This window comes from Bufo gargarizans, chromosome 6 (assembly GCF_014858855.1).
Source record: "Bufo gargarizans isolate SCDJY-AF-19 chromosome 6, ASM1485885v1, whole genome shotgun sequence".
Taxonomy (NCBI): Eukaryota; Metazoa; Chordata; class Amphibia; order Anura; family Bufonidae; genus Bufo; species Bufo gargarizans.
In genome coordinates, this window is record NC_058085.1 from 102,476,945 (window position 1) to 102,537,892 (window position 60,948).

Below are 60,948 nucleotides of genomic sequence, written 5' to 3' on the forward strand. Positions count from 1 at the left end.
GCCCCGAACTTCCGGGACGCGGCTCCGCCATAAAATAGAACATGTCCTATTCTTGTCACTAAATTGGGGACAAGAATAGGCAATTCTATGGGGGGTGCCGGCCGGGTGTATTGCGGATCCGCAATACACCACGAACGTGTAAATGGACCCTTATTGTGATCTGAGGCCGGGAGCGCTGAATTATGGCTGGGGGGTGATTACATATGGTTTATTATATGGCTGATTACATATGGCTGGGGGCTGATATGAGGCATGGGGGTCTCTTCATCTGAGGCCTGATTGGGGGTCTTCTTTATATTGGGTTCTGATCTGAGGTCTTATTGACATTGGGGATCTGATTAGCTGTGAGCTGAGGTCTAATAAAAAATATTTTTTTCTTATTGTCCTCCTCTAAAACCTAGGCGTGTCTTATCGACCAGTGCGTCTTATATGGCAAAAAATACGGTAATTTCTTCTTTGAGGACTGTGTAATAGATTATAGACCTTCAAAGTGAATTTTGATTCAGTTGTTGACATTGCATTGGCAGCAAATTGATGATATTTGTGCAGTCAGATTGTTCCAAGCTAGAAAAGTAACTGCAAAGTCTCAGGCCTCTTTCACACGGCCGTTGCGGAAACATGTGCGGGTGCGTTGCGGGAACACCCACGATTTTTCCGCGCGAGTGCAAAACATTGTCATGCGTTTTGCACTCGCGTGAGAAAAATCGTGCATGTTTGGTACCCAAACCTGAACCCCATTCATTTCTATGGGGCCTGCGTTACGTGAAAAACGCAGAATATAGAGCATGCTGCGATTTTCACGCAACGCACAAGTGATGCGTGAAAATCACCGCTCATGTGAACAGCCGCGGGTGCAATGCGTTCAACTCACGCATCGCATCCGCGCGGAATACTCTCCCGTGTGAAAGGGGCCTCAGGGAGATTTATCATTCCCCTACGAAATGGATTTTGCATTAAGAAGTTGCAAAACCTGGTTTTGCGACTTAAGTGCCACTGCAACTAGATTTAGTCTCAACTGGCATTTTTATGCCAACCTCGCCAGTTTGTGAAAAGATTTCAATCTGATGCATGTACTGCCGGAGGAGGTGTTTATGACATGGCCTGCGTCAGGGCCCATTAAAACCAGTTTAGCATGCGCCAGTCTTGATAAATCAGGGTTTCGGTTTGCTGCTTGTGGCATGCATTGGTGCTCATGTGCCGATTAAACATACATGATGTAGGGACAGGGCCTGTCTCTACATGTGTGAATACTGGCAGCTCTTTTAGTGGTGTCTTCTTCTGTACTATCGGACACATTTATTAAGACCAGTGTTATAGACGCCGGTCTTAATGAAGCCCCATCGCTGGCAGAGAATCCACCGAAGTTATGAAGAGGTGCCAGCCTCTACATAATTTTGTCGCATCCAGCGCTAGTCTAAATATAAGCCAGCTTCCTAGCCGTCTTACATTTAGACCATTTTCTACACCTAAAAAAGTAAGGGCTCATGCTCACTTGAATGGGTCTGCAATCCGGAAGGTGTAGAACGGAGGCATGGAACCCCACGGAAGCACTACTGAGTGCTTCTGTGGGGTTTTTCTCGGTGCCTCCGCACAACAAAAAAAAACACGTTCTATTTTTTGTGGTGAGGACGGATCACGGACCCATACAAATTAATCGGTCTGGATCCATCTGCAGAATCCACGCGGATGTAGCCTGTGCCTTGGGGAACGGAAATTGTGGTCCTCAATGCACGGAACGGCCGTCTGCATGAGCCCTAAATCTGAAGAAGCCCTTAGGGTCCATTCCCATGTCCGTAGCGTGTTTTGCGGATACACGGATCCGCAAAACACGGACACCGGCAATGTGTGTTCCGCATTTTGCGGACCGCATATCGCCGGCACTAATAGAATATTCTTGTCCACAATTGCGGACAGGAATTAGGACATGTTCTATTTTTTTTCGGGAATGGAAATGCAGCACTGAAAGCTATATAGTGTACAGAGAGGAAGCAGAAAGCCAGTGGGAAAGGGAGGGATCGAGTGTTTCTCCTGAGCCCTCTGCACTGCCGCTGGCCGGGTACATAATGTTCTGATGCTCTCTGACATTTGCCCATTCTCTCCCCTGCTTCTTCCTGCACCGAGCTCCAGTCCTTCCGCTGCTGACATCATCTTCCTGGCTGCAGCTGTGACGTTCTATGCACACTGGTTACCCTTCAGCCAATCACTGGTCTCGGCAGTGCACAGGATGTCTCTGCTGAGACCAGTGATTGGCTGCAGCTGTGACGTTCTATGCACACTGGTTACCCTTCAGCCAATCACTGGTCTTAGCAGTGCACAGGATGACTCTGCTGAGACCAGTGATTGGCTGCAGCTGTGACGTTCTATGCACACTGGTTACCCTTCAGCCAATCACTGGTCTCGGCAGTGCACAGGATGTCTCTGCTGAGACCAGTAATTGGCTGCAGCTGTGACGTTCTATGCACACTGATTACCCTTCAGCCAATCACTGGTCTCGGCAGTACACAGGATATCTCTGCTGAGACCAGTGATGGCTGCAGCTGTGACGTTCTATGCACACTGGTTACCCTTCAGCCAATCACTGGTCTCGCAGTGCACAGGTTGTCTCTGCTGAGACCAGTGATTGGCTGCAGCTGTGACGTTCTATGCACACTGATTACCCTTCAGCCAATCACTGGTCTCGGCAGTGCACAGGATGTCTCTGCTGAGACCAGTGATTGGCTGCAGCTGTGACGTTCTATGCACACTGGTTACCCTTCAGCCAATCACTGGTCTCGGCAGTCCACAGGTTGTCTCTGCTGAGACCAGTGATTGGCTGCAGCTGTGACGTTCTATGCACACTGGTTACCCTTCAGCCAATCACTGGTCTCGGCAGTGCACAGTGACAATCGACTATAATGGGGACGGGGGCTGAGCTCCGGCGCAGCGCGGCGAAAGCCGCCGGACTAAAATGTCCTGCATGTCCGACTTTTTAGTCCGGTGGTTTTCGCCGTCCTGCACCGGAGCTCAGCCACCGTCCCCATTATAGTCAATGGGGACTGAGCAGCGGTCCGGCGAAACAGCGAAAGGATGGATCCGACAGGGAGACCAGCCTGCCGGATCCGTCCTGCCGCAAGTGTGAAAGTAGCCTTACAGGGGTTGTCTGAGTTTTTTTTATTTAACTTGGACACTTTTATGCCAGCAGGTCTTCCAGAGACTGTAAGTGGCTACAGCATCCCCTTCAGACTGATATAAGAGACACCAGTGTTGCCATTAAAGCCTCCCTGGAACGTGTTAAGTTATATTATTGGCAATGTTCTAGATCTATAGCTCTTGGATAGAGAAGACTGCTGCTGGAGGGAGGCTGTGATGTGATTCTGCTGGGCCTCAGGGTACGACCAGACATGGTGGGTCTGCTGCAGTTGTCACACAGGGGATCTACCGCAAAATCGGAACCATTTAGAAATCCTCACAAGAAAGCTGCTGGTTTATTGTAGATTTCAAAGGGTGAAATCATGGCAGAATCCACCACATAAATTGACAAGATGGGGATTTAACTTGACATTCGGTGCTGATTTTATGTGTGAATTTTCATTAGGCCTTTTGCCCACGAATGTGTGCTGGCCGTGCCCGTGCTGCGGCCTGCAAATTGCGGTCTACAATGCGCGGACACCGACCATGGGCCAGCCGCATGCGGATCGCGATCCCATTCACTTGTTCTATCTTTTTCTGGAACGAAAGCAGGGAACGGAACCCCACGAAAGCACTCCGAAGTGCTTCCGTTCCGTACCGCACCTCCAGATTTGCGGACCCGTTCAAGTGAATGGGTCCGCATCCACGAGGGACACACGGTCGTGTGCAAGAGGCCTAAGGAAAATACCCAGTGTGTGCATGATAATTGTAAAAATCTCCCCCACTTTGCTACTGTATATTCTGTGTGCAGATCCACTGTGTATACACATGGCCGTGAAATGAGCCCCTAAGGAGCTGGTGCAGGATGGGAGTGGTAGTGGCCCTGATGCTTCACAGTGTATTCCCTCAGGCCGTTGCTCCTGGTGTATCGGTGCAGTGGAAAGCTGATTTAAATAATCAAGCTGAAAGCAAAAGAATAAAAGTCTCTCTTTACTCCGTGCAAAAGATAACTTATAGTATATCCAGCAGTAGTTGGTACAAAGTGCAGATTTTCTCCCCAGCTGGATAAGTGGTTGTTTATGACACCACTTGTGCTATCTTACTGATGACTTTCCTTTGAACTTCTGGCAAACGGCTATAAACGACAGTTGTGGATATAGGTGTCCAACTGTCCACTGTGTAATGCAGGCCAGGATGTTATGTAGGGGATGGGTGTCTGGACTGTATTCCCTTACCTCCAGCAGGGTCTGGTATGTGACCCTATCAATACTGTAGCTTTTCAGGTTTCCTGGTGTTCTTGCAATCTCTCTGGAATAGTGGTCTCACAGGAGAATTGGATCTGAAGCTGGTCCCTAAGATCCTAGGAGTAGGAGCAATTGGATGTGCTTCCTTTCTCCTTACTGTCCTAGCTAGAAGAACTCCTCCTGGCAAGACGTAGTACCCGCCCACACCTATCAGGAGGGGAGGAAAGGGATGGTTAGTCCCATTCCCAACCATACCTTATCTGGTGTACTGTGAACATAACAATTGCAGACACCCCCAAGTCCAGTGGAGGGGATCGGGGTCTGAGCTGACAAGGGGCAGGAAGCAGTAGTAAACAGTCTCAGACTGGCCACACCCCCTCTACACTCACTTCACTGGTGCAGAATGTCCTCAGAGCAGAGAGATAAGCCCCGCCCATCAGCACTGATCATTAATGGAGGTGACTGGCTGCTTAATAGTGCAGTCAGGGCTCAGTACAGTGTCCTACAGGGAGATCCTGTCCCCCCTCCCTCTCCTAACTATTAGTACAGCCCAGCTTCTGCTACAGAGACTGCTGTGTAGTCGGCAATAACAGGAGGGAGAGGGGAGACTGAATAGTGACAGGAAGTGCTGCAGAAAGAAGAGCCTGTGCCCCTCACTCTCAGGAGCCCATACATTCCAGGCTTATCCCTGCCAGCACTAGCTGTCCTGCATCTCATGTCTGCCTCACCCCCCCCCCCCAGCTGCATTCATTTGCTGCCCTTTGCCCCCCTCCCTAAGTCCTGTGGGCCCCTGATGCCCCTGGTTTTCTTGGCCCCCTACTATTCTGATGCCCCAGTCCCCTGGAGCCTCTATTCATCTGATGCCCCCAGCCCCCTACTCATCTGATGTCCCAGTCCCCTGGAGCCCCCTACCCATCTGATGCCCCCAGCCCTCTAGGCCCCCCTACTCATCTGATGCTGTGTCCTCTAGGTCCCCTACTCATCTGATGCCCGTCCCCTTGAGCCCCCTACTCATCTGATGCCCTGTCCCCTAGAGCCCCCTACCTATCTGATGCCCCAGTCCCCTGGAGCCCCCTACCCATCTGATGCCCTGTCCTCTAGCCCCCCTACCCATCTGATGCCCCAGTCCCCTGGAGCCCCCTACCCATCTGATGCCCCCAGCCCTCTAGGCCCCCCTACTCATTTGATGCCATGTCCTCTACCCATCTGATGCCCTGTCCTCTAGGCCCCCTACTCATCTGATGCCCCCAGCCCTCTAGGCCCCCTACTCATCTGATGCCCCAGTCCCCTGGAGCCCCCTACTCATCTAATGCCCTGTCCTCTTGCCCCCCTAACCATCTGATGCCCTGTTCTCTAGGCCCCCTACCCATCTGATGCCTCAGTTTCCCTGAGCCCCTATTCATCTGATGCCCCCAGCCCTCTAGGCCCCCTACTCATCTGATGCCCTGTCCTCTAGGCCCCCCTACCCATCTGATGCCCTGTCCTCTAGGCCCCCTACTCATCTGATGCCCTGTCCTCTAGGCCCCCCTACCCATCTGATGCCCTGTCCTCTAGGCCCCCTACCTATCTGATGCCCCAGTCCCCTGGGCGCCTATGTGCTGCTTGGGGACACACCGTTATGAGGCCGTCATCTGACCCCCATCCACCCAAACGTTTACAGAATGGGGACTGGAAGATCACAGAGCGGACCTGCGGGGAGCAGGCGAGTATGGTTCACATCACATCACACACAAGGTACGTGTGGAGACAAGGAGGCAAATGCCTAGTATACTCCCCTTCTCCATCCTGCATAGTCCAGTGAAAACAAACACATGTTAAACGGATCTGTATTGTTCTTTTTACAATGGAAGCCTATGGTGATGAATGCTACTGTATGACGCTGTCTGAGGCAACTGTGTAATGTGTATACGCTTAACCTGGCGTGAAAACCTGATGTAAGTACAGCCTATGGGCCAGTTCACATTGAGTTTTTTGGCGCTGATTTTGGAGCATTTCTGCCGCAGAAAATGTCTCAAAACAACCTTCCATTCACTTCAATGGGAAGCAGCACATTTTTTTTTTTTACATATATAAAAAGTGTGGGAAAAAGAAGCAGAGCACCCGATCTTGGGGCAGAATCGCATAAAATCTCCCATTGAAATAAATGGAAAGCAGAAAAAAAAAATCCATGTCAGTCCATGCAGTTTTTGTGCATTTTCGCGCAGATCTTTAGAATGCTGAAAATGTAACTTTGTATTGAAGTGACCATGCATAAAAAAGTCCTGTATATTCTGTGCTGATTTTTTAAACATGTTTCTCACAGTCAGCTGTGTGAACTGGGCATAGGACTGGCATCCGTGGGGTATCTATCAGGGAAAGCAGCTGTATCTGGCCTCGGGAGCAGTACTGAATGATTTTGTTGCCAGGCCCCCTCAACATGTGGTAACATTGGTACCTGGCCTCCTTAATTCATGACAGGAAGGGCCCACCAGCCCGATTATTATGGTGCTGCATAGACCAAACAGAAGGCACGGCAGCCTTGTGAAGGTGTGCCCGGCCTCCTTAATTCATGACAGGAAGGGCCCAGCAGCCCGATTATTATGGTGCTGCATAGACCAAACAGAAGGACCAGAAGGCACGGCAGCCTTGTGAAGGTGTGCCCGGCCTCATTGCAGAGAGAGGGCATCCTGCAGGTTCAGGGCTTGAGGGCAAGGCAGCTGAGAGAGAGGAGGTATGTGTTAGTGTAACCCCCCGGAGTGGTGTTACCATTCCTACACCCTGCTACTATCTCTAATGGTCTAACCCAAATGTCATCTGTGTATTACATGGTGCAATGATAATATCTTTATGCAACTGTTCATTACATGTAATGTGCCTGGTTCACCAGCAGGTGGCAGTGCGAATGGAAGAGCTATCCTTATATAGAATGGAACTTACCATTACATTCTCCCCCTTTGGGCTGAAGTGGGCCAGTCCTGCTTCCTGACGAAAGGGTGGGGCAGAAGTTAGAGTTAGGGCTTGTTCACACGACCGTATGTATTTTGCAGTCCGCAAAAAATACGGATGACATCCGTGTGCATTCCGTATTTTGCAGAATGGAACAGATACTAGAATAGTACTATCCTTGTCCGTAATGCGGACAATAGTAGGACATGCCCGCAAACGGTGGGTCGGCAATCCATGGCCACCGGTCCCCAATGCACGGAACGGCCGTGTGCATGAGGCCTTAAAGGGGTTGTCCGGGTTCAGAGCTCCATTTTCCCCCCGTCAGCCCCCCTGACATGATCATCGGAGCAGTTCATGCTTCGATGCTCGCCTTTTCCCTGCGCTATATCGCGCAGGACAAAGGCTTTTTTTAAATCTGGTGACGTACCGGGGCTCTTCATGGGGCTGCCAGGAATCCCGGTGACATCACCTACACTGATGGGCGGGACTTAGCTCTGCCCTAGCCAGTAAAACGGCTAGGGCAGCGCTAAAGCCCGTCCATCAGAGCCGGTGACGTCACCGAACACACCGCTGGGCGGAAGTTTACGCCCGGCAGTGTGTTATTGAAAACAAAAGAGCCCGTGCCCTGCGCGATTTAGTGCAGGGCAAGGGAGCGCATCGGAGCATGAGATGCTCCGATGCTAGCCTCAGGGGGGCTGCCGGGGTGAAAATAAGGGTATGTCCGGGTTCAACTCTGAACCCGGACAACCCCTTTAAGCTGCTGTTCATCTACATACAAGCTTTGGACTCAATCTATCTTTTTCAAATCCCTCAATTATTCCCCCTTTTTATTGCTTCGGAGCCAAAGCCTGGGGTCCAGCCGTATCCAGGTAGGAGCACCGTGAAACATAAAGAGACATTTAGGCGGCACTGTTACACCACTCGGCATTTCCTATTACACCTGGGTCGCGATAGAGGGTCCTGGGGGGCGGCACCCGTCGCATTAGGCTATGGTGACACTGATCGCCTGACAGTAGTGGTGATCCCTTTGAAATTCATGGTATCACTGCGGCAGTCACAAGAAATCCAACACGGCTGGATTTCCTGTGACTACCACAAGAGTGGGGGTCCCCGATTGGGTACTTTCACACTAGCGTTTTTCTTTTCCGGTGCTGAGTTCCGTCCTAGGGGCTCAAATCCGGAAAATAACTGATCAGTTTTATCCTAATGCATTCTGAATAGAGAGTCCGTCGTTCAGGATGCATCAGGATGTCTTCTGTTCAGTCTTTTTGACTGATCAGGCTTTTCAGAAAACCGTATCATGCAGTATTTTTACCTCCAGCCAAAAATCCTGAACACTTTGACTGAACGCCGGATCCGGCCTTTTTCCCATCGACTTGCATTATTGCCGGATCCTGGCGCCGTGTGTTCAGTCAAAACGGATCCGGCTTTTGCATGTTAAACCCTGAAAATAGGGAAGAAAAGTTAAAGTCCATAAATGGCGGATCCGTTTTTTCCAATGCATTTTTCCATTGTGTTCGAAAGCCTGATCAGGATTCAAATGTAATCAGTTTTCACAAGTTTTTCCGGATCCGGCGGGCAGTTCCGGTGTCGGAATTGAACGCCGGATTCAAACAACGCTAGTGTGAAAGTAGCCTAAACATTAGCTGTGGGGCCCAGTCATTTGTAGCTACGCCACGGCCCAGGTCTGCGACTCACTACACCCTGTACACGGGGTTAGAACCTCCTGACAAGACCTGTCAGAGAACGGCCCTGTACAGGGGTCTGTCAGCCCTAAAAGCATGAAGAAAAGTGGGACTCCCTCTCACAATGTAGCATGTACATGGACGTTGTTTACATGAGGGGAAGCATGGAGGCCCGGGCTGTGGTGAGCCCCACAGATTCCTGGGCTCCCTCCTCCTCCTCCCTCCATGAATGAAGTCCGCTCTGTTCTCCGATTTATGAATGAGTGCCAGAGTTCTGAATGGAACTCGCAGCAGCTCCGCCCCTGATTGGCTGGCCGTTCCCTCCCCTCCTTCCATTGGCTGGGCGGGGCCGGCGCCGAGCGCGCTGATTGGCTCCCTCCGCTCAGGCTGGCTTTCATTCACAAAAAAACTCAATGAAACAAAAGAAGAGAAGGGGAAATGTGAGACCATGAAAGAGGAAACTCACCAATCGCGGCCTCCCCTGGGCAAACAACTGTCTGAGCTGCGAGAAAAACAAGTCCTTTCAAATCAGCACTTTAAATCTGGGGCTGCAGGGCTCCCTTCCCTCCCCTCTCCTGCCAAGCGAATCGCAGCCACCGAGACCTTCCTGCAGCTGCTAGAGCACCGAGGTGAGGGATCTGAGCGCGGCCGGCGATCTGCTCCTTCTGCCGGGTGTAAAGGGAGGAGGATCGTGCGGAACACACCCTGGGCAAGCCATGGGCAGTGGGTCCTGGCAGCAATGAGAGCTCCTGGCATCTCGGGCACTTCTGGCTGCAGGGCTGAGCCCTTGGACTGAGTTTCCCTCGGTGGTGGGGGGTGTTGCCTCCATATGTTCTGTTGGGACAGAGCAGCATGGCTTCTGGCAAAGCGGAGGGCTGGAAACCAGTGAAAGCAAGCTGGTTGTGCTGGGAGTTGACAAGGCCGGGTACAGACGGTGCGATCTTTACTGGGGGGGGGGGCGATAATCAGTGGGTTGACGTTTTATTGGAAAACTTTTGACGCGCGCTGCGTTTTTAAATCTTTTTTTTGTGCAATTTTATTAAACTCCATAATAAAAAAAATGCATAAAAAAAAAAAAAAGCTTTTTATACTTAAAAGGAAAAGGTTACACTTTTCCTAAGGGGGAAAAAAACAAGTAACGCGGCCTACTCTGAGGCGCGAGACAGCGCGACCGTATGTTTTACAGCGGATGAGCTTCTAAAAAATTTTGGAAAACTGTTTTGTGGCAGTAAAAAAAAATATATAAAAATAAAAAAACGAGATGAGATGGTGTATAGGGTTATAAAGTGACATCACCAATCCTAAAAATTCTCTGTAGGCAGGAACTTTGCTGACCCGGGCCCTGGATGTCCTGCAGGCTTCGGCCGGGGGTTATACATTTCCAGAATTTAGTTTCGGACCCGGTCTCTGTATAGATATATATATATATATATATACTGTCCGATTGGTTTAAATCCATGGCTAATTGGCCACAGCTTTCCTTGACTAGACACCCCTCTCCTCCCCCTCCCCCCTCCTGTGTGCATTTTTGTGAATGGGTCTCATTATGTATGCATGTTTGTGCTCTCCATTCATGCGCCCCCTCCTCTTTCCTGTCCTTGCAGACTGCTGATCCTCCATGACAACACACAGTTAACAAATGGACCATAGGATGAGAGGTTACCTGGATCAGCAAGTGCCTTATACCCTGACAAATGTGAGTCTTGAGCTCTTCTCCTCCTCCTCCTGTCTACTTGCTACAACTTTTCCTGTAATGGTCACCAGATCTCCTTCCTTCCTCTCCTGATTGCTTATGCAACCTCGCATTACTTTAATTTGACGCTCAGATTTTATTTATTTTTCCCCTCCCAATATTTCGAGTAGAACCCTCAAGGTAATGGAGACGTAGACCGATACTGTATGGCCGGCAGGAGAAAATTCATGGATGCAGATCTCCCGCCCCAAGAATCTGAAGGTAACGTCAACATTTACCTTTTTGTCAAGGGCACAAAGGAAGGGGGGGGGGGGCAAATATTAGCTTTTCTGCGGTGACACGTTGTCATATTGTTTTCGGCGTGAATTTACCTTCGATATTCAAGTTTTTTTTTTTAGGTTTCATTCCTTCTGAAACCTTTGCCAATCCACAATCAATGTTGTTTTGTTGAAGACGGTCCTTGGGTTATTGTTATGTTATATTGTTTAGTATTTTTATGTGCCTTATGTATTTGTACCGTTCTGGTAGAAAACGCTCCTCTCCTAATAAATGCGTTACGCCACGTAGGGTCAGTGTGCAGGTGATGAGGACCTTTATGTCGCACATTTCTATACCACAGTGGGCACATGACGGGGGAACGTTCTGCCTGTGTTTTATGCCACTTTTGTGGCGTGAAAATGACTTAAATCATGTCGCACGTGCTTGGTTGCTGTGACATTTTGTGGGTTGTGCCGCCCTGCGCCACTTTCCGTACTGGGGTGAGAATTGGGTCAAGATGCAGATCACTTTTTTGGACATCTTTTATCATTTGCCACATTTTAAAGTGTTTTACAAAAGTCGTCTCTCCACGCCCGGGAACCCCAAGGCGTACTTCCTCTGAAATAGGCTCAGCTCTATTGCACTTGCGCCAAATTTATTACTGTGTGCCAATTTCACAAATTTGGAGCAGGTGCGCTAGAAACTCCAAGCAAAAAAAGCAACTAACCTACAATGATGATTGATATTTATCAGATCAGGGTGTGTCATTTACCAAAATTGTGTAGTCTGTGGTTTTCCACGCCGACAGCGACTCCATGACAAAGTCAGCTCTGCTGCATCTGTGGACGTGGGATAAGCATTCTGTGATCCCATACACGCTATAGATGATGCATTGATTAAAAAAAAAAGGGGGCGCAGTATGCCTAATATATGGTGGAACTATAAAATCTGGTCGCTGTATGGGATATACATGGTCTATAGAATTGGAGGTTTCCTGTGGGCGACGAGATTTGCATTAACCCTTTATAGGGGACGTATATTGGCATACAACAGTCTACGGCTGAAGGGAGTGTCTGGGTTAAAATGCAAACAGTTCCTGAAAGCCGGATCCTGCATTCACACTCTTCCTCTCCGTTTCAGATCTCTTCCAGGATTTAAGCCAATTCCAAGAAACCTGGTTAACAGAAGGTAAGTCCCCATTATTCTTCCACGGTCGGCACATCTGTATTTATTCCTCCCCTCCCCTATATTTATTCTAGCCGCTCCACAGATGAGCGGTATTTTTCTTTTCTGCCAACGTTTTGGGACTTGTTTAACTTCGGGATTATGAATAAAACAATTGTGCTGTGTATTTGCTTATGAATAGGATCTGGCTCCGGGCCCATACTCCCCCCCCCCCCCCACATCCCAAGCTTTCCCCGTTGTTGTTTTTTTTAAAGTATCTTTTAAAAAAAAATCTTAGATGGTTGATACTGGTCATGCAAGAGTTAAGACTGTCATTTGTCAGAGCGTTCGCCGTGTGTTGGTCTTCTCTATGCTTCTTCGCTTTGAATCGCTTTCTGCAATTTTTATTTATTTTTATTTTCCAAACATGAGTTTGAAAGGAAAAGTAATTCCTCGGGGTCCAATTAGACTGAGAGCAAATGGAATTGTAGATGGAGATTGTTCTGCCGTCTACGCGAGCTCGGAAGTCGTGATCATTTATTAATCTCGCACCCACCTATTCTGCAATGTTTGAGGAAGAAAATAGCGCAGCCAATTGGTAGAGACTCTGCTCCCGACATTGGACTTTGAGGCGTAGGAGCTTACAGTCTGGTGTATGGAAACTCGGGGCTTTAGTTCTGGAACGTATTGGAGCGGACACGTTTACCTTGTATTGTAGAGGGGGTATTCACGCTGTGCTCATTGCGGGGCTTGTAGTGTGATCATTAGGGCTCATGCACACAAACGTATCTTGTCTGTGTCCGTTTCGTTGTTTGTCTGTTTGTTGCTCACGGAGTAATTTCCGTCTTTTTGTGGCCCCATTGAAGTGAATAGTTCCACATGCGGGCCGCAAAAAAAACCCGGAAATTACATATATATCTCTGTTCCGCAAAAAAAAGGACAAGGATAGTTCTGTTCTATAACGGTCCAGCTGTTTCGTTCCGCAAAATGCGGAATGCACAATGTCATCTTTCTTTTTTGCAGATCCGTTTTTTGTGTACATGAGCCCTTACATAGGGGCTACTTGGTTTAGGAATGGAAACTATCGCTGATTTAGGCCTCTTGCACGCGAACGTATTTTATTTTGTTTCCGTTCCATTTGCGGTCCATATGCGGAACCATTCATTTAAATGGTTCCACAAAAATAAACAGAATGTACTCCGTGTGCATTCCGTTTCCGTATTTCCGCATATACATTCCGCTAAAAGATAGAACTTTTCCTAATATTGTCAGCATAACGGACAAGGATAGGACTGTTCTATTAGGGGCCAGCTGTTCCGTTCCGCAAAATACGGAATGGACACGGACGTCATCCGTATTTTTTGCGGATCCGTTATTTGCGGACCGCAAAATACATCCGGTCGTGTGCAAGAGGCCTTAGAGAATAATGGAACATAGAAGCTGACAATCTAGAGCAGGGCTAGGCAACCTCCGGCACTCCAGATGTTGTAAAACTACAACTCCCAGCATGCATACTTCCTCTGCTCTTCTCAGAACTCTCATAGAAATGAATGGAGCATGCTGGGAGTTGTAGTTTCAGGACAGCTGGAGTGCCAAAGGTTGCTGACCCCTGATCTAGAGTATAGTGCTACGTACAGGTTCACCTTAGACATAGTGGTGCATAGGAGCTTACAATCTAGAGCAGGGATGGCCAAGCTGCGGCTCTCCAGCTGTTGTAAAACTACCTGTAGGCAGTGTGGGCATGCTGGGAGTTGTAGTTTTGCAACAGCTGGAGAGCCGCAGGTTGGCCATCGCTGATCTAGAGGATACTGCTACATCTAGGCTTACTGTCTATATAGTGGTGCATAGGAGCTTACAATTTATAGTGCTACATAGAGGCTTACAGTCTACATAGTAGTCTATAGGAACTTACAATCTTGAGCAGGTATTGGCAACCTCCGACACTCCAGCTGTTCTGAGACTACAACTCCAAGAATCCTCTTTTTCATTTCTATGGGAGTTACAAGAACAGCTGAGTACGTGTGCATGCTGGGAGTTGTAGTTTCACAGCGGCTGGAGTGCAGGAGGTTGCTGATCCCTGATCTATACAGGTTCACCTTTGACATAGCGGTGCATAGAAGCTTACAATCTATAGTGCTACATACAGGCTTACTATCTACATGGTGATGCATAGGAGCTTACAATCTAGAGGATAGTGTTACATCTAGCCCTACCATCTATATAGTGGTGCATAGGAGCTTACAATCTATAGTGCTACATACAAGCTTACTATCTACATGGTGATGCATAGGAGCTTACCATCTGCAGTTGCTTTGTTATCATTTCTATTCCGATCTGTAATAGATTGTGCAGCAATAGTTAATCTAGGTAGATTTCATTATTATTTTTTTGCATGTAATCTTCTCGATAAGCTGCATGAAGCCTTGAACACTTGATGTCTATAGCCAGTTGTTTTTTCCAGCAGTTCTATATCGGACTCTTGACAGTTTTCCTATTGTAAATGAATTTTTGATGTCCTTATGACGACAATTAGACAATAACATATGGTGTACATTAGCACAGGAAATGACCATGAGGGTTCCATGCCTATAGCAAATTAGTGCTGGAGCAATGCAATGTGGGCTGTGGCGCGGAGGAGGCTGCGGCTGCCTTATTGTTGGTGCATTGATCACCGTTGACTATAAAGGCTTTGTATTTCTATGCACTGGCAAAAAATGTTGCCTCCTTAAGTGCCTTCTATGCTATGGGCCGCATGTTTGCTGATGACATAGGGTTAAACCATCTCACTTTTTGCTGTAGATTCTGATAAAGATTTGATGTTCCTATGCCTTGTCGAGGTAGAGCTTGGTATTGTGTATGGTTTCACTGAGTAGCATCCATTAAGTGATCCTCTATTGTTATGCAGCCATTAGGATCACGTGTTATGAGGTTTTTCAAAAACTTACTGGACTGTCGTCGTCGTGTATCACCACTTTGTACAAATGCTATGGCCTTCATGGAGGTAAATGCCCGACACGGCTCTGCTACATCTGTACCATATGTACATTGAAAATGCTCTACATGGTTTGACCACTTGACTTCAGCCTGAGATATGTAATCCATTATTGGCACGTCAGCTCCTTGCAGGCATATATGCTCTTCCACCAAGCAATGATACAGGGAGATGTTAGTAGCTACCTGAATCTGACTCCATGACCTCAAAAATAATACAATCCACTTTCATATTTCCATGACCACTTTCTATTTATTTGCTGGGATATCTATTGAGACCAGCAACAGAGTTTGTCAACTTGATGGACCATGATCCCAACCATGGGTGGTGGATGGCAATGGATAATATTAGATGAAAAACTGTTGTTGATTCTTTTCATCCAGATTGTAACCTAGAGTGGTGTTAATCGGATGTGGATCCAGTATATCAAAATGGCCAAAATACTGTCCACAGTTCAGAAGCCACTATTGAAGATTTGAAACATTTTGTATAAGTAAGAGCCAGCAGGGAATACGACAAAGTAAACCAGTAATGTGTGGTCAGAACAATTCTGTCAGAGTATACCAATTAGACTTTTTAATGGGCCCCAGCAATAAGAACTTTTATAGGCCTCAACAGAAAACAAGCCAGTGTGTTGGGTACTGGTGGCCAATGTCTGAGAACGTTGGCTACTTGTGATTGTCCAGCCTGGTAGTACATTATGGATTTCATTATGCAGCTCATAGCACTTACAAGGGCCCTACTGTGGTGAATACCTCTATTTCTACTGTGGGATCTAACTGCCCTAAGAGAACTCAAATGAATACACCAAACCTATGGATCCTTAGCTGTATAATGTCATACTAGTCAAGGCTTCTTTGTAATATTTGCAGTTTGCCTCTCAATTCTGCTATAGGTGATGGGAAGAACTGGGGGCACCTAAATATGTTGTCCATAGTGTAAAAAAATGTATGCCTCCCCCACCTATATATCGGCCAAGGTTCCCAAGATCAACTAAGAGAACGTCTTGTGATTTGGACTTATGTCCCTGAAAAGCTTTTTAATGTTACTTGTTTCCGGAGAATAGATAATTGTGCTAGAAATGGTCAAGTCTCTACTGGTTAGAGAAATGATATATTTTTTTTTTTGAATATCCCTATACGTTGGTTCCTAAATCTGGCAGGTTTAAACGCGTTCATCTGAGTCGATTTAAAGACAGAATGTGGGGATCTGTCCTCCGGCAAATAAAGGAACCCTGGAAAAGGGTATAGAATCAGAAAAAATAGCTCTTGGTCAGTGTCCAGCTGTCCTGGCCTCTGGATTAATGCATCCGAGCTCTTTGTCCTTCCAATAACCACTTAAAACCTGTAGCCACTTTTTGTTTTCCATGAAGAGGTTAAAAAGACTTAATGAAGATTCAGGTCTAATGATTCTTGCGTTGAAACAATTGGTTCTGTCATATATGAGCATTTCAGTACCGTCGCTGGGGTGTCATACAGCCAGACACCGGGCTGTCAATTCTAATGCAGGTGACCGTGCAGGTCCCTCTCTGAACCACTTAGAATAATGGATAAGTTAAGAAGTGAGGTTTGGCACTGCAAGTCCCTAAGCATAGGGACATGAGCCTCCTGCGTCTTCCTCAAAGGACCCATTCTGATGCCACCGACACTATGCTCTTTAATATTGGCATCCCAAAGTCGCTTAGAGCCCCTGTCTCCATCTGGTTTGATATCACTGGTAGGTTTTTCTATTGCTTTGTATCATCTGTTGCTTTTGATGTGATTTGTGTATAGTCTTGTGTTCTGATGACATGTAGCATATTGATGTTTTATCAAGGTGGGTGATGATTTTACAGCATTGCTTCACATCGGGGTTACCTGGAGTCCTTTTGCACGAGGCAATTTTAGGGACTGAGCAGAGCCCAATTGCGTGGTTACATAGTACTTAACCTATTAGGTGTATTTGTGTTTAGTGATGGTGTTTGTCTACTGATTGACATTTTAGTGTCATTAGCAGATTGAAATATTTCCAGCACTGCAGCATTTTTTAAAAAAAATCTTCTTTAGGTCTGATGATCACGAGGGGGATTTGGTTCTTAATTTTGTCTATTGATTATAATTGTTGTATAAGGCTACAATTATATATATATATATATATATATATATATATATATATATATATATATATATATATATATATATTTATATGAATAGTCACTTTTTTCTTATTTTAGCTTCATAGCTTATATAACCGGTTATACAAGATTCTCGCGGCTTTTTTTATATTTTTTTTACTATTAGTAATAATGTGTTTTCCATTATCTATGCTCTCTTGACCTTCTAGGATGTATTCACCTTATAGACTATGCTTGCTTTATGACTCAAGGTGTGAAAGGAAATGTAATAAACCCTTGATGGTGTACAAGTTTGCGTGTCAAGATATAGTCTACTCATTCCATCAGATTTATATATTTGTATGAGTTTTGCACATGATATGTCTTCAGGAATAGGGCTTCATATTGTTTATGATCTATGAGGTTCCTACAGGATGCATAGCTTGCACTTATATCCACAGGTTATACTTCTGTCTTGCTGTGTTCATCGACATGGACAAGAAAGCAGAGATTGCTTTACACTCCACCCTAATAAGCCTGTAGGAAGATGGCATATGCCACAGCTTGCCTTACAGTCTCCTTATTTTTTTCCCATTGCTAGATGGGTAGAACAAGAGAAGTTAGAACTGGTACTAGCAATCTCATTGTGTTTATAAATCCAGATATAGGTGGCCATACATGGTGGACACTTTGAGCATCAAGTTAACAAAGGTTTTTATTTGGTGCTCCATTGGCATTTAAGGTATTGTATTCCATTGTGGTAATGTAAAATTTATAATAACAAGTCCTGCTCTACCAGTTTCTTGCAGAGGTCTGTTAAAGACCATGTGTGTATAGTAGTCACCACAAATGAACAGGTTAACCAAATGTCCCTCATCATTAATAAGACCCGTGGACAAGAAACATGGTATTGGGATATGGTGGTGCTTGCTTGAGTTTTCAGTCTGAGTTGGATAGCTCTAGAACACAAGTGCACAACCTTTTCTTGGTCTAAGGGCCACAATGTCAGGGGCAGTAATGGTTTTCTAATAGCGTATCAACAATATATGCCTTAAATATCTAATAAATGGTTGTACTCTTGCCTGTCCAAAGTATGGTCTGCTTATCCCCCGTTTGGCACACCAGAGACAAGGTGCCCATGTATGTGGGAAGCGATCTTCACTCTGGATTGAGAGCTATGGGAACGGATGAGCATTTCAGTGTCTGAGCCCTAATGGTTGAGTACCACACAAGTTATTGTGGCCCCCAGGTTGTACACCCCTGCACTTGAGTATTGGCAAAGTTGGATCATGTTCTGGACATATTGACCTAGAAAATGTTAGGCTCCTAGAATATTTTAGGTTCAGTTCCACTACCTTCCCAAAATGGGGCTTAATTTGAAAATCCAGTCGGGACCCTCTGTGATGTAGGGCAAGTAGAGTTTAATGGCTATAGATGTGATTGACAATCACAGAAACCGCTCAGATGTAACAACTCTTGTTAACTATTTCAATGTCTCCCATCGGTTTTTAAGCATTTGGTGTTTAATTGGAGTCTTTGAAGTTCCAGTTCAGAAAATCTTCATTTGCAAGTGTCAGAAGAGATATTAGAAGTGGCAGAATGTTGATTTAAGATTGGTCTTATCTTCTTAGAGATCTGTATTACCCTTGCTGACAGAGGAGCACGTGATAGGCAATGTTATGATGTTGCTAGGATACCAATTTATAATGGGTATATACAGTATGTAGCATCAGGGTTGAGGATCAAGGTGAACTGTATGGGGGCAGATTGCAGCTCCGATCTGTCTTGTCTGTTATGCTTTGTCTCTTCATGTATCATTAACTGGTGGAGTCACTACGTTTTTCTATAGGATAATAGAATGGTAGAAGGGTTTGTCTTCAACCAGACAGGCCCGACTCCTGAGGATTAGGCAACCCACATATCCCATGTAGATAATATGACCCAGTGGTGGATCTGTCACTCACGGCCACTCCACTGAGATTTTGATGTTTGTCCAATAGATCAGCCGAAGGTCTTGCATTATGTCACTTGTCTGTAGGCCTAGAAATGTGTCCATCAGCCCCGATCTTGAGTGAGATTCATTATAAGTATGGTTATGTATATTTATACAGTATTTTGTTAGGTGCTTTTTGCACTTGGGCCCCAAAGCTCAAATGTGTAAATTTTTCATTATTTATATTTTATATTAAATGGCTGTAGAAGAACACAAATATATCAGGTAGGAGTCCCTCCTTGTACGTGTAGAGATTCTGATTATAAGTCTATGTATAAGGTCAAAGCAAATGATGCAATTTGCAAATGGAAAGTCAATCTTTGGTGAGCCTATACTTCCAGGACTGTTTATAATCTATAGCGTTTATGCCTTATTTATCATGTGTTTATGATAGCTACAGAATTACCATAGACTTTGTCCGTCATTAGATTAGCTGTTGTGCTGATTTGCACTTGCCCTTTGATCTGCTTTCTCTAGACCATTTGGTTGGGCCTTCAGACCACGTAGAATCTTGAGCAAACCCTTTAGGACTGTAGTGGAGGTCTGGGCTACAGAGAACAGGAAGAACTAGGTGATGAAGGCACAATAGCACACTAACTCCTCGGGTCTGCGAGTGACATTCCCTTTGATGTGCTAATAATTGTGCTTACCCAACCTTACTTCCTTGGCTTCCCCCTCCTAACATTATTGCATTTGTGGGTGATCAGGGGTTTGATTTGGTTAATAGTGAAAGTGGGTAGATTATTATATGTGACCAGTGACCTGAAGCTTGTTTAGGTGTACACATCCTGAATAGCAACATCTTATGATGGAGAACCCAACTACATAGGGTTAATCTTGTTACCCATGGACAATGAAACCTGGCCTCTATTCTCTGACTTTAGGTTTTGACCTTTTAGTGTAGATGCACAGTGGCTCAGTGGTTAGCACTGGGGTCTAGGTTCGAATAGGACCAAGGACAACATTGCATGGAGTTTGTATGTTCTTCACGTGTTTGCGTGGGTTTCCTCCCACACTCCAAAGACATACTGATAAGGAATTTAGATTGTGAGCTCCATTGATGACAGTGGGTGATGATGATGTTTGTAAAGCGCCTTCGGCTCTCAGGGCGTGCTGGGAGTTGTAGTTTTGTGACAGCTGAGGAACACCGGATAGGTGGCCACATGTCTACATGGTTGGAGAGGATCCTTAACCATTGTAGACTGCTGATATTTCTGTTTTACAAATTTATTCATGAAATCTGGAGTGTGTGTGTATATATATATATATATATATATATATATATATATATATATATTTTATTTACTTTATGCCGTTCCTCTGTTATTTCTCCTAACGTTCGAATAAACTGATTACTGGATGTTACCCTTTGGATCTTTTTTTTTTTTATCTACATAGTCCAATCAGTGCTGCCAGTGCCAGAATGTAGGGACACATCCCTTTTGAGGGAAAGGGAAATGGTAACGCCCAGTTTGTTTGTTCATAAATATTCAGGATGAATATAAGAGCATCTGTACAGAGATATAAAATTATTACATAGGGAATGCATGTGTTTACTAAAATTGAGGAGGCAACAGGTCCTTTTTAAAGTGAAGTCCCACTTTGGTCAAGTCTCCCCATTCTATAAAGTGGTAAAATGATATATAGTTATTGCCCTTTTTTATGCTGCCAAACCTTATGGACCTGGTGGATGGAAGGAGAATTTGATATGATTGTTGCTGATATGCTACTTTATGGTCTGCTACAAATTTCCTCTGCAGATTGACCTGTAGATGGCTTATTGGAGCTAATTAAAAGTCAGTTTTGTACACGGGAGTGGTAAATTGACGAGTTTTGATAGCACAGATTTTCCAACCTAAACTGAATTGCCCTAAGGGTGCATTTGCATATATTTTTTTCAGTTGCATTGAAATGAATGGGTCCCCATCCAATCATCAAAAATATGGTTTTGTGAATGGGGCCTTAGTGGTCTTCCAGGATCTTGTGATTGATGGCCTATCCTCAAGATAGGTCATAATTATCTAGTTGGCGGAGGTCCAACAACTCACACGTTAGGTCATCAGCTGTTTCAGAGTTGCTCTGCTGGAAGTCTGCACTGGAACGGACAGCTCCATCCATTGTGTGGTGGACGGCGCAGGTTACTGCAGTGTTACTCCCATTGAAGTCCGTGGTAGCAGCGCTGCCGCCACACAATGGATGGCCGTATTGCGCTGGAGCTACACTGAAACAGTTGATCGTTAGGGGGGCAGGTTGTCTGATACCCAAAGATCAGATAGACCATCAATAACAGAATCCTGGAGTAGCTCTTTAAAGATTGTCTGGAGATTAGGACAAAAAAAAATGTGATTCAGCCATTTTAAGAGATTAATATATTTGACAAAATGTCCGCCAAGAAAGAAATGAAGCCTATGCTTTAGCACATGTGTATGAAAATGTGGTGTGTTGCAATCCCTATTTTACTATATTTGGGACCCTGGTATTCTTCAAACATTGCCATATTTTTAGGAGACCATTTCTAATCTGATTTAGTGAAGTTTGTATTTTCTTAGTTAATTTTTGGTAATCTTTTTTTGATGCTCTTTTGTTGGTGTCGGTGTTTTTACATTGTGTATGAATGTTTCCTTTTTACAGTTTTGTTTTCTCTTGAAAGCTGAGCTAAAATGGAAATGCCTACATGTTTGTGGTTACTTGCTGGCAGCGGCCCTAACGCCGTATTCTGAGTTCTGACTGTTTTTTATGTAATTATACCCTGGCACAGGCCGGTTTAGCTCCTCAGATTGCATCATCCTGCCTCTAAACAGAAGAGCGCTTCAAATGTAAAGTCCCATGTCTTATTTTATGAACCAGGGAATCCCATAACAAACTTCTTTTATGATGACCTATTCTCAGGATAGGCTATCAATATATGATCATTGGGGGTCCAACACCTCGCACCGTCGGCAATCTGTAGCACTGGAACTACATGGCTCCATCCATTGTGCAGTTAGATAGAGCTTGTAAGCGCTGCTCCCATTTACTTCAGTAGGAGCAACCCCGTCTTTACCAGCTTCACCCACCACACAACGGACGGAGCTACTCTGAAACGCTTGATCGGTGGGAGTCGGACCCCCCCCCCCCAATCTGATATTGAAGGCCTAGCTAGAGGAATAACCCTTTAATGTATATGGAGTCCCTTATTTAGCAAGCAAACTCCAGATCTCCAGTGTGAATTAGCAAATAGATAAAGATAGATGGTCTTTCAGTAAATCTTTACATTACCTGTGCAGTAACCATTCGGGAGCATCTTTTTTTGAGAACTGTGTATTGTGCTGCTCCATTGTTGTTCCTCCAAAAAAAAATTAAACTGAATAATTTGACAACTGGGTCTTACCATAATCGTTTTCATTAAAGGGAACCTGTCACCTGGATTTTGTGTATAGAGCCACTAGCACATCCGCAATACCCAGTCCCCATAGCTCTGTGTGTCTTATTGTGTCAAAAAAAAACTATTTGATACATATGCAAATTAACCGGAGATGTGTCCTATATGTGAGATGAGTCAGGGACAGGACTCATCTCTGGTTAATTTGCATATGTATCAAATCGTTTTTTTTGACACAATAAAAGCACACAGAGCTATGGGGACTGGGTATCGCGGATGTGCTAGCGGCTATCTAGCAACCCATGTCCTTAGCTTTATACACAAAATCCCAGTGCCAGGTTCCCTTTAAGGAGTTCCCTACACAGGCACTAATTTGACAAGGTCAGACTGTAGGGACTCACCCCCAAATGGCAACACCCGGTTGTTGACTTAGTCATGTATTTCTAACAGGAACAACTGAACGGTACAACGCAGATTTATAAAATGTATAAGACAAGATGCTCTAGAATTTTTATATTATGGGGAATGCACGTATTTACTCAAAACACACTTGTCAGGAGAGATGACTGTCTCTTTTTATAGAGGACCTGTCGCCACAAAATGCAGTACAATCAGCAGGCAGCATTTTATAGAGCAGGAGGAGCTGAGCAGTTTGATTGTATCGGTTTTTTGGGAAAAGATTCTGTGAATCTTTGTAATTTATACATTTAGGGGTGGTGTTTATTAGTGACAGACAGCTCTCCATGTATACACACTTAAGCCTCATGCACACGTCCGTGGAACATGGACCGCGAGATACCGGCCTGGATTCCTGCTGAGTGCAGGAGCGCACGGCGTCATTGGTTGCTATGACGCCGTGCGCTTCGTGCTGCTGTACAGTAATACACTGGTATAGACCATACAAGTGTTTTACTGTACAGCGGCGGCGGCACGAAGCGCACAGCGTCATAGCAACCAATGATGCCGTGCGCTCCTGCAGGAATCCAGGCCGGTATCTCGCGGTCCGTGTTCAATGGACATGTGCATGAGGCTTTACACAGAGAATGCTATCAATCACTATGTTGGCCTTCTTCAGGCTTCAGAACTAAGTACTTGATACCAGTAAATGTGGACAATGTCCTCCTGTGATGGTACAGACCGGGATTGGAAGCTTGCCGTGAATTACGGCACATAAGTTGTGGGTTTTTTTTGCAGCCAAACAGACAAACTCATGAACCTGAAAATGGCCCAAAAACTTGTTTTGATTCCGGGAACTTCTTTCAGGCACCTGGTTCAAAGTTCTGGATGTGCCCGAGCCGCAAGGCTCAGGTGTGCCGCTCTTTCCACTGTTTTGCTACCAGTAGGCATCGACAGCCCTGCAGGTGCTCTTACTTTAATACGCTTTCTGAGGACCTTAGCAGACGTTTATTTTTTCAGTTTCCTCTTCGGAAACATTGGAGTAATGGAAGTTTTTGGGCAGGATTGCCTTGTTTATATAGTTCTACTTGTTAAAAAAGCAAGTCCAACATCAGCATTTATGAAAACAGGACACATTAAGCTGTAGTTAATAGTAAAAGGATTTCTGGCATTTGCGGATGGAAAAAGACAATTTGGAAAGGAGTTTTAGGGGATGTTAAACAACTTTCTGCTCCCCCCTGGCTCAATTTGCACATGATCTGTGATTCTTTCCCTGGGACTTTATGAGCTTTCTGTGATGTTTCATGTGGCTGTAGCGGCAGAAGCGGGCTGGAAGCTGGATTATCTGGAATAACCTCCGCCATGGGGTGTTACTAGTCTGCTGGTATATTATGCCATTTCTGGCCAACTTTTAGTTTCTCATAAACCTGTGCTTTATGGTCAGTGTTGACTTGTAGATTTCACGTTAAAGATAGTCCATCAACTCCTTGGTATTTCATTATATTCTTCTAATACTCTTCTTTTAATAATGGCTTGTTTTTACAATTTGGTTGGAATCAATATTCGAGGGGTATATGTTGTACCTCTGGAATTCATGATCTCACATTTCTTGGGAAGTTTGCAGACTTCTCTGGCATGGCAGATGCCATACAACTCCTGTACTGCTATTTCGGACATCAGTTTGGGTCCCAGTTCCTGACACAACTTAGCCATCATAGACCATTCAAGTTACATGACTTGCCCGCAACGTTTGTGTGAGTTGGCTAACTACTGCTCTGAAGTTTGAGTTGTAAACAAATATTTTTGGTTGTGTGACTTTCCTGAGACTTGTTGTCAGACAACACGTTGCCATACACTATCGATGACGGCCTACTTGGAGGGCTGCCAAAGAGGACCTCTAACTTTGACAAACCTCGTCAGACTACATTTGAAATAGGTGACTGTTTACTTTAATGTCTGGTGTATAATATTTAATTTCCAGACACTGCTTCTCCTGGCCATAACGGCGGATTACCAGGGGTAAGCCAATCCAGCTTCTACTTAAAAACTGATGGTCTTATGAAATAATTCCTTATTCAAAGGAGGGTTGTTTGGGATTATAAGAAAGTTGCCTGGAAATGGTGCAAAACAAAAAGAAATACGGTAACCACTACCCGTTAAATCCTCCATTGGTTCCTGCCAATCCTGCAGCGATGACATCATGTTCTGTACATGCAAGTATCACTGCTCAGGCCAGTGCCAGATGTACGTGACGTCATCACTGTACAAGTGGTTGGGACCTGTGGAGGATTGAATGGATGGGTAATGGTTGTGTTTTGGGTTTTCTTTTTTTGTAAATTTTTTGAGACTTTCCTCTGGATAGGTACTAGGTATCTGATCAGTGAGTGTCCCGACACCTAGGCCCCTCACGATCAGCTGGTTGAGAGGGCACTGGTGCTCCTGTAAGCGCTGCAGCATTCTTGCAGCTTTCCCTAGGCCAGTGATATCACGTTTATCGGTCATATGGCCTAGGCCTGTGATGGTTAACATCCGGCACTCCAGCTGTAGTTAAACTACGACTCCCAAGATATACACTTGCTTGGCTGTTCTCAGAAGTCCATTAAAATGAATGGGTCATGCTGGGAGTCGTAGTTTCACCACAGCTGGAGTCCCGGAGGTTAGCCATCATTGGAGGCGATAATTGTGTACATAGGATAGAGTTCATCCTAGAGACCACATATGCAGACAGGTTGATGGTGGACTGTATTGTAGAACACAATTAACCCCCTGCAGATGCGGTTCCTCAAATCAGTGCTTGGGAACCTAAAACTGTGCATATTAGGACATTAGAGCCCCATGCTGTTGTACGTTTTCCCTACTGAAACGCATTGGACCCCTATAGTACATCACTATATGGCTACTACATATGTTTTATTAGCTCGAGCCAGAGAGCTTTATTTAGTCCCAAAAAATGGAAGTTGGATCATAACCTGAGAACAGCAAAAATGCATAAATCTCAGGGGACCCTTTGGATAAATGAAATATTTGCTTTTCAGATTATGCCATTTTTATAACTTTATGGAATAATAGTAGCCCTAAAGGCATTGCTGTCTTTTTAACAGCACATAAAATATAAATCTCTCTAAACTCCTCGGCCCACCCAGTCTACACCCCCCTCCTACCTGCTATAAAAGAAACCACAGAGCTGGCGTGGCAAAAAAAATTGTTGAACCTAGGAGCCAGTCTGACTGATTCCATAGAGAGCCCTGTAATGACGGCCTTTTGGGACCTCTGGGCAGATTGGGCTCCTCGAGAATTGCATGTAGCCAAGTTTATAACGCCTATCTATTAAGCCCAAATATTAGCCTGATTGTTCATGATGGTTATACGTGGCTGACCATGCCAGAGCTGTGAATCAGATTCCTTACACCCCCCCATGTCCTTGAGGCTTCCTCAGAGGTGCAGAAAACCAGGTGCGACCACCTTACTATAACGGCCCAGATTCATGTGGATCTAGAATAGACTAAACGTAATTACAGCTCTGGTGTAGAGTCACCTGGTCATAAACATGACAAATGACATTGTAAGATGAAACATCTGAAGAGGCAATAAATAACGGTGTCAAGGAAGAACATAGCTACATCCAGTGGAGACAGTCCTCCCCGTTATAGAGTCCTTCTTTGTCTGGGTCTGTATGCCGATTATGATATGAATCGGCAGCCGCATTTATTGACCACCTCAAAATGAGGAAATCCTTTGAGCTCAGTTATCTCAGTCAGAGGTGGCTGCTGACAAGTAGGACATAAGAAAGCCATACACAAAAGACCAGATAAGTCCCCGTGACCAGTGTCGCATAATTCCTGACTACACAACTCAATCTCTAGTGTTACTGTATATAACTTGGTTGACATACTGTGAATTCACAACTCCCAAACTACTATTGTCCAAAATGTTGCTCCTTTAAGGGGACCTGTCACCTCTCCTGACATGTCTTAGTTATTACTGGCATCTCCCATGTAATAACAGTTCTGGAGCATCTATTCTTTATGACTGTGATGCACCATTCCTTTATTGTTCTTGCTCGAAGGTATGAATGAATAACTAGCAGTTTGCAATGAATGACCAAATGGGTGTTACCAGTTGGAAATGTGACCTTGCACAGTCTATTACCCAATCAGTGCTGCCAGTGTCAGGCGGTGCGAGGACTAACCTCCAACTGCATACTTACCAACATTTAGGTTGGTAAAATCGGGGAATCCAAAACTCTGCCCCAGGGAACGGCAACTTTATGGGCAGGGTTTTCAACTACTTCTATCTAGTCTATGGTATCAGTATGGTTACTCCATCCATTGCTCTTCAGGGAGTTTGTGTGTATTCTAGGGATGCAGGCAAAGAACACCTTGGATGATGGCATCTCTGCCAAGCCCAAAAACTTTGCGTGTGCCAAGTGACGTAGCTTGGCAGTACGGTTTCTGAAGACCACATTAGATTCAACACCTTTTGAAAAAGAAATATTTTCCTAAGTGGTTTGCATATCTGCCAGTATTCCGCCTTCAGTTATTGTATTTGGGTGCTGATCTTTACACAATGTCATCACCAGGGTCCCGCTACCATTTTTGGAGAAAGAAGAAAAAAAAAGTACCTGCATTCGGTTATCTCCATCATTCCCATAGACGGTACCGGAGCCAGTGCTCCATTCAAATAGAGGGACATGAGGACCCCATGCTAGTGATTGCGGTGGGGCAATGGTCAGCCCCCCAGCAATCGCACATTTATCACCCCTTGTGATGTATGTTGTTCATAGGCCCATCTCTTCAGGGTTTTTTTCTGGATAAGAAAAGTGTTTCCTGAAACAGCGCCACTTTTTCACATGGCTGTGGCTGGTATTGCATCATTTTTCTAATTCAGGACAATAAGGGTCTTGTCACAATGATCTGCTTTATATTGCATCGGACGGTTTAAACCCTCAAATCGTGGATGAACAGGTCAGATGCTGCTGACAAGTAGAGTAATGATTTATTTTTCCTCTGAGATTATCCGAAGAGCAGCTTCTAATTTCTCCGTAATGTATGTTTGCGTAGTGACTGGGAAAGCCGTGCAGGAGTAGCCGTAGCCTGTTGTAAGGGTTAATTGTCTGCAGGGAGGCAGTTCACGTGCTTGTTTTGTCAGGGATGGCACTGTAAGCGCACACTGGGTGGATCAGGTCACGAGACAATGGAAATGCATTAGATTTCCATGTGAATAGATACAGGAAACCCCATTTCCTACTTACAAATGAGAGATCTAGGTTAAGAAATAGAAATCGTATTGATGTCACTGGTAGCCGGGGGTCAGATGGGTCCCAGAGCGGGGACTATCTACATGAGTGCTACAGTCCCCATCTCCCATTTATATTTATATCACTCCCACACTCCTCAATGCCCATTTATACAGATACCTGCAAGTCTCGCCCCTGTCTGACAACAAAATGCTATGGCAGCCATTGTCACCCAACTTTCCCAGGAACAGAAAGACTTTTCAAACTGCAGTCTTTTTAAATGTTCAACATATGTGCCAAAATTTCTACAGTGGTAGCAAAGTGGACGAGATTTTAAAGCGGTATTCCCGCACATATGGTAAATTGACTTGTAGTGCTGGTTTTAATGCTGAAGATACATTGCTTGCCCCTAGCAACCAATCAGCTTCCACCTTTCATTCGTCAGAGCTCATTTGGAAAATGAAAGGTGGAATCTGATTGGTTGCTCTGGGCAACTAAGCCAGTTTTCCTTTCCATCAGTTTACATAAATCTATGGTTTGCTGCTGATTTCACGGTCTGATTAGAAAATGGTGAAATCCTCAGCATGAATTGACGTGTATAAAATCCGCAGGTCTTGTTCTATGTGGATTCTGTTGCAGAAGTTTTCCGTAGTGTGTGGATGACATTTTTATTTTTTAATCTCAAGGGGGGACATTTTATCAAAACTGGTGTAAAGGAAAACTGGCTGGGTTGCCCATAGCAACCAATCAGATCCCACCTTTCATTTTCCAAAGGAGCTCTAAAAAATGAAAGATAGAATCTAATTGGTTGCTAGGGGCAACTAAATCATTTTTCCTTTGCACCAGTTTTGATAAGACATTGCTGCGACTGTACGGGCTGTGGAGTTTCTGCCCGCAGCTCTGCTGTCCAATATTCTCTCCGTGTAGCTCTGTAAGGGTCCATTCACACGTCCGTTTTTTCTTTCCTGATCTGTTCCGTTTTTTCAGGAACAGATCAGGACCAGATCTGGACCCATTCATTTTCAATGGGTCCTGGAAAAAATCGGACAGCACAATGTGTGCTGTCCGTTTCCGTTGTTCCGTTCCGCATGTCCGTTTAAATATAAAACATGTCCTATTCTTGTCCTGAAAAATCGGATCCTGGTACAATACAAAGTCAATGGATCCGCAAAAAACGGATGACATTCGGATGTCATTCCGTATGTCATCCGTTTTTTGCGGATTCCGTTCCTGGAAACACATAACAAATATATATATATTTTTTTTTTTTTTCAATTTTTTTTCAAAGAAATCCAAACAACTTTATTTGATTATTGAAATGTATACATGTTTCCGTTTTTTGCGGATCCGCAAAAAACGGATGACATACGGAAACATTTTCAGGAACAACGGATCCGCAAAAAACGGACCGTTTTTCAGGATGAAAAAAAACAGGACGTGTGAATGGACCCTTAGGGTTTGTCACCCGGTTTTTCAATGGTATATATTGATAACACTATGGAACATAACCGTATAACCCATAGTGGTTGTCACCCGGCTCTCTGTAGCGCCTTGTCCTGATAACTAGAGATAAGCAGCCTGTGTGACGCTGCTCTCTAGTAATAAACCTGTGGGCCATGATGTATTTTTGTGGCTCCCCTTCTTCCTCTTGTCTAAAGCTGGCGCAGCACCATGTATGAATCTTCTTGCTCAGCACAGATCCTTTGCTTCCTAGATCACTTTTCACTTGTCCGTGCCAACGTGCCAGCTTTAAATAGTCTCTGCTATCTGAGGCCGGGGTTTGGGAATGCACCGGAAGTCACACTGCCAGTTTAGCGCTGGGTCTTCTACTAATGTTACTCAATGACCAGCAGACAATATAATACTTCCTTCCCAAATGTCAGAGTGCAATCTCTAACCTATTAACTGAGCGGCTAATTTTAGACTGGATCTTTGTGCGGCTCCTTATTTTTTCCCACTTTAGGAAGTATTAACCCTCAGCGGTGTTACACACCGACCGAGTAGTGATGGGAGGTTTATGTAATTGAGAATGGGCACTGTTAACTGGCACAGATGTCTGGTCCACAGTTGGGCACCAGGACAGACAATCTGCAGTAAGTACATCATATTGAGGCAGGGACATACATAGAATAGAAGGGTCCCATAGCAGACGTAAAAGTGGACGCTCTCCTCCCCTCCCCATGCAGATGGACCAATTTTGTACCCCCTTTTTTGGTAGCAAAGACTACCTTTACAGATGGGAGTCGACTTAGGATTTTGCCACCCAACGGGAAATTGAATGAGCCTAATAAGAGCTGGGCCTGCTTTTTGAGGGCTCCATAGCGGAAGCATGGGCTTACCTCTGATATGTACCCCCTTGTTTGCTGGTATGTTGATGCTTAAGGTCATGTGGAAGTGCCATCTGTGCAAGGACATGTCTCCAGGGCTGTAGAGTCATTAAGCCAAGTTTCCGACTCCACTATTTTTCCACTCTCCAAGTCCAGCTCCTTCATAAACGGCTAATGTATACTTTAGTATTAGCACATTTACAGTAGTAAAATCATGGAAACATCATGCTTTTTGGTGTTTTCATCGTCCTTCTGTCATATTTTTATTTTGAAGCCTGAGTTGGCGTCCGTACCCTTCTACATATCTTCCATATAACTACATGTAGAATCTCCCTCAGTGCTGAGCCCTTTTACAATGAGTTGATGACCGGTCCTCCAGGCACCATGCCGGTCAACAGCTGGAAGGGGCCGCGGCACTCTAGTAAGGGCTGTCACTTCTTCTTCCTCGGGCTGTGACATCATGTCCCTCGGTCCCATTGTCTTTTTCGCAGTCAGTCCTATGCATGTAAATGGGACGGCCACTTTTGAATATATGGCACTGTGATTGGTATACTATCGTCCCAGCGGCATGGTCCCTTCAAGCAGCTGATTGGCAGGGGCGCTGGGAGTCCGAACCCCACTAATCTGATAATGATACCGTATCCTGAGAAAATTTTCCAGAAAAACTCTTGGGTATGACAACACGTAGCATATTTTTGCTGCCGAAAATCCATTACAGGTTTTGCCATGGGTCCAAAAGTTACATGCAGACTTGCCACAGATTTCACATGGAAATAGACAGCATATGTTGTAGTCTTACAAAATCTGCACGTCAAGAGATGTACAAATGATGAGGATCCCATTGCTGAAATTTCCATCAGTATGTAATTTTTTTTTATATATATATATATATTTTTTTTTTTATAACCAGTATATGCCACGTGTGGCCGTGCCCTTTTTGAGTTGTGTAATTGTATATTCATAGGCCACGGCTTTCACAAGATATTGGACTTTCTTAAAGTGCACCTGTCAGGAGGGTCAACCCCTACTGCCTTGTAGGGTTGATCCTGCTGGTTAAAATATCTGTCTTGTGAAAACTGGGTGCATTGTTCCAAAGAAAGAATAAAATACATTTTTATGCAAATGAAAGAGGTGCATGGCCAGCACAGTAAGGGCTCATGCACACGAACGTATATTCTTTCCGTGTCCATGCCGTTTTTTGTTTTTTTAAATGGGTCCACAAAAAAACTGAAGTTACTCCGTGCGCATTCTGTTTCCGTATGTCTATATTTCCGTTCCGCAAAAAAATAGAACATGTCTTATTATTGTCCGCATTACGGACAAGGATAGTACTGTTCTATCAGGGGCCAGCTGTTCTGTAAAATATAGAATGCACACGGACGTCATCCGTATTTTTTGCGGACTGCTAAATACATACGGTCGTGTGCATGAGCCCTAAAGCTGAGGAGCCCAGGTGCACTGAGGGTCGACCCTGCCAGGCAGTGTGCTGCTTAGTTTAATGCGGTTGATTCTGTGTACTGGTGCTCTTTAACCATCTGTTTCCGTGCTAGTGGTGGTGCTGGAATTCTGACTATATACGCCCTCTTGGAACAGTACAGGGTGCACTTTATTGGTGTATAAGGGTACTTTCACACTAGCGTTTTTGTTTTCCGGTATTGAGGTCCGTCACAGGAGCTCAATACCGGGGGAAAAACTGATCAGTTTTATCCTAATGCATTCTGAATGGAAAGTGTTCCGTTCAGGATGCATCGGTTCAGTCCCTCTTACGTTTTTTGGACGGAGAAAATACCGCTGCATGCTGCAGTTTTCTCTCCGGCCAAAAATACTGATCACATGCCGGATCTGGCAATAATTTACATTGAAGTGTATTAGTGCCGGCATTAAGTGTGTCGGCAAAATGGACTCAACTTTCCGGTCTGCGCATGCGCAGACGTTTAAAAATGCAAAAAAAATTATACCGGATCAGTTTTCCAGATGACTCAGGAGAGACGGATTTGGCATTGCAATGCATTTGTGAGACGGATCCGCATCCGTTTGCGTCCGGATTGCCGTATCCGGCAGGCAGTTCTGGCGACGTAACTGTCTGTCAGAATCCTCTGCCGCAAGTGTGAAAGTACCCTGAATGAGGACTAGCCGATCGGCTTTCAGTCTCACAGCTACAGCTCGCTTTCCTGCTTACGGTGCACTGAGAACATGACACTTTCCAGTCGGTACCTGACTCTCTCAGTACATTCACAAGTAGGAGATGTTGCAGAAATGTCTGTGACTGCAAAATTCATTCCGTACATGTGAACCGGGGTCGTTTCTGCAGCATGTGCGTGGATTTCTGCAAAACTATTCCGATGAATGGGGCAGGCTTCTCCAGCAGATCTTTAAATGGAGACTAGTAAGAAGGGTTAATATTAATCTTTTTAATAAAAAAAAAATATATATATAAATCCGACCTGGAATTGAAAATTTGCCTCTCTGTTTAAATGGTCGGGGAGATTGTGGGGTCTATGTGCAATTCTATTGTGTGCCAACTGGACTTGTGCCAGCGTTCTACGCTCTTCACCCCTAATGAAAATTGGCATATTGTCCATCTTTCACAATAGTATCACACGAGACTTCGTAAATGATGAAACTGAAGTCCTTGTCAATTAGTAAAACTAAATATAATCCGCAGTAATATTACAAGGACTCGTATTTATATTGGGTAATTAACCATCTAGAATAATGATAGAGGCATTTTCCATTCCCTGGTGAGAAATCTTAAAAAAACAAAAAAAATATTACTTTTCACCTAAGATCTGCGTTATCTTTATTTGTGATGCTGATGAAACGAAATCTAATATCCCCTCCCCCCTCTCCCCCTCACCGTTATCAGCCACTTAAGTCTGACTCCAATGGGATTAATGGCAGGAAGTTCAGGAAAATCCCTGCCCCCACAATCACGACTTTCTCTCGCATATCTCCAGTTCTGAGAACCTCCAGAAACCTTTTATATTCATGTGTGTGGATGATATTAGTGGCTTCCTTTTGTGATTTGAGGTTTATTGGAAAAAAATAAATAATTGAAAAACATTTTTTTTATTTTTTTTTTGCAGCTCAAGTACCAGACGGTGAAGAACAGTTCCTGCAGGACCTGCAGTCAGAGAATCGTAAGTAACCGCTCAAGCTTCAGTCAGGGTAATGGAAGAAAAAGCCACAAATGAGACCGACGAGTAGAGTGTGCATGGCAGGGGTCTTCGCAGCCAGGAGACGGGGTTAACCATTTCAAGTCCAGAGGGACGTTTCCATGGGGGAGTCGGTGGAATGTAACGTGTGCTGCTGAATTCTTTCATAACCATTTGCAATGTTTGCGCAGCATTTGTGTAGGCGTTTGGACACTTCTCAGATCACGTAAAAGCAATGAGAAACATACGCCCCTTATTAATTAGTTTTATTCATTGTGGCAATTATAAATATACTGTATATAGAGTGATTCGTAAAAGTCCAGTGTTATGTCTGGATTACACGCGGTGTGCCGCTTATTACTGAACGAATGGTGGCCATCTGATATAATGTCCAGTGGAATAAGAACCACCATTGGTGCCCTGTGGTCGTGGTTTCCAAGTATGTTGCAAGCTCCGAGAACCGCAGGCGGTGTGTCTGGTCTCTGGCTTATGTCATGGGATCCCCCAGCAGTTTGAGTGATGGGGGTGATACTACTGCTAGGTCCCCCTCAGTCGTATATAACGCCTTGCAAACCACAATCTAGTTGATTGTATAACTAAAATCAGTGAGTCGCCCGAGCTACAGCTCCGCAGTGACTTTTGGTCGTACTAAAATTGTGAGGGAATGTGGACATTTCTGAACTCCTCATTCCATAGGGAAACAGTGAGGCTCGCCATGGAGGTCTAACCTAAACGATAGCTCGCAACCCTCCAGAGTAAAGATCCCATCGAAAAAAAAAGTTCTTCTATTGTGTAGACAAAAATTCTAATGTTTAATTAGCATCCATTTGTAGAAAATATGTAGCCTGTTCTAGGCAGACAAGGTTCTTCTTGTTGACCAACCAACCCCATTGAACCCTTGTGAACGTGTTTTTTTTTAATCTTTGGCCTATACGTTTCGTGCATCGTTCTATTGACCTCCTGGTGTTACAGGCTTCTACAACACCCTTCGATAACATGGCCGACAACTTGTAAATTATGCTTGGGTGACTGGACAAATGATACATAGCCCAATAATGGTTAAGCTGGAGATTTGTAGCTCTACTTACACACTAAATGCACCAGCCCTTTGCACCATGGTCCTAATAGGAGTGATTCCATTAGAGGTCATTAGTGCTGTGAGTTCCCGCTCCTCACGTGGATGGAGGACATAGACTCTGTATTGACTGGTTATAGAACACCAGCTGTACGCCAGGCGAGCTTTTAACCATGATGATTTGATAAAAGCAAAAGATTGTTTGTTCGTCTCTTGTTTCAGACACCCACTTATGGTCGTAAGTTGTTTCCTGGAAATGCATGGAACGGCCCTCCAAAAAATGTGCAGCAGTGCAGGGGTTAAACTCCATAGGTGTGCTTTGTGAATAAGGTTGAATATGAAAAGTGTTGAAGCTCTGTCTGCAGCCCGGGCTTTTCTCTCTGTTATGGATGCAGTCTTTTCAAAGAGTTTACGTTGCTCCCATAACAGACACTGTAGAGCGTTTTCGGAAGTGTCTGGTCTGGCCTGTGGGTGTGTCACGCTTAGACTTGTCCCCGAACAATGTACATTGCTTTGTGTGTGCCCTTCTTTTAACCCCTTTGTGGCATAGTTGTGCACTTTTTTTTTCCCCCCTCTTCCAATCCAGCATTGGAAAGTCGTCCCTCCTGTTTGGCTGTGCTGGTAGAGTTGGGCTATGTTCACACCGAATTTTATTTTTCTTTTGCTTGTAAAAACCGATGTGAAATCCACTTAAAAAATCTTAGCTGTTTTTGATCCTACCCATTTCAGTGGGAAGTTCGGATGTGGATTTGATATGAAGATTGAACATGTCTCTACTTTTTTTTTTCCACTCTTTTTTAAAACCACAAGCGGAAAAATAAAATGCCATGTATAATACAAACACTGTTTTCCCATTGAATCAATTAGAGGAGTATTGCATGCTTTTTCTGTGCTGATTTTACAAGCAGCATCTGCTCCAAAATCCATGTAGAATTTTTTTTTGAAAATACCCAAATGGTACCTGCACCCAATGTGTTTTTTTTACTGTACACAGTGTGCTGTCTGCATCCGCAATTGCAGAGCGCGGCCCCGATCTTCGGGTCCGCAGCTCCGCAAAAGATAGAACATGTCCTATTCTTGTTCGCAGCCTGCGGACAAGAATAGGCATTTCTATGGGGGTGCCGGCCTGGTGTGTTGCGGACCCGCAATTTGCGGGTCCGCAACACATCACAGACGTGTGAATGGAGCCTTATAAGTGTGAATAAACACTGAAGAGTGATTTACAACCTGGTCCTTTGCCTCTATACTGCATCCGCTAACCTGCCTACCAGAGCGAATCCCCACAATATATATATTATTGTATAAATAATTTTCTTTATATAGCGCTGACATAGTCCGCAGAGCTTTATAGACGTAGAGATAGACTCGTACACAGTCACTATACAGGAATAAAAAAAGAAGGTACTTGGCTTGACAGACAGCCAAAAGGAGTATTCAAATGCGGGACATGTAAGGCCTGTAAATACATCAATCAGACCAAAACAGTGACCTGCTCTATGACAAAAGATCTGTACACCATAGGCAACTTTGTCAATTGCAAAACAAAAGGAGTCATCTATATAGGTCAATGTACCTGCCCTAAAGATTATATAGGGAAAACATATAGAGAACTTAGGCGCAGAATATGCGAACATGTCAATGACATTGTAAAAAAGAAGGATACATCTGTGGCTAACCATATGAATCACTGTCATAATGGCGATCTTGAATGTATCCGTTTTTCGGCCCTCGAGGTGATCCCAATGCCTGCCAGGAAGGGTGACTGGGACCGGAAGATACTCCAGAAGGAAACTGAATGGATTTATCGATTCCGGTCCCAGTCACCAGGAGGAATGAATGAAAGACTAACATATACTTGTTTTATTTAACTGGCACTTTTCTGTCCAAAACTGGCCTTCCTCTGTATTATTAAACTACTTATATCCCAGTATTGGACCATGCTGATACGAGAAGTATCATAATAAATAGGGACAGTTTCATCACCAAACCCTTATCCTAACTAACTTTTACTTATGGACCACCTATGAGATATGTGGACCTATGTAAAATTAAGATGGGGCTGCATAATAGAGCCACATCAATTGAATCTCCCACTTATGATAAAGATAGTCGGTTTACAACAATACATAACAGTGGACCGCAGTTTATATACAGTAGAGGTCTATAATTAACATATCATTGATACCCCTATCGATCTTAGAGATATGTCTCCGGTTTCTCCACATATATAGGGGGGACGGACTTGGACCCTAAAGAATAAATACTAGTAATCTGGCCCATCAATTGCTGTATGTAAAGATGCGGTTCAAAGACCGGAACCCGAACCTGATAACTTCCGGTGGCATGCGGTTCACCATGCGTTCCACTAACCGGAAGTGACGTATCGCTACTCTGCATGCGTGTCACAAGCCGGAAATGCCTGGCTTTTCGGCGTCCGGAAGTAATAGTAAGTCCAGTGCTCATAAGCTGAGCACTGGCAACAAGTAAACCGGCCACATCTGCTCTCTTCTATGAAGTTTATTGAAATAAGACAGTGGGATTGCCCTGCACAGCTATCTACTGGCAGGACCTTAGTATCTTTACACTCCCACTGATTAACAATAGGAGCTAAGTATCAGATATTCATAATCTTTATATCACTGTTTGTATTAATTTTTGTCTATCACCCCCTGATGATCTGCCGGGCGCAGGTGAAACGCGTCGGGGTCGTTTCATTATAATTTTTCCAATCTGTTATCATTTATATAGGTAGGGCGTTCTTAGGTTAACTTTAGTCATAGGCACGGGGACAGGGTATCTCTACCATATGGGGATATCCCTGGGCTGAGGGCCTAGCTTGTCAGGGACATCTAGGGAAAGTGATTTCCCTCCCGTCTGATAACCCATAATTCCTGTCCTTAGATCTAATACCTAGTTGACCGTACACTCTCTCTTTATCAGGTTATTTTAATCAAATTGTGGCATCCAAACTTAAGTAGGAGCTTCTGTAAAAAGACTTAAAACAAATTAGTTTTGAGTCTTGATCACTAAATGAGCAGCATTCTGCTCCATCTACCCAATTATGTATAATAAAGGTATTGTTTTTATGAGCACGCTATATTCTTCTATATACGCTTTATAGACGTTAGCATCACGCTGTCCCCAATAAGGCTCACAATGTAAAAAAAATAATATAATAATATATATATATATATATATATATATATATATATATATATATAATATTTTTATTTATTTTTTTATACTGCTTTAGGCTACTTTCACACTAGCGTTCGGGTGTCCGCTCGTGAGCTCCGTTTGAAGGGGCTCACGAGCGGACCCGAATGCTTCCGTCCAGCCCTGATGCAGTCTGAATGGATGCGGATCCGCTCAGACTGCATCAGTCTGGCGGCGTTCAGCCTCCGCTCCGCACGGACAGGCGGACAGCTGAACGCTGCTTGCAGCGTTCGGGTGTCCGCCTGGCCATGCGGAGGCGTGCGGATAAGTCCAGACTTACAATGTAAGTCAATGGGGACGGATCCGTTTGAAGATGCCACAATATGGCTCAATCTTCAGGCGGATCCGTCCCCCATTGACTTTACATTGAAAGTCTGGACGGATCCGTACTAGGCTATTTTCACACTTAGCTGTTATATGCTAAAAATAATGCAGACGGATCCGTTCTGAACGGAGCCTCCGTCTGCATTATTATGATCGGATCCGTTCAGAACGGATCCGATCGAACGCTAGTGTGAAAGTAGCCTAAGGCCTCCTGCACACGACCGTTGTGTGCACCCGTGGCCGTTGTGCCGTTTTCCGTTTTTTTTGCGGACCCATTGACTTTCAATGGGTCCGTGGAAAAATCGGAAACTGCACCGTTTGGCAGCCGCATCCGTGAGCCGTGTTTCCTGGCCGTGAAAAAAATATGACCTGTCCTATTTTTTTCACGGCCAACGGTTCACGGGCCCATTCAAGTCAATGGGTCCGTGAAAATCACGGATGCACACAAGATTGTCATCCGTGTCCGTGATCCGTGTCCGTTTTTTCCTATCATTTCAATGGCAAACTTGACTTAGATATTTTTTTCATTTTTCATGTCCGTGGATCCTCCAAAAATCACGGAAGACCCACGGAAGAAAAAACGGGCACGGACCTACGGACCCTGTTTTTGCGGACCGTGTAAAAAAACGTTCGTGTGCAGGAGGCCTTACTCTTATCATATTGCTAATAGTTGGGAGTGTTTTGCAGAAGTCCACTACCCATAAAAATGTGGGGCATCCTAACTTAAACCTCTACGTTTTTGGGTCCCATATCGGATACCATATTTATTATTTGCCTTTATGATATGTGGACGCTTAACTGCGTCTCATGTTCTCTGCGATGTAAAAAAAAATAAGAAAAAATGTACTGTAATAGATGCCTGCATACTCCTACCATTTACCCCACTGGGTAACAGAAAGTTAGCCAAATGACACCTCCTAGGAGGCACTGAACATAGAGATGTGATAAAGCCACTGCTGAGGACATAATAGACTAATGACCTGATCATCCATGTCCGCTTACCGCCATGCAGCGATTACGGAGCACTTACAGATAAAGCAGTCAGGCAGATGGATTTGCCATTTTCCTTTATCTGCATTTGTTACTCAGTTAATTCTCTTTAAAGGCTTATAAAATATGAATGCAGCATAGCTCTTAAATACTTCATTACAATATGTTTATGTTCTCTTTAGTTTTTGCTCAGAGGAGGAGGCGGTCCGGAAACACCGGCAAAGGTTTCTTTGCTATGTATATTTTATAATGGTCAACCGGGGAAAGCCCCAATGTTTTCTGAGGTGCATAGCTGAACTATAGCCTAGAGCAACTGCAGGTACCGCTTTCTGGACTAAGAACTCCTCCAGTACGCATTAAATCCTGTCTCTCCTGGGAACACTTGTTAGGGTGGGCTGATTTCATGTTTTTGCTTTCCATTTGATGTATATGTTGTAAAAAAAAAATACAAAAAACGTAGCACAACACGCTTTTCCATCCTGCGGAGTCTGGTAAAAATAAAAATAAAAAAACAGGTATCCTTTTTTTTATTTTTATTTTTTATTTTTTTTTTACAATGGAACTCTATGGTGAATGGATGCCACTGTATGGCACCTGTCTAAGACATCCTTTAACATATGTGTTTTTTGTATACATTAAACAGATGCCAAAAACGTGATGGGATCCCACCCTAAGGCCGAATGCACACGGCCGTGTTTCGTCATTGGTTGCTATGACGCCGTGCACTTCCTGCTGCCGCCGCAGTACAGTGATACACTGGTATAGATCAATGACGCCGTGCGCTCCTGCTCTCAGCAGGAATCCAGCCCGTGGTTCCAATGACTGCTCACGGCCGTGTGCATTCGGCCTTAATGGCCTCTGGATAGATCATCGGCGGGTGTCCGACACCCGGGACCCCCGCCGATCAGCTGTTTGAGAAGGCAGCGTCCCAGTGACGTCACGACTAGCATCACTGGCCTGGGCGGGGCTAAGCTCCGTTCACTTGAATGGAGCTTAGCCCCGCCCAGGCCAGTTGATACAAGTCGTGACGTCACTGGGCCTGCAGTAAACAGTGAGAAGGCTGCTGCCTTCTCAAACAGCTGATCGGCGGGGGTCCCGGGGGTCTGACTCCTGCCGACCAGATGCTGATGATCTATCCAGATCCAAATCGTCAGTTAAAACAAACTGCAGAACCCCTTTAAGCAGTTCATGGACTGTTCATTCATTGCACGGTTGGCCATTAATTTGGCATGTAAGTTCTAAATATGACTGCTGCAGTGGAAACTTATTGTTAAACGGGTCGTCTCACTTCAGTAAATGACATTTCTCATGTAGAGAAAGTGAATACAAGGCACTTACTAATGTATTGTGATTGTCCATATTGTCTCCTATGCTGGCTTTATTCATTTTTCCATCACATTATATACTGGTCATATCCAGGGGTTACGACCACACTGCAATCTATCAGCGCAGATACGAGGTGGACGTGAGCTGCTGCATATGTGTGCCTGTCTGGGCTTCCACGGTCCTGGCCACCGGAGAGCCTGGTGCTTTTTCCTATATTGTAGAAGCACGACCACCGCTGTTGGATTACAGAGTGGTCATAACCCCTGGATATGAACAGTGTATATTGTGATGGAAAAATGAATCCAGCCAGCAAAGGAAGCAATATAGACAATCACAATACAATAGTAAGTGCCTTGTATTAACTTTCTCTACATGATAAATGCTATTTGCTGAAGTGACACAACCCCTTTAAATGTCAAGGATTAGAGAAGCCAGAACCTCGGTAATCAGATGATCGCCGCTCGGCTTTCTTTAGGCCTGTTACAGAATGTGTCAGTTCAATAAAAAACTGATTCAATTTGCACGCAAAACCATCAGTTTTCTTTGTGACTGTTCAGTGTTTCAGTTTTCTCCATCAGGATTGCAATAAAAACTGAAGAGTAAGGCTACATGCACGCGAACGTTGTTTGTTTCTGTGTCCGTTACGTTTTTCTTGCGGATAGGATGCGGACTAATTCATTTCAATAGGTCCGCAAAAAATGCGGACATCTGTCCGCATCAGTATGTCCGTTCCGTAGCCCCGCCATTGTCCATTTTAGGCATTGTTACAATGGATCCGGAAAAAAAACCTATGGCATATGGATGCGCAAAACACATACGGTCGTGTAGCCTATCACACAGCATCTCCCAGCAGTGAAACACGGACTGCATCCAGATGGTGTGTGTGCTGTCCAGTTGTTTTTTCACTGACCCATTGACTTGAATGGGCTAGTCCTACATGACAAAGAGATGAAGATAAAACTTGCTGCACTTTTTCCTGACCGGTCAGATGGTCAGTGAAAAAGAAGGCTCCTATGCCAATACCCATTGAAATGAATGGGTCAAGATTCAGCCCCGATGCTATTCATTGTAAAAAAAACTGATCACATCCAGAAAGTTTTATGAAATAAGCTTTATACAAGGGGATGTAGTAGAGACGTTCAGGTTGCCTAGTCATTTCTCATCTAAGGTATCGGTAAATGCATCCTAATGTTATATGCTCATAAGTGAGAAACGCTAGAAAGGAATTGAGAGGGATCGGTAGTCTGCGTTATACGATTTCAGAAAGCAGAATATTTTGACGGAGCTCTGGACAGTGCTGTTTACAGGCAGCAATAGTCTGCGCCCAAAGGAAGCGGCGTCCCCAGTGAGAGCCTTGCAACTGTGTTACACCATCCCCTGACATCTCTCAAGGCTACACTGGGAAACTGCAAACAAGCCATTTCTAGTGAGTAGAGAGAGAAGGCCAATAAAGACGTCATTGCCTGGTGTCTAATTGTTTTAAATATGCTTCACTGGCTCCTCCACGGTCACGTGGCTCCCATAGGATAATGATGCAAAGAGTCTAATTTTTACATTTGTGTGAAATTGATTGTGTGGTGTTGACTAGATGAAGAGCAACCAGCCGTTCATTGAGCCTTAAATTGCTGTATAATGCTTATTATTACCTCATTATGTTATTATGTTGTTTTTTAGGCCTCTTTCACACGGGCGTCCCGGATCTGCTCTGGATGCGTCGCGTGTGCATTGCGGGAAACCCTACGAGTGCGCACGCAATTTTATTACTTGGGTGCAATGTGTTTTGCACGCGCGTGATAATAAACTGAATGTGGTACCCAGACCCGAACCCGGACTTCTTCACTAAAGTTTGGGTTTGGTGTTCTGTAGATTTTATTATTTTCCCTTATAACATGGTTATAAGGGAAAATAATAGCATTCTGAATACAAAATGCTTACTAAAATGTCGATTGAGGGGTTAAAAAAAATAAATTAAAATTAACTGGCCTCATCCACTTGTTCATGCAGCTGGCATCGTCTTCTTTCTTCTTCTTTCAGGACCTGCAAAAGGACCTTTAATGACAGTGACGTCAGCGCAGGTCCTTCTGAATGAAGATAGAAGATCCTTCTATCTTCATTCAGCAGGACCTGCGCTGACGTCACCACGCGGTGAGCGTGATTATGTCATCAAAGGTCATTTTGAAGGTCCTGAAAGAAGACTATGCCGGCTGCGCGAAAAAGTGGATGAGGTGAGTTAAATTTTTTATTTTTTTTTTTTAACCCCTCAATTGACATTTTAGTAAGCATTCTGTATTAAGAGTTGTATTATTTTCCCTTAGACCCATGTTATAAGGGAAAATAATAGTGATGTTACTTTAATAGGGTCCGGGGTTGCTCATCCCTTTCATCTTCTAGCAACCATGCGCGAAAATCGCACCACATCCGCACATGCTTGCGATTTTCACGTAGCCCCATACACTTCTATGGGGCCTGCGTTGTGTGAAAAACGCAGAATATAGAGCATGCAGCGATTTTTCACGCAACGCACAAGTGATGCATGAAAATCACCGCTCATCTGCGCAGCCCCATTGAAGTGAATGGGTCCGGATTCAGTGCGGGTGCAATGCGTTCACCTCACGCATTGCACCTGCGCGGAAAATTAGCATGTGTGAAAGGGGCCTTATGGAAAGAGGTTTCAGAGAAATGTACATTGCACGGGCACCTTTTGGGTCCTAGTTGCAGTGGGCCAACTTGAAATTCCTAGACCCCAATGCCAAATCTGTGACAGCGTGTCTCTGCTTTCTTTGCAGTTTATAGTGTTGGTATCTTTTTGATCTGGGACTGTTGGTTCATCTCAGGTACCACTTTCCAGATGCAATAGCAAAAATAATTTTGCCCTTAGTGATGTCATTGCACTCACTCTTATGACATCACAGAACCTAGATAATGCACCTAATGTTCTCTTACTGCAGGAATAATAAATGCAGTCCTGTTACAGCACAACTATATAATGCTAAAAGTAAAGGCAAAGACACGTTAATCACTGCGCACACTGATCATAGGTCACAGTGTATCATTCTATCTGGAGAATGCACACAGCGATGTCACAGTACATGGCTAATAAACACTGCCATGTCACAAAAAAGTATTCCTTTACATAGTGATGTCACAGTATGGGAATGATGTCATGAAGCGGAAACAAACACTGCTTCATTATTAAAAAATAATCCACATTGTGATGTCACTGTACAGATGGAGTGACCATAGGCATACTTACCAACATTTCTTTTGATAAATTCAAGGAATTTAAGCTGTGCCCTAGGAGACCCCCTAAACCCGCAAAGACGAGGCAAGGATTGTCTTTAAAAATTTGGTGCAAATCCTGTCAAATTCGGGACTCTTGACCACTGCGTAAAGAGTTAGGATATGCCATCAATTTAATTGGTAGCGTTCTGAGCCCATGAGAAGGAAGCCGTCAGTGTTGATTTAGCACCCGTGACTTTTTCATTCGACAGTTGCAATCCCAGCCTTCCGGCTGTGCATGGATTCATACACTGAATGGAGCAGTGCTGCTATTTTACTGGGTAGCCAGGAATAAAGTGATAGGGACACCGTGCTATTTCAGCACACCTCTTCATTCTCAGGAGGTCTGACCACCATAAAGTGATAATCTATCCCAGCCATATGCCATCACTTTATTACCCCTGTGACATGACATCACTGTTTCATATAAACTGTGATGTCACAGTACGTGGAACAAACGGTGTTGGCTTTTTGGGTTCCTTATTAGGCCCTACATCAGCAACTTCTGCAATCCCTATAGTTATACCCCTGTCTAGTTGGACAGGATACAAAAAAATTAGAGCGTTTAATATGTGAAGTGTTTTCTGCACAGGAGGTATGACGCAGCTGAATGAGTTTTTATATCCAGAGGTCCAAGAGGTCAGCGGCCAGGCAAGACTTAAACTACGTCATGGAAGTTAGAGTTGGAAAAGGGAAAAAAACAAACCTAGTAGAGAGAAAAAGCTAAAGTAAAACCGTTACTGTGTTTCATCCATATAACTTTTATAGCAAAATTATCAATGAATACAAATGTGGTAAACAAAAGGAAAAAGAGCCAGCGCATCTAGAGTGAAACCACCCCTCCATCATAAATATTAATCTCACGGCACTGAAATATCAGTTCTTACCAGCGGAAAACACACTTATGTTGTAAGTTACCTGAAAGCACCTTGAAATGTCCTCCAGGCCTGTACTTTCAAATGTTAGGTGGGTCTTCTCGAGGCTTGCCAGACTACTTAAGTGTTTATAACTGATGTTAATTGCTGTCGGAAGTGCAGTTCACGGCTCTCAGGATTAAACTTGGTAGAGAAAATGATAGCAGGTTGTAGTAGTGTAAACTATTGGTATAAAAGTCTCCAATATCTAAACTGGTAATGGAGGTCCACAGCCCTTCATGGCCTCCTAGTTGTTTACATGGGAGCATTGATTTGTTTGGTTTTTGACCATAGGGAATCTGTCCTGGAAAAAAAAACTTCCATCTGTGTAAATGTGCGCTTGTCATTAGATTGTAATGCTCTTTGTCCCATTTTGATAGCCCCCCTTCCCCCCACCCCCCCCCCCCCCAAATTTGGAGAAATAAGCCTTTTAGGTTTATGCAAATGAGCCCCATGGTTGCAATGAAGGCATTGGTGTTGCACTCAAAGCTCCATTTGCTTTCTGTGCTGGCGCACCCCGACTTTGAGTGACAGGGAGAGACCGTGTAGACATAATCGTGCCTGACCCCGAAATTTCACGCCTGCTCCTCTGGTTGCCAGTCACAAAGGCGCAAACATGAGTTCACTCAGAGCAGGGGGTGCAGTCAACACTGAAAGTGAGTGGCACCTCAGGTGCAATGGCACCACCCTCGTTGCACCAAGTGGCTCATTTACATAAACTTAAAAGGCTTGTTTCTTCAAGTTGGGGGGGAGGGGCACCTATCAAGACTGGAGAAAGAGTATTGAAATCTGCTGACAAGTGCACATCCACACAGATGGATGGTTTTAGTTCCAGGTATGTGGTGACGGTTTCCTATTAAATATTTTTTCCCATCCTCAACCCCATTTTCTGGGCAGGATTTGTTGACTGCTTTACTCATGTCCATTGCTACTGTAAGGCCTCATGCACACAAGAGTATTGTGTTTCTATAGAACATCTGAGTTGTGTAGAGGAGCGACATATGGCACTCATAGACTTCTGTGAGACCTTACTGTATTCTTCCAATTTAGTGGCATGTTCTATCAGATGCTGTATTACAGAGTTATCCCTCTAAGGCAGTGCTGTACATGGTACGGTATGGTAGCACACCATGCCTATGGCTCTGCAACATGGATCCACATTGTAACGGCCTTGAAGAGATCGTTGTCTTCTGTCCATCCCTAACCACTGTCCCACTGAAAACACGATGAAATTTATGTAAACTAGTGCTGTGAGGAGCTTTACTGCTTTCTTTTAGTTCATTGAAAAAGCTATTTTCTTCTTCACAGTTGCTTTTCACAGCCCTCCGGTGAAAATCAAAAAGGAACAGCCAAGCCCTTGTTCAGACCCCAGTGTTTCATGCAGCCAGAAACAGTTTCAATACCGTAATGGGGAACAGTGCCTTTATGCCAGGTGAGGAATGTGGTTGCTTTACTCCTCGATTATTGTACGATTATACAGTTGGTTACTAGTTTGTTACAAGGTTTGATATTGGTGTTAAAACCTTCTTTTCTGTCTGCAGTGCCTATGACCAAACATCAAGACAAGTCAACATCAAGTCCCCAAATCGGGGCGCTCAAGTGTCGCCAATCCCTCACTTTTCCCGACAGGATAGAGGATATGTCAATCCACAGGGCTCGTCACAGCCTGTCCAGTCTGGAGGATATCTCATAGAACATGGGTAAGTGTAGTTGAACAGAAATGCAAGAAGTCATCTATAAAAGTGTTCCTCTCTAGAGGAATTCTATACCTGCCGGAAAAAAATCTAGCCATACCCAACACATGCACTTAAAATCCCTTAAAAAAAAAGACTCTTAAAAACTATTGACTATTCTAATTGAATTCTGTCCTCTATAATATTTAGATCCCGGTACCAACAGCAACTACCAGAGATGTGCCACTCATTTCCATCCACACAGAACATGACTAGAGAGTCTCCAGCTAACTACCAACGCCAGATGTCTGAGCCATGTCTCCAGTATCCACAACAAAGCTTCAAGCAGGAGTACCATGACCCTATGTATGACCAGGCAAACCGTATTGGAACCAGCAGGCCCCACAGATATCCTTCCAGTATGATAATCAAGCAGGAGCAGACAGACTATGCATATGATTCAGGTAAGCCTTTTCTCTAAAGGGGTCACGATAGAACAACTTTTATCATTGCAGTATGTCCTGCTGGTAAATTTAAAACCTTCTTCAGTGCTTTGGGCAATTTTTCTGCATGTCAATGAGGATAACCCATTTCCATATGTCCTAGAGGCCACTAAAAAACACCAACTCCCTCTCTGGTGGACTCGACGAGAGAAAATACTACATGGTCCATCATTGGAATGGGCACTGTGTAAAATTACAGTTCTCCTCCAAGAAATGAGTGATCAAAAGTGGTTTTGGCCAGGAGTTAAAAAAATAAAGTTGCCTAAAGCTGATTGATGTAGGTTTGAATTCTCCTTAAAGGGGTTGTCCATTTTGGACAAGTCATGTAATGTGTTTTATTTCAGACCTTACACGTGGCTATGGTTGAATTTTATGCGTCAACATACAGCTTAAAGGGAATGTGTCTTCAAATAAAAACAGATTAGCCAAAAAAGGAGATGTGTTGCTATCTTGTTTTAACTGCCAGATTAACATTTTTGGTGACATATTTCCTTTAAATTTTATTGTTCTTGTTCTTTTTTTGTGGTCCATTATCTAGCCAACCAAGTTGTATGAAGTCAATGGCTGGCCCTACAAGTATCGCTGTAATTTATTTTATGAATGATTTAAAATGTTAGCATTAATTAGCTACCTAATGGGTTAAATAAAGATCCTTGACTATTCTATGAAGTGAAAAGCTCCCCTCTAAAGGTTGACTATTTGGTTGTATGGATGGAAAGGTGGTGGTTGTCACTTGAAATACTTGCCTGTCCTTGTATTCCCATTACCTCCGCGCAGTCTGTCTGCTCTGCTAATGAGCTAATGTCTGTCTGGTCCATACCGCGCAGCGTCGCCACATACGTTGGAATGTAAATAAAACGGCTTGTTTCAGGCACCTATATGAATTAAGTAAAGTGTGTTATAAAAACTCCCGAGAATGGCTGGCCGTGAAATGACACAGCTAGACCTGTCAGGAGCCTGGTTTGTGTTAGAAATGGAGTTTTAATTTCCTTCGGTTTCCTCTGCTCTTGGAAAGCTATAACGTATGGATGAATAAATGGTTTTGTCTGTATAGTGATTCTTTATGTGGAATTTTGTCTGTAGTCTGGTGCTGATCGATGGTTAAGCGGCTGGTTTTGTGATTATATATTTTTATTTGATAATGTAATACCATGAGGATATGGAGCTGGTTGTTCAAATTCATTCAGGTATGCCTTATTTGATTTAAAAGGGCTATCATAAAACTCTTAATAATACACTGGTATGTTCGGTTTCTTATAGTCTTCCTCAACCAGACCCTTGTAAGCAACATAGTCTTGGTAATGTCACATCACTTTCTCAGATGACCTCACGTCGGCCAATATGTGATGTCACTGTGGCTGCTTTATATAAAGCTTTTAGGTAACTGGTGGAGGATGTTTTTTTTTTTTTTTTTTAATTCAAGTATATTGAAATAAAGCCAACCATAGATGTGCCAAACCATTGTTCGCTGGTGTCATTAGCAGTTGTTGGCCAAAATGGGGAATCCGATAAGAAGTTGTAGGCATGTCTACCTCGTAGGGGGATAATGGATCTGACCTGTCGGGTACTTGTCTGGAAGCGCCCAAAGACTTTAGATTTTTGGAACATCCTATTAAAGTCTGAAGAGTCTTACAACCAAAAGCCAATAACTATGTTCAGCTGAAATCCTTCTGATCAGAGGCTCAATCTTTTCAGTCACTTTCTCTTGCCTACCCTACCTGTTCATGGTGAGGTTGCAATAATAAAGACTATGTATGAGAACTATGGTACCTTTTCATTGTAGGATGATAATAAACTACAGGTAGAGTGAGGAAAGCGCCAGAGTATAATGTTTTGTAGACCACCATGTGGGTGGTGGGCTTCCTTGTTTGTATAGATCCATTATGATCTCTGATCAGCATGCTTCACAGTTAAGGTGGACATACACATTCATCTTAGGCCTCCTGCACACGAACGTGTGCGCCCCGTGGCTGTGCCGCACGAACGCCGACCGGGGGGCAGCCTCAGCGGATCGCGGACCCATTCACTTGAATGGGTCCGCGATCTGCCCGTTCCGCAAAAAGATAGAACATGTCCTATCTTTTTGCGGGAATGGAAGTACGGGACGAAACCCAATGGAAGCAGTGCTTCCGTAGGGTTCCGTTCCGCACCATTCTGCATCTACGTATTTGCGGACCCATTGAAGCAAATGCGGTCCGCAATACAGAAACAGGAAGCACACGTTCGTGTGCAGGAATTATAGACTATTTCAACTTAAACAAATGTTCATTGGGTGAAATCTAACAATGAATGATCATTTTAGCTGACTGATCATAGTAAGCAGTGTTCAATATTTTCCTCCGATAGTCATACGAAAGATCTTCAAAGAAAATCGATGTTTTCGAACGAAAACTCTTTCTTAGAAAAACTTTCCAGAAAGAGCGTTCGTCCCTTGCCCTTTTTTTTATTGAATGTGTATGTGTATGGGCGGTTTAAACAACTGTAACCGGCAATATGGACTAAAATGTGCATGGCTGTGTCTGCAAATTGAACGTTCTCCAGATGTTTGTTCAACCATCAACCAGCTTCTATTTAATGTGTATGGCCACCTTTAGATCACATCAGTTAGATCATGTTTAAATGGTAAAGGAGAGTCTGTAGTTGCGGCGATCTACTCTATATAAATGCCCCCATCGGAAAGTTTGCATCTACAAGGTTCTATGTAGGCACTTATCAAGAGTCGAGAAAGATTTGAGCAAAGTTAAAAAATAGTTCTGCAGCTGAGCCGCCTCTTGCCTTGTGTGGCTGCACTTTCTCTGCTGTCCCCTGACCTTGCGTTTTCAAGCTCCAAATTTTCTGCATCCTCTAACAGGATTGCATTACGACCTTGAATTGTAGCTCGCTCCCTCCCACCTGCCTGCTAGTCACTAACTCGTACATGGGCTCCTCACTCTCTGAATGGAGTCTGAGGAATTTCATTCACAAAATGGAGGACGAGAGAAAGACAAGAAGTCCCCGTAGGGCTGTTCTGGTGCCGGCTTACAAAACTCGGCTGCTTTTTCATAGGCAGCTGACATCATACCAGAAATATGGGCTGTCTTGCGGTAACACTATCTGTTACTGTATTTCTGCCCAAGGCTATTAAGATGCTCGAGAAAAAAAAAAAACATCCCTGCTGTAGAGGTTACACGGTTACAAATACTCAACTGAGACAACTAAACTGCAGCCTTAACATTCACATTTAAAGGGGAAGCTAGAGAATGAGAAGATTGCTTTTATTTCTGAATTACGAGCAGCGTCCACCGCTCGGCCGTCTTATATATAATTCAATGCAATCCTGCGGATATTTTTTCAATCATTACTTTTTCTGTGAGAAGCATGGCAAATCTTTTATGATTGTGGTCAGACCAAGACCAGCAGCTGGCGTCTGATTTGAAATGAGTCTCGCATGGAGAACACAAATGCTAGCATTTTATATACAAGAATGGATTAAAGCTGTATTCCCATTTGGGACTGTTATGGCCTATCGCTAGGGTATTTTCAGAAGTCCCAACATGGTGAAGTGACTCTCTTCTATTCACTTTAGGTCCCCGTGCTGCAGTTCGGAGCTGGTCCCACCTTTGACATTTGTGGCATATCCTAGCGATATGCCAGCAATGTCCCAGGTAGGAATACCCCTTTAAGTCTAGAGACTCTGTGGCATGGGTGATGGGGGTTTAGGTGTGGTAAGTCATATAGACAAAAGAAATCTAGCTGTGTTCTTGTATATTGGCTATTATAATGGTGGTCTTCATAGTTGGCGGGTGATCAGCTGCCTAACACCTCAAGCTCCACTGTTCTCTGGATTCTGAACTCCAAAGGCACCATATACATGTAAATGAGTGTAGATATGGAATTTCAGTTGGCGGAAATCTGGATGTGCATGTAACTGTGCCGGCAAAAACATGTCTGGATTTACATTTCAGAAGATGCATTGAAGAACTGCTGACAACCAACTCTAGTCTAGAGGTGCCCATAGACATTAGGCAACGTGCAACCAAACCGCCATCCATCTATTGTGTATGGAGGACACCCTACTCTCCCAACAGCAGATGGGGGGGGGGGGGGGTCAGACATGTTGGATTTTCACTGCCCAGTTAAATAAGTAGTAGATAAGCTGCTGTCAGAGGTGTCTCCTTTTTTTTTTTTTTTTTTTTTTTTTGAGCTTATTCCCCTCTTCCCATTGCAATAACCATGCCACTAAGCTGAGCGTATGGGGAAATCGGGAGAGAAAGTGTTTGGCTGACGTGCATTAAAGGACCACCTGTAAGCCTTCCATATATATGAGATAACAGTAGGCCTCCTGACTTCCCACAAACATGGGCCATCTTATGGGTCTCGTGGCACTTATGTGGAGCTCTTCTTTTACCATTACGATTGTTGGTCACTATCATCAGATGTCTACCGCTATAGGAATCCAGTACGGAGCATTTGCGCTGTGATGTAACTTTATTTAACATTTTCGGCTTATGTCTGAAACCATATAATTATTTATTTTCTTTTATTTATTGTGCCTAAAACTTCTAAACAGCTGGGGTTCGAGATCACGTAAACTTAGAAGGTATCCGAAACGGAAGCGCGATTAGGGTTTTCAGATGTGTTTACACTACATTTCTACTTGATTTGGTCTAATATAAACTTACAGCACATCTGGCTAATTCACTTGTGTATTTTTAGGAGGTTTATATTCGCACCAGAGTTCTGATTTTGTCTACGGACATTTTGTAGATCACATTTATTCTTTTTTACTTTTTTGATCAACTTTTTTTGTTTGTTCTATTTCTTCTTGACAGATGTTCCTGGCTGTCAATCCATGTACAGGAATGTGGAAGGCTACCCAAATGTGGATGGTAATTATGACGTGTATTACATTTGTGTGTTTTTTATATAGCTAGGCTTTTTTTGAAAGTATAAAATAGAAGCTCTGATTGTAGGGTGTAGATGTCAAATATATCATACAACCTGTTTTTTAAAGAAAGGGTTAGGTAATGGTCATGAACAGTCAGAGTAAAGAATCCCTGGATATAAATGACTTGAGCTTCATTGAAACTTTGTAGTTTCCATTGAGATATATTGAAAGACATTTCTTAAGATCTATTAAAAATAATCATTAGGGTAACATTATGGTTATTGTATATTTTTACTATTTGCAGTTTTCGTCTGTTACATTAGCAGCCAATAAGTTTCAGACTCAGTAGATTTTTAACACCTTACCCTTTTTCTTTATAGGTTATGGCTATGAAAAGCCCATAAGAAGTTTCACTGATGACGCTTGTGTTGTGCCAGAAAAATTTGAAGGTTAGTGTTTCCCTCAGCTGATGGGATGGCTAAATATTTCCGTACCACATATAAGTCCCTCAAGTCTCTCCCTTCAGCAGATGGCATTTATCATGTAAACAAAGTTAATACAAAGCACTAATGTGTTGCGATTGTCCATATTGCCTTCTCTGCTGGCGTGATTCATTTTTCCATCGGATTATACACTGCTGGTTTCCAGGGGTTACGACCACCCTGTGGTCAGTGGCATCAGTGGCCGTGCTTGTACACTGTTGGAAAACGCACCAGCCTCTCTGGTGGCCATGACCGTTGGAGTGCGCATAGGCACGCATGCACAACAGCTTCTATCCTGGCCATCTCGATATCTGTGCTGTAGCAGTGGCCATAACACCTGGAAATGAGCGCTGTGTAATGCGATGGAAAAATTAATCAAGCCAGCAAAGGAGGCAATATGGACAATCACAGTACATTAGTAAGTGCCTTGTATTAAATCTGTCTACATCAGGCATGCCCAACCTGCGGTCCTCCAGCTGTTGCAAAACTACAAGTCCCAGCATGCCTGCAAAGCCATTAGAGCATGCTGGTAGTTGTGTCCCTCCAGCTGTTGCAAAACTACAGGTTGAGCATCCCTGGTCTACATGATAAATCCCACTTCCTGAAGTGAGACAACCTCTTTTAAGAAGATATAATGAAAAAGTAGATTCTGGACTCTTCCATAAAGTTTACGAAGGAATGGTCCATTGGCCTACCTTCTTGTGTTGGCTGCTTCGTAGTTTCATATGCCTACTGGGAAAATCTTTGTATATAGTAGTGTAGACATATTTGGTCTCCTGGTCTTCACCAGGCATGATGAAGCAGGGACCAGGATAGTGCCATAGCATATTTTTGTAAGGGAGCACATTTTAGGATGGAGGCCATGTATAATCAGAGTCGAAAGCGAATTTTCAATATTGAGAAAATCTCTTTAGATTTTTTTTTTTTTAGAATTATGTAACATTCTTTGTGAATTGTTGAAGTGTGAGTTGACCTTACTTTTGTTGGGATTACAGCAAGTGATATCAAACAGGAAGTCGGAACCTATAGAGATGGACCTCCATACCAAAGACGTGGATCTTTGCAGCTATGGCAGTTCCTTGTGGCTCTTCTGGACGATCCTTCGAATTCTCACTTCATAGCTTGGACTGGTAGAGGCATGGAGTTCAAGCTGATAGAGCCAGAAGAGGTACGTATTACTGACTTTGCAGTCTGAATTAATTTTGTTTGGCTTTTGCATTGTCATGCTCGTTTTTTATTGATGCTTTGTGAGTGTTGCTCATCATATTGTTTTTTAATGTATTGTAGAGGGTGAATAAGTTATCCATAGTGGTCTACCTTTTGTAAAAGTAGTATTGCACCTCCATCCGAAATCTGACCATTGTGGTTTGCATTTTTGCAAGACCACCCTCTTATCCAGACAGCATATTCTGTGACATATTCTGTGCACCAACTCCCACCAATCAGATATTGATGAACTGTAGGCCCTCAATATTGAACTCTCAGAAAACCTATTTAACAAAACTACAGGCACACTTTTCTAGTAAGATATTATTTTTTTTATATACTGATCAGAAGAGGTAAAAAAATCATTACTCACCTCTATCGATCTCCTGCTATTGTTCCTATCCCTGCTTGACACATCGTATATGCCTGGCAAGGCCCACTCCTCCAATCAGTCCGTATTGGTGACCAGTCTCAACCTGTCTTGGCCTTTCCTAGCATCTTTGGTGTGTCAAGCAAGGATCGGAGCAGTGGCAGGGGATCAATGGAGGTGAATAATGATACTTTTTTTTGTTTTCCCCAACCACTTCTGACTAGTATTTAAAAAAAATAAAAAATAAATCTTAGCAGAAAACTGTTAAAATATGCCCAAAAATTGATTCTTGACGCAATGGAAATCTTACAGATTTTGCTGTGTACTTACACATGGATTTCGCTGCAGAGCACTACAAAATTTTGTATAATTACATCGAATTTGCTGGCACTGTAACGAATTGCAGATTTTCAACTTGCAATTTCACAGCGGAAAATCTTCAGCATATCCACCACGTGTGAACATGCCCTAAAGTGCTTCCCAAGAACACTATTTTACAAACTCATCCACTTAAGTTTTTGGCCCAAGACTGCAATGATCTCAAGCTATTACTGTTACATTTATCTACCAGTCTGTTCTACCGCTTTCTGCTATGGGCAGTGCGGATGAACGATCATTAGAGACTGACGTATTTATAGAGAGGTCACCATCGTTCCTTCACTTGCAGTAGTGATGATAGTGAGAAGTGAAATCTTTCTTTCTCAAAATGTAAGAAATTATGGCCACCCTAAACATTTCTCATCTCCACCCATTAAACTTGGCGATACACTAGGATTAGTTCTATTCTCAAATGTCACAGCTGGCTGAGCCTATGCAGTACCAGCAAGGGCAAGCTGTATTTATTGCCTATAGGCATATTAGACCTTTTCATGTATGAAAGAAGTGAAGAAAAGGTATTGTTGTTAAGTTAACCTCTTTCTTGCTATTCAAGCTTATGGGAGTCTGTTTTGACGCTTGTGACCTATTTTTGCAGGTTGCCAGACTCTGGGGCATGCAGAAAAACCGGCCAGCCATGAACTATGACAAGCTCAGCCGGTCATTGCGCTATTACTATGAGAAGGGAATCATGCAGAAAGTAAGTAGAAATAAGAAGGGAAATTTGTCACACACAAATCCATACGAGTCTTAAAGAGTATGTCCATGACTGGAAAAGCTTGATCCCATGCATGGGGATTCTATTCATGGCACCAGTGGGACCAAACTTTAAAAGTCAATATAATAAGAAGAATGGGATTTTATAGGAATATTCAAACTTCATATTTCATTTGTATATGTCGGCTCCAATCAGAACAAAGTGAGAACACTTTTCATTTGCAAAAAGGTTGAGCTCTTCTTTTTGACACTACCGTACATATACAGATGAAAATATGATCCTTAAAGGGGTACTCTGGTTAACCCCAATTCATCGGATAGATTATAATTGAGACTGGTGGGACCCCCACTAATTACGAGAATGGGAGTCTCGAGCCCTGAATGAATGGGGAGGCAGGTCAAGCATGACCACTGCTTAGGATAGCAGAGTACACCACTTGGTTATCTCCGGCAGTCTTATAGACTTTGAATGGAGCAGTTGGGTGCATCTTTGACAACCACTCTATTCAAATGAGAGGACACAGACCCTTGGGGTCCCAGTAGTCATTCCTCTCCCTTGAAGGGGTTAGCCGAAACTATAAACTGCCCCCCCAATATGCCAGGGCCCTCACATGCAATATACTTACCCATCTCCCTGTGCCGCACCGCCACTGTTGCTTCTCCCCATGCACCGATGAAAACATCAGTTGGAGGGGGGAGCAGCCAATGGCAGACGGGGACGAGCCTCCCAAGCGTCACCCACAATGCTAGGGAGGCTCATCCCCGTCCGCCATTTGCTGCCATTCTCCCTGGCACCAGATGTTTTCATCGACACAGAGGGAGAAGCTGGGAGCGGGGTAAATATACTCTATGTGAGGGGCCCGGCATATTCATGGGCATATCACCTATATGGTGGATAGGGAAAATCTTGTTCTAGCCAAATACCCCTTTAAGCCGACTGTACAATTAAGACCGCTATCAGCCAAGAACATCTGCCATTGTGGGGCTATCGAGAGAGTTTTATTTCAAGCATGGCCAGCTTATAGGTGTTTCCCATTTGTTCCCTTGATGTGAACTCTTGTGATCAGCTGCCATCTGTAGGGAAACTTGGCTTAATTTCCCTGCAGCGCCACCACAGGGGAAATTAAACATTACATAGTTTCCATTCAAATCAATGGGTTGTCTGTGTAATGTATGGATGTGCCACATTCTCTAGAGCAAGAGAGACTGTGTCACCACTCTTCACTTGGGTAATACTTGAAGATCCAGAACATGAAACCCCCGCCATTGACTAAGAATTAAGATGTAGGGTATATGACAATAGTTTTCTAATCCAGACAACCCCTTTAAGTCTTTTGAAGAGAAAAGGTTTGAAATTAGAATTTTTTTGTGATGGTGCTAAATTTCTTGGGGGGGTTTTTAGGTGTGGACCTACCGTAAATCTTGACCAAATATGTTATGTCTTTTTCCAGGTGGCTGGTGAACGCTATGTCTACAAGTTTGTGTGTGAACCCGAAGCGCTATTTTCCTTGGCTTTTCCTGACAATCAACGTCCTGCCTTAAAATCTGAGTTTGACAGACAGATCAGCGAAGAGGATACTGTTCCCTTGTCACACCTGGATGAAGGCGGCATGTACCTTCAAGACGTGGGAACGGTCCCTTCCCAAAACTATAAAGGCAGCTACAATTACTAGACATGGCTGCTGTGTAATCTTGTATATATGGATACATTTTGTTAGGAATCATATGAATGTAGATGCTTATTTTTTGTTTGTTCTTATTGCCAGAACCTGGTGTTTAAGTAACATGGACTCTAGCGGGTAGGTGCTGAAGATACCGCTGTTAGTTATTATAAAACCCAGGTTATATTTGGGTGTTTGTAACATGGCCTTTTCAAAATACACTCCTTGGCTGTGCTGTATTTGAGCACCCTCTTTTAGATTTCTCTTAATACGGCTAAGCTTATTAATGATTGATTTCAGGAAATGCATGTTCTCCAGCATCAAGCATTGAAGACAAAATCCTTTCCTTCAGTCTTTTATTATATATTTTTTTTAAGTGGCATTTTTTTGGGAAAGGATTTTGTTGAGTGGATTTCAGCAAAGACCGCATCAAACCAGTGCAATAATCGTGGAATCTACCAATGCTTCTGTTTTCTGCCTTTTGAAATTAAACAGTTTGAAGGAATTCTGTCTTTTCTTTTTTTTTTTTTTTGTATTGTACCTGTTCTGTCTAGAAGCCACAGGGGTACTGGCCCTCATGGAAGAGACTCAACGGTGGATGGAGATTTATTTTCAGGCACTGCTTCATGGGAAATAAGTCTCCGATGAGAGCCAGTTACACCCCTGGTCTGCATCTGAGGTATCTCGTTAAGCATGATGACTAATCCTGAGACAAGGCCATTACTTGTAAAGGGTTGGACAGCTGCTTTAAGGGGTTGTCTACAATTCGAAAAAGGGTCTGCTTTCTTCTTAAAAACAGGACCACTATTGTCCATGGGTTGTGACTGGGATATCAAAAAGAACTGCAATACCAGACATGTCCCATGCACAGGTGTGATGCCATTTCTGGAAGAAAGCAGACATGTGTATGGCCATCATAAAGGGGTTGCCCACAGGGTCGGATTGTCCATAGACCTTACAGAGAAAGTTCCTGGTGGGCTGATGCCCAGGCGCCGTCTGAGTCCTCCTCACAGCCAGCCAGTGAAGGTTTTTGGGGATGTATTTTGTGCTGTTGGTGGCGGTATTATGTGATGGACTGTGGTATTTCACTTTATTTGCATTTGACCCACTAACACGTGTTGAGACGTAACAAACTATTTATTTACAAATGGCCACTATGACCAATAATGTCTCTAGGTTGACACGTGTTATTATCTTTCATAACTAAAATTTAACATTTATTGGTTTTATTAAAAATTATATCCTAGAACTAACATAGTTAAAACTATCAGCCTTGACTGCACTGCCACTGGTAAAGTAATGTATGCTGTGAGGTTGGCTGGAACTTCGCTAGGACCTGCCTGGCTCACTCCTTCGTATCTGCATAGATTCCACTATGCTCTGTTTGGTGCGCGCTGTTAGTGTCACAGTGCGCTACCTACGGATTAGTACTGCCTGCCTGTCTCTCACTATTCACTCATAAGTGGTATGCTCAACTGGTATTGCAGTACATTGGCTGGCTAAAAGGTAACATGAATCACAATCTGCCCCCCCCCCCCCGACATGTTTCGCCAAGCACTTGGCGTCTTCAGGGGTATGGGCAGATTGTGATTCATGTTACCCTATTAGCCAGCCGATGTACTGCAATAACAACAGTTGAGCATACCACTTATGAGTGAATAGTGAGAGACAGGCAGGCAGTACTAATCCGTAGGTAGCACACTGTGACACTAACAGCGCGCACCGAACAGAGCATAGTGGAATCTATGCAGATACGAAGGAGTGAGCCAGGCAGGTCCTAGCGAAGTTCCAGCCAACCTCACAGCATACATTACTTTACCAGTGGCAGTGCAGTCAAGGCTGATCGTTTTAACTATGTTAGTTCTAGGATATAATTTTTAATAAAACCAATAAATGTTAAATTTTAGTTATGAAAGATAATAACACGTGTCAACCTAGAGACATTATTGGTCATAGTGGCCATTTGTAAATAAATGGACTGTGGTATTTGGCTCTGTTGGGGTGGTATAATGTGCCACAATATGATATTGTTGGCCCTGACTACTTGTGTTGGCCCTGCTTTCCATCAAAATGGGCCCACGTGTAGTATTTTTTCCAGGGCCACTTTAAAGAGGACCTTTCGCCGATTTTTACACTGTGAACTAAGTATACAGACATGTAGAGCGCCGCCCGGGGATCTCACTGCACTTACTATTATCCCTGGGCGCCGCTCCGTTCTCCTGCTATGCCCTCCGGTATATCCGCTCACTAAGTTATAGTAGGCGGAGTCTGCCCTTGTTCTTCTGTAGCGCTGGCCAATCGCATTGCAGAGCTCACAGCCTGGAAGAAAATAACCTCCCAGGCTGTGAGCTCTGCGCTGCGATTGGCCAGCGCTAGAGCAGAACAAGGGCAGACTCCGCCTACCATAACTTAGTGACTGAAATCTCTGCCTACTATAACTTAGTGAGCGGAGATACCGGAGGGCATAGCAGGAGAACGGAGCGGCGCCCGGGGATAATAGTAAGTGCAATGAGATCCCTGGGCGCCGCTCTACATGTCTGTATACTTAGTTCACAGTGTAAAAATCGGTGAAAGGTCCTCTTTAAGTTCCCAGTCCTCCACTGGTTGCCCAAGATTAAAAAAATCGGTTGTCTTGTTGAAAAACTGCTCTTGGTACACTTTGGAGAAATGGCTATACCGCTGGTTCCACTAACAAATCAATGTAATGCCAAGATGTTAGTGTATTTGAAATAAAGACTAGGGGGGTCTGGCTTTTGTACTTTATCACCCACACCATAAAACTAGTGGTAGGATCGGTGTGATGTTCATCTGTGACCTCTTCACGGTGTTGCCCACGTGGTCTCCAGACCAATCTCCAGCTATCACTGCATCCGAGACAAAAACGGGACTCATCGTTGAAGAGGATAGACCTTCAATTTCAGCCTCCATTGCCGGCTTGCTGTGCACCATAATAGACTTTGAGAGCGGTGACATGACATCCATGGACCACCTGGATCTAGTTGTCTGGCTCATAGCCCAATGTCGTGTAGACATTTCCTTGCTGCATTAGGCTTGGGATGTGGTGTAAAATTTCACTTGCAGAACAGAATGGTGACATTCTTCTATTCAGATGATCTGTCCGTGCAGAGGTTCACCTCTGTGGACCTCTTGTCATTCCAGTTCATCATCGTTCTCCAAAAACACTGGGACAAGCAGTGTTGAATGCTGCTGATATCTGGGCCTAGGTCTGTAGTGATTTGTCAGAGTGATACACAAAGAACCAGTCCAAGGATTGTGTCCCTCTCAGTTTTTCTTAAGTGGTGATAATGGCAAGTTCACATCAATGTTTACAAAACGGATCCTGAGCATTGCCTATCCACATTTTGCATGCAAGACAGAAATGTCTCAATTGGATGCCAAATGCGTGCTGACGCTCAAGATCAATTTTTTCCCCTTATTTTTTATGTTCTGACGGGTCATATAACATAAGCTCGCCCCTAACTGGCATGTCGACAAACAGGAGGCATTGCAAAATCATTCCACACATCCAACTTTTGAGGTTTCATGTGGCAAAAAAAAAACTGGTTTTAATCAATTGCCTCTCCCACAGGCCACAGATTGGAGCTAGGTGCTTGAAAATGTGATCATTTGCAGATCTTAGCGGCACCTACTACATACCTGATTAGCTTATTTTCTTCGTGTTGCAGCTGCAATATCGAGGAGTGTATACGTCGTCTTGTGGAGTGAGAAAAGGAATATAAAGTAATAACTTGTTTGGTTAACTCAGAAAGTAAAATCAACGTATTAACCAGGCAGTAGTTCATGGTCTAAATTAGGGTGAGGAGAGTCTGAGAATATCTGCCTAAATACATAATGTTAATTTTACAGTGTGGTCCACTCCTCTTATCGGTGGCCTATTCTCAGGAGAGCCAATCAGTATATGATTGGCGAGGGTCTATGCACCCCGGCCAAGCAGCTGTTTGGGGAGTAGTTCTGGTGCTGAAGCTCCATCCATTTTTAATGGACAGAGCTGGCTACTGTGGTGCTGCAGTTACCAGCTTTGCCTTCTGCACAATGTACAGAGCTGTAATGTGCTAGGGCTACTCCCTGAGGATAGGACATCAATATAAAAGGAGTGTACAACCGCTTTAAAGTCAAATTTAAAGGGGGTTGTCTGACATGTGAAAATGTTTTATGCTTTTTTAGTTTTTCCAGAAACAGTGCCACCCTTGTTTATAGGTCATGTCTGGTATTGCAGCTCAGTTCAATTCAAGTGTGCCAGGAATGAGTAGAAATTGTAACCTTCATTTATTAGGTTAGAGATTTCATTTTAGATTTTCATTCATCTTTGTTTCTGATGCA

The 60,948-nt window shown here is 43.9% G+C and overlaps 1 protein-coding gene across 1 annotated transcript; it reads left to right on the forward strand.

The window, feature by feature from the left end:
- Positions 1-9,375: 9,375 nt before the first annotated feature.
- ETV4 (ETS variant transcription factor 4) lies at positions 9,376-57,112 on the forward strand. The gene is made up of 13 exons (XM_044296986.1): positions 9,376-9,591; positions 10,567-10,658; positions 10,826-10,916; positions 12,054-12,101; positions 33,561-33,614; positions 46,062-46,185; positions 46,295-46,453; positions 46,637-46,890; positions 51,741-51,797; positions 52,177-52,245; positions 53,274-53,446; positions 54,828-54,929; positions 56,398-57,112. Exons 2-13 carry the CDS (start codon positions 10,602-10,604, stop codon positions 56,617-56,619), a joined length of 1,410 nt encoding a protein of 469 aa, XP_044152921.1. The 5' UTR covers positions 9,376-9,591; positions 10,567-10,601; the 3' UTR covers positions 56,620-57,112.
- The last annotated feature ends 3,836 nt before the right edge of the window (positions 57,113-60,948 follow it).

Bases quoted from the DNA above. Each gene is read 5' to 3' on its own strand.
- ETV4 (XM_044296986.1), top strand. From the start codon at position 10,602: ATGGACCATAGGATGAGAGGTTACCTGGATCAGCAAGTGCCTTATACC. The intron at 46,186-46,294 runs GTGAGGAATGTG...TTCTGTCTGCAG, and splicing joins GAACAGTGCCTTTATGCCAG to TGCCTATGACCAAACATCAA. The intron at 52,246-53,273 runs GTTAGTGTTTCC...TTGGGATTACAG, and splicing joins TGTGCCAGAAAAATTTGAAG to CAAGTGATATCAAACAGGAA.